This window comes from Carex rostrata, chromosome 27, assembly GCF_964058835.1.
Source record: "Carex rostrata chromosome 27, lpCarRost1.2, whole genome shotgun sequence".
NCBI lineage: Eukaryota > Viridiplantae > Streptophyta > Magnoliopsida > Poales > Cyperaceae > Carex > Carex rostrata.
In genome coordinates this window covers 1,699,446-1,771,534 of record NC_135944.1, presented here as the reverse complement: position 1 = coordinate 1,771,534, position 72,089 = coordinate 1,699,446, and the positions used below count along the sequence as shown (strand labels likewise).

Genomic DNA, 72,089 nt, shown 5'->3' with positions numbered 1-72,089 from the left:
ATATGATGGTGGTTGGCCTCTAATTAATACAAGAATAATTAAACATAGAACAATTATATTACTCCCCCCCATTCCATCCCCCCACCATCCCCCCACTCTATCTCTCTCCAAATTAGTTTGATCTCATTTCGATCTCGTTCGTATTTCTCACGATTTATGAAAAATTTTGCGAATCTAAAATCACGAACGTTTTCTACGTAATTTTCTCTTTCAAATGAGATCCATGATGACATACTTTCGGACAACTCGTTACAGAAGTATTTATCCCTCATCATGCAAGTATTTATATCTATACAAACATATGAAAATATTACTATCAATTATTATAAGTATTTATACTGACATATGAAAGTATTAATATCATGTATTATAAGTATTTATACTGACATATGAAAGTATTAATATCATGTATTATAAGTATTTATACTGACATATGAAAGTATTACTATCAATTATTATAAGTATTTATACTGACATATGAAAGTATTAATATCAATTATTATAAGTATTTATACTGACATATGAAAGTATTAATATCATGTATTATAAGTTTTTATACTGATATATGAAAGTATTAATATCATGTATTATAAGTATTATATGCAAAAAAATACTTTCAAGTATAGATATAAATACTTACACGATGAGGGATAAATACTTCTGTAACGACTTGCTCGAAAGTATGTCATCATGGATCTCATTTGAAAGAGAAAATTACGTAGAAAACGTTCGTGGTTTTAGATTCGCAAAATTTTTCATAGATTGTGAGAAATGTGGACGAGATTGAAATGAGATAAAAAAAACCCACCTCTAAAAACGTGCATGGTCCCCCCATGTGATTTGAGATTCCCCCCACCCTCCATGAAAAAAATGTGCATGGTCCCTTAAATACTTTCGTACTTAGAGATAAATACTTTCGTTCTTAGAGATAAATACTTCTGTACGTAAGTATTAATACCTTATGAAAAAAAAATGACAGCTGGAGTTTTTTGGCATTTTGTGCGGGGTTAATTGCGGGGTGGAAGGTGCGGAGTTAATTATCAGCCTCCTTAAACATAATAGACATCGGCTCAAAATTAATAATAGATGGCAAAGCTAAAATAACTAGGCCCTCACAAATGCCAACTCATGCAAACAAAACAGATAATATAAGACATTTTTGCCATTAGCTGATAAATCCAACAGCTAGACGGTATTAATAACATTTGCCCTCGGTTGCAAACACATGCAAGAGATGGCACTGCTGGTACTCAACACCATCTATTCGATCGTTCGAACCATTGGCATAAGTGATCAATGCCATCGGTTTTGAGCCTATATATGTCATATGTATATACCTTTATTATTGGGTGATAGCTATATATTGGTTCGTCAATTGATGGCGCATTGCGATTTGAACCGACAGCGAAGTGTTTGTATGTAGTATTATATTTTTTTTAAAACTTGATAGTAGCTATCAAGGTTCGTGAGGGGGAATCGAACTCTCGACCTTTGGGTATAACAACTCTAAGACATTTTCCTAGCCAATTGTGCTACCTCTCCTTTCTCAAAAAATAAATAGTAGTATTGTAAATACACCAAATACATGTAGGTTTCCGAGAAAGATCGACAAAAAAAGCCAAAGAGAACTCAATGGCCATGTTTGGTTGTGAAGTGAGAGGTGAAGTAAACCCCTTACTCCACTCTTAAGGAGCCAAACGAGGAGTAACATAGGTGGTTTAAGATGAAGTAAGATTTGAGCTAAACCGGAGTAACTTACACCACCTAGAGAGGTGGTTTAGCTTACTCCATCAAACATGATTAACTTACTCCAGTTTAGTTTGAAGTAAGAAATTTAATCCGGTTTAACTTTACTCCACAACCAAACATGACCGATATCACCAAACTAGGAGTGGAACTAAATTTTTTGAATAGGGAGTTAGACTATAAAATAATATGTGAAAAGGAGACTAACAATATTTTCGTGGATACCAAATGAGACTCTAACAACTAAGCTACATGCATATATACATCTATCATTGTGTGAGAGATATATGAGGGGGTCGACAATATAAAAACTAAAAGCAATACAAAAATTTAATTAAATTTAAAATTATAAAGGTGACTTAGCATCTCCGACATACACATAGATCTGCTCCTGTGTCAAACAATCTATGAATGGTGCTAATATGGAAATTAATCACTAGTTAGTGACTCAACAATTTTATTTATTTATTATTATTATTATTATTATTATTATTTTATTTTTTTTGCATTAACAAGCTAGACTCAAACATATTACTTGAAGGTAAATTAAGCTGTTCAATTAACACATTTGTTCGGAGTTTATGTAATTCATTAAGAATATTTGGTAGATTTCTTTTTTAGATAAGTTTATCTGAGCTCTCAAAGCCCAAAAAATTATATTAATGTTGTTGTCACAATCTGGAATCTTCATATAATAACTAGTAAGTCAATGTAAAAATTAAGGCAACGCAAGAAACGCTAGGATGATTTGGTACAATCACATATATACTCGAGAAACGCTACGACGTGTCCGGTTGTTACGCGATTTTTTTAGATCTCTATCCACTACTCTGTTTTGAGTTGTTAGAAAAAAAAAAATTTGTACTCTCATCTATATTTTGTACCTATCCTTAATTAAAATCTTGAATCCACTCATGCTCATGTGGCTGAATGCACATGCATGCTTCATATAATAATAATTTTTTTCTGAAATTTGCACTTTACAATAAATAAGGGCAATATTTTATCATCATTAATTACTGCTATGTACATGTCTCATCTGATTCAATCCTGGTTTCAAAGATTATAAATGCAAGCAAAAAAACACTTTCAACAACACAGAACTTAAAATTCTGAGGCAATTCAGAGAGAAATTGAATGATTCTGTAGGATTGAGGTGATTAAACTAAGTCATAATTAAACCTCGAATTATGTATCAAGTTCTTCAACTGGGCTAAAAAAAAAAAAAAAAAATAGATCTAGCCTTTTATGAAAAGAAGAGAACCGAATTTTTTTTATCAGCCGATCCAAAACCAAGTAAAAAGAGAAGGAAAGATTGTTGGGCCAGCTAGAATCAAGCCAAATCTCAAAACTATGAAAAATTAAATTTGCCACATCCAAAATTAATCCAACTCAAGCTCTTATGTTATGTTCAATTAAAGATTTAAATAGCGTTTATTACGTCACAGCGGAACGGTTGAAAAAAAGACGCTATTGCCATATTGCACTGTTATAGCGTGCTATATAGTGCTATATCTTTTATAGTTCAAAAGCACTATAGCTAGGGGTGCAAACGGATCGGATACGGATCGGATAGTGCTCAACCCATATCCGTATCCGTATTTTTTTTCGGATACGGATACGGATCAGATAGTAATCGGATACGGATCGGATATGAAACAGATACAGATACGGATCGGATATTTTCGGATACGAATACAGATACAGATATAATTCGGATTTCTAATTCAAAATATATATCTAATTAACTTGTTACATCATTACAAAATATATATCTAATTAACTAAAATTCATCAACATAAATATAATTTTAATTAAAAATACCAACACAAAAGATCATCTTTAAAGACATTCTAATACAAAAGATAAATAGACACAAAAAAAATTCTCTCAAGTCTTAACATATCTAGATATCCGAAAAATTAAAATATCCGGATCCGAATAATTATCCGTATCCGTATCCATATCCGATTCCGAAACTCAACCCGTATCCGTATCCGAATCCGCATAAAAAAATCTGTATCCGTATCCGAATCCGCAACTATCCATATCCGAATATCCGAATCCGCAAAAATTTGGATACGAATCCGGATTCGGACGGATAATATCCGACCCGTTTGCACCCCTAACTATAGCATACTATTTAGAACCCTAGTTTTGTTATCGATATGTCGAATGTAAATTTCTTACAAATTTATTGGAAAAATTTTGAAACTTTTTTAAATTAGATTAATTGAACGAAAAATAAATACACTAAAATTAATCTATCATAATTTGCTAGATATATTCACTTTTCGACTACTTAATTAACTATAAAATGAACTAAATAAAATTAGAGAATTTTACATGGACTTATCTTGCATGATAATATTGAAGATGATTAACAATTTGAATTTGACATTTGAAATACAAATAAATAAAGTTGTGATATTATGCATGTAGTCAAGAAAATTTCTTATGAAATATAACATATATAATAGTCGAATCAGAGATTTTACTCGAACTAATTTACGAATTTCGTATCTAAAATTCAATCTATATATACAATCAATTATATCTATTCGCTAATTTTCAAATCCAATCAGTACAATCGATCGGATTAATTTAAATAGTCAGATTTAATCTAGATTCTGAACAAAAAGAAAACTTAAATACCCCCAGTTCAAATTCAGTGAAGTAACCCCAATATTTGAGTTTTAAATCGGGATTGTCCAATTTGAATCTGTGATAATCTATCTGAAGTGGAGCACACACTTCCCGAAAGGTGAATTCGAATCGCGAAACAATCTCAAACGACGGATTCGAATTGAACAATCTCGATCCAAAACTCAAAGATTGAGTTACTTTTGGGGATCCGGACCCCCACAACCCACCTCAGGTTGGCACGTGCAGACTCGTGCTACACCGCGTTGGACTCGACACGAACATGCATTGTCGTGCAAGCGATTATTTAAATTATTAAATTAAATTATAGACGAAATATGTCATCAATCTCTACTGCATTAATTATGATTGCCGTGGTGACTTATTGCAGTTTAATAGTATCCGTACGTTGCTGATGTTACACTGACGAACCATCATATATATACATATAGAGAGACACTTGGGTGCTATAGATAGCATAAGCCTATTCCCGTGCTATGGCCTCAAAAACTCATCGTATAACTTTCAAACTTTGATTTAAATAGCTCAATAAATTAGTTATATAATAAACTTGTAGAATACTAATTTTTACTATTTTTAGAATTTTTATACTATTTATTATGATTTATGAAAGATGGCCAAAAATGAATAGGAAAATGTAGTTCATAGTGGAGGCACAAAAAATGGAGGCATTTGAACCCTAACGCACTTCCTCTAGTATATCAACAATATGCTTTCGACCTTCAAAATCTATCGAATCGACTTCAAATAATAAATCTAAACCGTTCAAACCAATGTCCTTAACAAGAGCTTTGTTTCCATATAAAAAAATTTATGTTTCAAATTTATTTATTATCAAGTCAAGCGGTCAAAATATGAAGGATTTTGTGCGCATTTTAATGCACTATTTTGCCCATTTTTGTACCACTTGACTTGATAGTAAATAAATTTGAAACTTAAATTTTTTTTAATATGGAAACGAAGCTCTCGTTAAGAAGATTGGTTTAAACGGTTCGAATTTTTCATTTGAACCCGATTTGATAGATTTTAGAGGCCGGAAGCATATTGTTGATATACTAGTGGAAGCGTGTTAGCCGTACTCTATATATATATATATATATATATATATATATATATATATATATATATATATATGGAATATGCTAGTATGTTACGCGTAGCATAGCTCCCCTCGGTGCAACGGCTTAATATTCGACTTTTCAAAATCCTAACGGTCGATCCAAACTGTTCATCTTGTTCTCCATATTAATATGTGTTTGGAAACCAAATTTTACATTTTTTGGAATTTTTTTACTATTTTTTTAGATTGATTGAAAATCGCTATTTTCAGTAAATCTGGACCATAAAAAAACACCGATTTTTTATTAAAATGGGTACAAAAATTCAATGGTCTGAATATAGCAATTTTGTTAAGTACTTAATAAATAATAAAAAAAGTTCGAAAAAATGTAAAATTTGATCTGCAAGCACATTTTAATATATCCATTATGTTGAACGGTTTAGATCAACTGTTTGAACTTTGAAAACTTTAAAAATGGAGAGTGTAATTCGGTGTCACCAAAAAAGTATGGTAGCCTTATATATATATATATATATATATATATATATATATATATATAGTGTGGCTAATTTGCTACCGGAAGCACTTCGGCCGAGGTGCTTCCGGGGTTATATTTTAGTGTGTGATGATCAAACAACAAATCCAAACCGTTAGATGTTCAATCTATTATAAAATCTGCTTAGAGACCAAATTTTACATTTTTTGGAATTTTTTTACTATTTATTAAGATGGTTTGAAAATCGCTGTTTTTATTAAAATTTTGCACCATTAAAAAACAGCAATTTCAAACCATCTTAATAAATAGTAAAAAAATTCCAAAAAATGTAAAATTTGGTCTCCAAGCAGATTTTATAATAGATTGAACATCTAACGATTTAGATTTGTTGTTTGATCATCACACACTAAAATATAACCCCGGAAGCACCTCGGTCGAAGTGCTTCCGGTAGCAAATTAGCCACACTCTATATATATAGTAAGACTACCATACATTGTAATGCATACGCATTTTTGTACATTGGACTATAAATCACCAGATTCAAAGTCCAAATAACCAATCCAAGCCGTTCATCTTGTTCTCCATATTAATATATGTTTGGAGACCAAATTTTACATTTTTTGGAAATTTTTTAATATTTTTTTAGATTGACTGAAAATCGTTGTTTTTTAAACAAATCTGGACCATAAAAAAGAGCGATTTTCAATAAATCTAAAAAAATAGTAAACAATTTCCAAAAAAATATAAAATTTGGTCACTAAACACATAGTAATATGGAGAATAAGATGAACAGTTTGGATTGGTTATTTGGACTTTGAATCTGGTGATTTATAGTCTAATGTACAAAATGCATATGCATTGCAATGTATGGTAGCCTAACTATATATATATATAGAGAGGAGGGTTCAAATGCACCCAAATTTTTGTGCACCCAAATGCACCCTATCTTTCAAATTCTTTTTCTCTGTTTTCAAAGTCTTAATAGTCAATACGAACCGTTAGATGCGATCTACATATTAAGATGTGCTTGGAGACCAAATTTTATATTTTTTGAATTTTTTTTACTATTTATTAAGCCACTTTGAAAATCGCTAATTTTACATTTTCTGGACCATTGGATCAGCGATTTTCAAAGTGGCTTAATAAATAGTAAAAAAATTCCAAAAAATATAAAATTTGGTCTCCAAGCACATCTTAATATGTATATCGCATCTAACGGTTCAGATTGACTATTCAGACTTTGAAAATGGAGAAAAATGATAGGGTGCATTTGGGCGCATACAAATTTGGGTGCATTTGAACCCTCCTGATATATATATATATGAGGAGGGATCCAATTACACCCTTTTTTGGTGACACCGAATTACACTCTATATTTTCAAAGTGCAAACAATCGGTCCAAACTGTTCAACATGATGGATATGTTAAAATGTGCTTGCAAATCAAATTTTATATTTTTTTTGAATTTTTTTACTATTTATTAAGATGGGTACAAAAATTCAATGGTCTAAATATAGCGAACTTGTTAAATACTTAATAAATAATAAAAAAATGAAAATTTTGATCTGCAAGCACATTTTAATATATCCATTATGTTGAATGATTTAGATCAACTATTTAAACTTTGAAAATCAAAAGTGTAATTCGATGTCACCAAAAAAATGTGTAATTGGATCCCTCCTCTATATATATATATATATATATAGAGAGAGAGAGAGAGAGAGATTGGCAAATATCAAATCGATTGTTCTTAAGATCCTGTGCAACCAAGTCTTTTTTCAATTTTCAAAAGACAAAAAGTCAATCCAAGCCGTTAAATCTGATCACTATATTAAAATGTACTTGAAGACCAAATTAACATCTCCTACTTTACTATTCTATTTATCTTTGATTTCCTTTAAATAAAAAGTTTGCACCTTTGATCACCAACAACTCTCAAGATCAGATTTTGTCTAGCCTTTCAAAAGGTTGAAATTTGATTGTTCAAGACCCTAAATCTTATTCCCTACGGATCGACACTCGATTATACTACTCAATAGGATTATACACTTGTAATATGATCTAGTGCAACCGAGTTTATAAAATTAAAAGCAACGTGACACGTTCGCGCTCATTACACAGTTCGAAAACCATGTCCAATATACCCACCTATTCATACATTACGCTTGTTAACATGGTTCACTATGTTGGGGTTTCGGCGGTGCTGTAACCAAAACCCGTTTAGGCTTAAGGTGCGGAATGACCGTAGAACAAAAATTTCTACAGCCAACTTAAGCTCAGGATTAAACGGGGTATGTCAGGAAACTTTCCAAGGCTGTCCACCTTCAGTATTCCTTTGGCATCAAAACCCAATTTAATCCTTTTACAGATCTACTCCATGATTGATTTCTAAAGCTTTAATCTACTTACCAATTAAATAGATTAATATAACATATTTATACCTTGTTTCCAAATCACAGTTGGAATGCAGACCGAGCGAGTAGAGCCTCACCAGGGAAGGAATCGACTCGGAACGGAGCATCAGACGTCTGATGCCTCTATCGGTTATCCACCAGGACTAACCGGAGAGCGGTTTATTTCTTCTGCCAGAAATACCGTAAACCGCGGAATTCTGCAAAAACACTATTCACGGGGAAAAAGACGAAAACCCGTAAACACGAATTTTCGGTTGCTCGGTTTCATCAATATGCAAAACTGACATACCGCTAAATTCGGTAAAACACTATTCATCGATCCCGTAAATATACTCCACAACAACCCGCAAGATTATACGTCAAGTACGTATAACTTTCTTTTCTCAACCGAAACACTATTTGGGAGAGAAACCGAGAAAGAGAGAAAATACCGATTCGATTCTGCACGAAACGATACAAGTGAATTAGTGATTTTTCTCTCTACCCCTCCACCCCTATTTATAGGGTTTAGGGTCGGTTGCCAAATGACCAAAATGCCCTCCAAGTTCGGCCTATTTACAAGATATGCCATCGAATGGATAAGGATGATGACATGTGGATAAGATCGATGACGTGTCATCTGGATAGGATCGATGACACGTCATGCGGATAAGCACGAATCTGAAAAGACCCGAATGCCCTCGGCCCGAACACAAATAATGTTTGTATAATTATTCTGAATAATTATATATATTTTTCTGCGGTTGTTTGTTTCGGTATCGATGACGTGTCATCTGGATAGGATCGATGACATGTCATGCGGATAAGACGAATCTGAAAAGACCTGAATGCCCTCGGCCCGAATACAAATAATATTCGTATAATTATTCTAAATAATTATATATATTTTTCTTGCGGTTGTTGTTTCGGTAATTTATACAACGTGTCCTGCACATTTATAAATTAACCGGTTAACTTTTATACAACGTGTCACACACGTTTATAAATTAACCAATGTTTTTGCTTGTTATTTTTACATAACATTTATAATTTAATTATAACACGTATAATTAATTATAACCATCTTACTATTGATCATAACCAATTTATAATCAATCACAATAAGATTCTCCGATTAACTCCTATATGGTGTGACCCAATAGGATCTGTGTTATGTTGGTAAATAGAGTTAAAACTGTTTTAACTTCTATAATCATTAGCGGCATCTGGCAACACATCATGACCATCCAATTACACAGATGATGCTGTACAGTACAATATCACGATCCAGTAAACAATTTACTTGTGTCAGTTCTTTTGTCACATAGCTATCAGATTAGTTTCAAGGTAGGTGTGCGTCATCCTTGTAAACTTAATATTTTCTTGATCTTGAGCAGATTATCAAATATGATTACTCTTGTAATCATACCGCGCGCTGATAATCTTACTCTATCAAGGGGCCCAGTGATGCTATAGCTCGTATAGAGATACGAGGGACAATAGTACTTTTGGTAAACCATCACTACCTCAGCTAAGCCATGTATACCGAAGAGCTACCGTTATAACTGCATTTTACCGACAGCGTTTGATAACAATCACACATATACATTTCTTAGTAGGAAAGATGAATACCTCATACTTTAGAACTTAACACTGAATGAAAGCATTAATGACACGAACACAATTCCGTATAATGTTTCATTCGGGGTCTGTCAGATATCATGTTCCTGGAACATATATCTATGTGATTAAAATGACAACTCCTTGTCTATGGTCTGTAAAACTTGACCATCATTTAATCCACATACTAACCTTACAGCGGTAATTAGTGTTCCTGCTAATTACCTTGGTCAGTGACCTTTTAAGAGTATATATCATCTATATTATGGAGTTTCACAATTTCAGTCATGAACTCGAAATGATCCATAAATGCAATAATACTCAAGGCAACAAAATGATATTAATCATCCAATTCATGAACAAAGCTTTATGATAAATTATCGTATTATTGACTTCTAGATTATTACACTAACAATCTCCCACTTAAGCTAGGAGCCAATCATCATAGGCCTTACTTATATACAAAACTCTATATTCTCTAAGATCTCGCAGATCCTGAGAAAATCACACAGCCAATCTTCTATGTGTTCCAGACTCATAGAAGCATTAAGCATCTCGTGCTTGGCTTGAGGAAGAGATTTTTGTGAGTGGATCAGCTGTGTTGCTGATTGTGTCAATTTTTGCAAACCTTTACATCACCTTTATATTAATTATATCTTTTATAATTAATTATAAACATCTTATGATGTTTACGATCTCTCGTATTAGGTGATAACGTTGTAGACGAGAAACATATCCTTAGTTCTCCTCAAGAACTTAAGGATATTCTTTGCAGCATTCCAGTGCTTTATGCCTGGATCAGCCTGATATCTACTCGTCACACTCAAAGCGTACGAGACATCAGGGCGAGTGCACAACATGGTGTTTATGATAGAGCCAATAGCCGAAGCTTATGGTACTCTACTCATAGTGCTTTGCTCATCAGTTGTCGAAAGACACTGAGTCTTGCTAAGCTGTGTACCATGATTCATTGGCAGGAATCCTCTCTTAGAATCCTGCATGCTGAACCGATTCAGCACTTTGTCAATGTATGTGCTTTGACTTAATCCTATAAGTCTCTTTGATCTACCTCGGTAGATCTTTATGCCTAGTATATAGACATCCTCGCCCAAGTCCTTCATTGAAAAGACTTTCTTCAACGAAGACTTGGCTTGTTGCAAAAGAGGAATATCATTTCCCATTAAGAGTATGTTATCTACATATAAGATTAAGAAAGACGATGGTACTCCCACTAGTTTTTCTGTACACATAAGATTCTCCTTCGCATCTGACGAAGTCAAGCTTTTGACTTCTTCGCCAAATCGAAGATTCCAACTCCGTGATGCATGCTTCAATCCATAAATGGATTCAAGAAGCTTGCATACCTTCCCAGCATTCTCTAGATCTTCAAAACCCGTAGGTTGTGTCATGTACACATCCTTTTCTTAAATTTCCATTTAAGAAGGTGGTTTTGACATCCATTTGCCATATTTCATCTTCATGAAATGCGGCAATTGCTAGGAGTATCCGAATTGACTTAAACATAGCCACGGGTGAAAAAGTTTCATCAATTCCCAGAATTTGTTTGAAACCTCTTCGCTACTAGCCGTGCTTTGTAAATAGTCATATTTTCGTCCATGTCTGTTTTCCTTTGAAAACCCACTTGTTAGCTATGGGCTTCACCCCATCAAGTGGTACAACTAGGTTCCAAACCGTGTTGTCATACATGGACTGTATTTCGGATCTCATGGCCTCCAGCCATTTATCAGAGTCAGGCCTATCAATTGCTTCCGCATAGGTCAGAGGATCTTCAGTGTCAAAAACTGAGACCTCGTGCAGTCCCAAGTACCTCTCGGGTGCATGGACTGTTCTCATTGACCTACGTAGCACTTGTTCTTCAGGCTGTCGAACTTGATCCACAACTGTCTGCGGATCCAGTTCTACTTCAACTTGCATTGAAGCACTTGAGCTCGAGACTAGAACCCCATCCACAACTACTTGTGGACTTGGTACTTCCAGATGCTCATCAGCCAAAAAATCAAGAGGTGGGTTAATCTGATCTAGTTCAGATATTGTATTGTGTGATGTATCTTGAATTTCTTCAAGTATTACATTACTCCCACTACTTCCTTTTGCAAGAAACTCGTTCTCCAAAAGTATACCATGACGAGCAACAACTAATTTGTTCTCGGACTGGTAATAGAAGTAATATCCTTTCGTTTCCTTAGGATACTCTACGAAAAAGCACTTGTCAGATTTGGGACCAAGTTTGTCAGACGTCATGCATTTGACAAATACTTCGCAACCCTATTTTTAAGATAAGACATATTTGGGATTTTCCAAACCATAACTCGTATGGAGTCTTTTCAACTGACTTGGATGGAACCATATTTATCGTTAGTGCGACAGTATCTAGTGCGTGTCCCCAAAATGATTTTGGGAAGGGTGGCGTTACTCATCATGGAACGAATCATGTCCAGCATAGTTTGTTTCATTTTCTTGGCAACACCGTAACATAGCGGTGTCCCTAGAGGTGTGAGTTGTGAGACTATCTCACATTCCTTTAAGTACGTTTTGAAAACCATAACTCAAGCATTCGCCTCCACGGTCCTACCGTAATGCCTTAATACTTTTGTTCAGTTGATTTTCTACTTTAGTCTTAAATTCCTTGAACTCGTCAAAGGATTCAGACTTATGTCTCATGTAAGTCAATACTTTCATGAAACGTTTTGAGTATTTTGTTATTGATGTTAAACACGGGATTTTTCATTTCTAGCATATAAAGACCATTTAACAAGTAAGATGATCCATAATATGTCTCATTTTTATAAATAGAACATCTATTGTCCTTTATAACAAACGAGAAACCATTCATCTCTTAACACGAGATTGATATGATATTTCTAGAAATGGCAGGAACAAAATAGACATTTTCTAGTTCCAGAATAAACCCGCTAGGCAAGTACAATTCTATCCTACCGACTGTAACGGCTGCAACATGTGCTCCGTTTCCAACTCGGAGTTGTACTTCCTTATTGCGTAACTTCCTCTTAGTGCGTGCATATTCGTGCAAATATGAGCACATGATCCGGTATCCAGTACCCAATCATTAAGAGAGGTCGCAACATTAATTTCAATAACATAAATACTTGAGTCTGAGACTTTTGAGACATTCTCAAACTTCATATCTCCAAGATACTCCGGGCAGTTTCTCTTCCAGTGACATTTGCTATTGCTAAAATAGCAGTCAGAGTTAGCAGAAACATTTATCTTGGGAGAGTTCGTTCCCGGAACCAACTTCCCTTTGCCTTTGTACTTCGGAGCCATCTTCTTTGGGGCTTTCTTTATCTTCCTCCCACCTTCTTGGATCATGAGGACATGAGAGCTATTCTCAATGTCTTTATCAGTGATCCTCAGCATTCCTTGGAGCTCCTGCAAGCTCTTATCCAACTCTTGCTTATGGGAGTTCACAATGAACTCCGAATAGCTGGGAGGAAATGAGTTCAGGATAACTTCCGTGGCCAACTCGTGGTTCCACGGACAGTTAAGCTTCTCCAGTTTCTCATCATCGCTTGTCATACGAAGCGTGTGAGTACTGACAGAGCTGCTCTCTACTATTTCAGCAGGGACCGGTGTATTTAGGATATATTCCTTTTTCTCACGTATGTCTACCTTTTCGAGTAGGGAGCGTAAAGAGAAAGACGTTTCTTTAGCCATATTTCTACAACGTTTAAAGTAAAGATTTTTAGCTTTGTTCATGTAATGTTTTATTCAATAATAAAACTCCAACTGCAAATTTGTTCTATTCCCGTTTGCAGTAGGACCAAGATCCATATTTTCACCAATAACCAAGGCAGTGTATGCATATCATGGCTATCAGTTATCTTAGGTAAGCAAACTTGCTAATCACAACTCTTTGTGATTCTTAGTTTCGTTAAAACATCACGTGTATTTAACGAAGACTTTGCCCCGAGCCTAAAACTCTTTTAGAAATCATCGGTAAGTAACCTCACTCTATTTTGTTTTGTTATGTCTCACATAACCCTCGACCACCAAAGGTAAAAGGCGATGCCTACTGAGTAGGTTTCAATCATACAACCAATGAACAATGATGTGAGGAGGATAGAGTGGGAAGGGCATACTACTTAATATTTAATGGGTTGGTGTTTATGCTTAACAGTGCCAGCAATCTTCAAAGGGGTATGTGAAAAAGAACGACTAATGTGATTCTATTCGTATCTTTATAGCGACTTCTTTCATATGCTTCATTAAGCAATTATAGAAAGGAAGTTTTGAATACGGAATGTGATCTCCATTTCTTTTCTTAGCTTATGTCAGAAAGAACGACTAATGTGATTCTATTCGTATTTTTATAGCGACCTCTTTCATATGCTTCATTAAGCAGTCGTGGAAAGGAAGTCTAAAATATTGAATGTGATCCCCATTACTTTCTTTTCTCAGCATATGTAAGAATGACTAAATGTGATTCTATTCGTATCTTTATAACGACCTCTTTCATATGCTTCATTAAGCAGTCGTGGAAAGGAAGTCTTGGATACGAAATGTGATCTCCATTAGTTTCTGTTCTTATCAGTATCTCTTTGATACGCTTAGCTTTGTTAAGCAGTCAATTCTTGTAACTAACTTTAGCTACCGTCTATCTTGTAGAGGTAGTTTATATGGTTTCTTATAAAAACGATAAATCTAATCTATACGTTTTTATATGATAGCAGTAAATCTGATTTACCTATATATGTGACCGAGTCACGTATATTTCTTTCAGTTCGTAATGTTGACCTTGGTCAGCGTTACAGACACGTGAAAGTTGCTTGTCAGAGAAATACCGATTGTGATCCAATTCCTATCTTCCTCAAAGACCTCTTTCATATGCTTCAGTAAGCAGTCGTGGAAAGGAAGTCAGACAGAAAGAATAGTGAATATGATCCATTTTCATTTTCCTAAAAGACCTCTTTCATATGCTTCAGTAAGCAGTCGTGGAAAGGAAGTCAGAAAGAAAACAATGCCAAATGTGATCCCACATTCGTATTTTTCTTCAAAGAAAATTTTCTTTCACGGTTCCTTGGAAAGATGGTAAATCTAGTTTTACCCATTTTCATTTTAAAGCAGTAAATCTAATTTACTCTAAGCTATAAATCTAATTTACTTATATACAGGACCAAGTCGGGTATATAATCTATCAGTTACCAATTCTTTATTTTGCAGCTATGCTCAGTTCTTATTTATACCATTTAAAGCACATAAACAATTTATATGTTTTAAAATCAGATATTCTTTTCGGTCCATAAAGCAATTTGGTAACGTGACAAAGTTCCTTTTGGGCCAGCCATTAGGACACGTGAAAGGGGCTCCCAAGAAAGATCGGGGTCACGAGGACCGCTTAGACTCAATCTTTCCTAGACAGAACCATCTCTTTCTTGTGTGGAAAGGACAGCTCTTACTCAGGTACTTTATTGCTTCATCACATTCTTCGATGAACTTTACTTATCCGAAGGTTTTAGAAAAGGTGAAAAACTTACACTAAATTTTGTCATTTCAAAAGCATAGAGTAATTTGGTAACGTGACAAAGTCCCCTTTGGGCCAGCTATCAGGACGCGTAAACGAGGGTTAGACGAAAAGTCGAGACTTTTCTTGTCATTAACCTTGTCGTTTACGGGTGGAGATTAGCAGTTCTTACTTGGGTACTTTATTGCTTCATCACATTCTTAGATATACTCAAACGCAGTTGAAAGTTTTGCAAACGAAAACATAAAGAAAACATAAAATCCTATTTTATCTTTCTCGGTCGGAAAACCGATCCAAGAAATGTAAAAGTTTACATTTCATAAGAAAGCATAAAGAAAGCTTAAATCTAATTTAACTTTCTTAGTCGGTAGAACCGATCCAAGAAAATCTCATTTCTAATCGGTTTTGGACTTAAGCTGCAAATGTAAGAATTAAACTGATATGCGGTATATGCACCTAATTTGCATAAGTTATAACTTTTAGAAAATCAATCAGCGGGAGAGCCTTGTGCTCTGATACCACTGTTGGGGTTTCGGCGGTGCTAACCAGAAACCGTTTAGGCTTCAGGTGCGGAATGACCGTAGAACAAAAATTTCTACAGCCAACTTAAGCTCAGGATTAAACGGGGTATGTCAGGAAACTTTCCAAGGCTGTCCACCTTCAGTATTCCTTTGGCATCAAAACCCAATTTAATCCTTTTACAGATCTACTCCATGATTGATTTCTAAAGCTTTAATCTACTTACCAATTAAATAGATTAATATAACATATTTATACCTTGTTTCCAAATCACAGTTGGAATGCAGACCGAGCGAGTAGAGCCTCACCAGGGAAGGAATCGACTCGGAACGGAGCATCAGACGTCTGATGCCTCTATCGGTTATCCACCAGGACTAACCGGAGAGCGGTTTATTTCTTCTGCCAGAAATACCGTAAACCGCGGAATTCTGCAAAAACACTATTCACGGGGAAAAAGACGAAAACCCGTAAACACGAATTTTCGGTTGCTCGGTTTCATCAATATGCAAAACTGACATACCGCTAAATTCGGTAAAACACTATTCATCGATCCCGTAAATATTCTCCACAACAACCCGCAAGATTATACGTCAAGTACGTATAACTTTCTTTTCTCAACCGAAACACTATTTGGGAGAGAAACCGAGAAAGAGAGAAAATACCGATTCGATTCTGCACGAAACGATACAAGTGAATTAGTGATTTTTCTCTCTACCCCTCCACCCCTATTTATAGGGTTTAGGGTCGGTTGCCAAATGACCAAAATGCCCTCCAAGTTCGGCCTATTTACAAGATATGCCATCGAATGGATAAGGATGATGACATGTGGATAAGATCGATGACGTGTCATCTGGATAGGATCGATGACACGTCATGCGGATAAGCACGAATCTGAAAAGACCCGAATGCCCTCGGCCCGAACACAAATAATGTTTGTATAATTATTCTGAACAATTATATATATTTTTCTGCGGTTGTTTGTTTCGGTATCGATGACGTGTCATCTGGATAGGATCGATGACATGTCATGCGGATAAGACGAATCTGAAAAGACCTGAATGCCCTCGGCCCGAATACAAATAATATTCGTATAATTATTCTAAATAATTATATATATTTTTCTTGCGGTTGTTGTTTCGGTAATTTATACAACGTGTCCTGCACATTTATAAATTAACCGGTTAACTTTTATACAACGTGTCACACACGTTTATAAATTAACCAATGTTTTTGCTTGTTATTTTTACATAACATTTATAATTTAATTATGACACGTATAATTAATTATAACCATCTTACTATTGATCATAACCAATTTATAATCAATCACAATAAGATTCTCCGATTAACTCCTATATGGTGTGACCCAATAGGATCTGTGTTATGTTGGTAAATAGAGTTAAAATTGTTTTAACTTCTATAATCATGAGCGGGATCTGGCAACACATCATGACCATCCAATTACACAGATGATGCTGTACAGTACAATATCAAGATCCAGTAAACAATTTACTTGTGTCAGTTCTTTTGTCACATAGCTATCAGATTAGTTTCAAGGTAGGTGTGTGTCATCCTTGTAAACTTAATATTTTCTTGATCTTGAGCAGATTATCAAATATGATTACTCTTGTAATCATACCGCGCGATGATAATCTTACTCTATCAAGGGGCCCAGTGATGTTATAGCTCGTATAGAGATACGAGGGACAATAGTACTTTTGGTAAACCATCACTACCTCAGCTAAGCCATGTATACCGAAGAGCTACCGTTATAACTGCATTTTACCGACAGCGTTTGATAACAATCACACATATACATTTCTTAGTAGGAAAGATGAATACCTCATACTTTAGAACTTAACACTGAATGAAAGCATTAATGACACGAACACAATTCCGTATAATGTTTCATTCGGGGTCTGTCAGATATCATGTTCCTGGAACATATATCTATGTGATTAAAATGACAACTCCTTGTTTATGGTCTGTAAAACTTGACCATCATTTAATCCACATACTAACCTTACAGCGGTAATTAGTGTTCCTGCTAATTACCTTGGTCAGTGACCTTTTAAGAGTATATATCATCTATATTATGGAGTTTCACAATTTCAGTCATGAACTCGAAATGATCCATAAATGCAATAATACTCAAGGCAACAAAATGATATTAATCATCCAATTCATGAACAAAGCTTTATGATAAATTATCGTATTATTGACTTCTAGATTATTACACTAACACACTACAAGAATGAGACATCTTTCTGTTAGTGTAATAATCTAGAAGTCAATAAGACGATAATTTATCATAAAGCTTTGTTCATGAATTGGATGATTAATATCATTTTGTTGCCTTGAGTATTATTGCATTTATGGATCATTTCGAGTTCATGACTGAAATTGTGAAACTCCATAATATAGATGATATATACTCTTAAAAGGTCACTGACCAAGGTAATTAGCAGGAACACTAATTACCGCTGTAAGGTTAGTATGTGGATTAAATGATGGTCAAGTTTTACAGACCATAGACAAGGAGTTGTCATTTTAATCACATAGATATATGTTCCAGGAACATGATATCTGACAGACCCCGAATGAAACATTATACGGAATTGTGTTCGTGTCATTGATGCTTTCATTCAGTGTTAAGTTCTAAAGTATGAGGTATTCATCTTTCCTACTAAGAAATGTATATGTGTGATTGTTATCAAACGCTGTCGGTAAAATGCAGTTATAACGGTAGCTCTTCGGTATACATGGCTTAGCTGAGGTAGTGATGGTTTACCAAAAGTACTATTGTCCCTCGTATCTCTATACGAGCTATAGCATCACTGGGCCCCTTGATAGAGTAAGATTATCAGCGCGCGGTATGATTACAAGAGTAATCATATTTGATAATCTGCTCAAGATCAAGAAAAATATTAAGTTTACAAGGATGACACACACCTACCTTGAAACTAATCTGATAGCTATGTGACAAAAGAACTGACACAAGTAAATTGTTTACTGGATCGTGATATTGTACTGTACAGCATCATCTGTGTAATTGGATGGTCATGATGTGTTGCCAGATGCCGCTCATGATTATAGAAGTTAAAACAGTTTTAACTCTATTTACCAACATAACACAGATCCTATTGGGTCACACCATATAGGAGTTAATCGGAGAATCTTATTGTGATTGATTATAAATTGGTTATGATCAATAGTAAGATGGTTATAATTAATTATACGTGTTATAATTAAATTATAAATGTTATGTAAAAATAACAAGCAAAAACATTGGTTAATTTATAAACGTGTGTGACACGTTGTATAAAAGTTAACCGGTTAATTTATAAATGTGCATGACACGTTGTATAAATTACCGAAACAACAACCGCAAGAAAAATATATATAATTATTTAGAATAATTATACGAATATTATTTGTATTCGGGCCGAGGGCATTCGGGTCTTTTCAGATTCGTCTTATCCGCATGACATGTCATCGATCCTATCCAGATGACACGTCATCGATACCGAAACAAACAACCGCAGAAAAATATATATAATTGTTCAGAATAATTATACAAACATTATTTGTGTTCGGGCCGAGGGCATTCGGGTCTTTTCAGATTCGTGCTTATCCGCATGACGTGTCATCGATCCTATCCAGATGACACGTCATCGATCTTATCCACATGTCATCATCCTTATCCATTCGATGGCATATCTTGTAAATAGGCCGAACTTGGAGGGCATTTTGGTCATTTGGCAACCGACCCTAAACCCTATAAATAGGGGTGGAGGGGTAGAGAGAAAAATCACTAATTCACTTGTATCGTTTCGTGCAGAATCGAATCGGTATTTTCTCTCTTTCTCGGTTTCTCTCCCAAATAGTGTTTCGGTTGAGAAAAGAAAGTTATACGTAGTTGACGTATAATCTTGCGGGTTGTTGTGGAGAATATTTACGGGATCGATGAATAGTGTTTTATCGAATTTCGCGGTATGTCAGTTTTGCTCATTTGATGAAACTGAGTAACCGAAAATTCGTGTTTACGGGTTTTTGTCTTTTTCCCCGTGAATAGTGTTTTTGCAGAATTCCGCGGTTTATAGTATTTCTGGCAAAAGAAATAAACCGCTCTCTGGTTAGTCCTGGTGGATAACCGATAGAGGTATCACACGTGTGATACTCCGAGTCGATTCCTTCCCTGGTGTGGCTCTACTCGCTCGGTCTGCATTCCAACTGTGATTTGGAAACAAGGTATAAATATGTTATATTAATCTATTTAATTGGTAAGTAGATTAAAGTTTTAGAAATCAATCATGGAGTAGATCTGTAAAAGGATTAAATTGGGTTTTGATGCCAAAGGAATACTGAAGGTGGACCGCCTTGGAAAGTTTCCTGACATACCCCGTTTAATCCTGAGCTTAAGTTGGCTGTAGAAATTTTTGTTCTACGGTCATTCCGCACCTTAAGCCTAAACGGGTTTTGGTTACAGCACCGCCGAAACCCCAACACTTTCGCGAGGATAAAAATGTGACTTTTTGCAACGGACTACTCTCATTGTTCAGCTTTTTCTTTTTGCGACGGACGACCATCATAAATGCATTTTTTCCCTCGCAAGAAGTGTCTACTTTGTTGTAGTGGTTGTTGAACCGTGTATGATTAGCTTTTCGAACCATACGTATATAGTTGCGTTTTCTGGTTATTTAATTATGTAACCAACAAGTTCCTGTTGTAGAGACTTTTGGGACAATTTTTTATACAAACTGTTGGTGAGGCTTTCTCTAACTAACCTCCAAATAAAAAATAAATACAAGTTCATGATTTTTACAACCAATTATGGTAGCGGGTCAACATACCAAGCTCGATCCCTAAATAATTGCATAATAGTCAGGCATTGTAATTCAATCGAATAGTTATTTTGTTGTTCTCAAATAATTGAAACAATTAACCAATTAATATATGTACGTACCAGACACCTTAACTGTCTTCAATATATAACAGATATATGAATATGCGTTCATCGCATTTTTTTTTATTAATCTGCTCAAAATATTAATTATATATATCAATCAGTTGTCAACATTGGGTTATACATGCATGTAATCAACACATTGATGATTTTTACATCCAATTAAATGTTGAGTTAGGCTGGGGTGCTATGGATAGCATAGTGGCCTCTATGCTACGGCTCAATATTCGAGTTTTCAAAATTCAAACGGTCGATCCGAACCGTTCATCTTATTCTCCATATTAATATCTGCTTGGAGACCAAATTTTATAATTTTCTGAATTTTTTTACTATTTATTAAGCCACTTTGAAAATCGCTAATCCAACGGTTTTACTGTTTTGTGCAGCCACCGTTGGATCAACAATTTTGTAAAATACTTAATAAATAGTAAAAAAATTCATAAAAATGTAAAATTTGGTCTCCAAGCAGATATTAATATGGAGAATAAGATGAACGGTTCGGATCGACCGTTTGGATTTTGAAAACTCAAATATTGAGCCGTAGCATAGAAGTCAGTATGCTATCCATAGCACCCCAGCCTAACTCTTAAATGTTCACCACTCTAAATATTTGCAGATCAGCATGCCAATCTATCTAACTAGCTACTTGCATAATTATGCAATATAAATCAGTTGAAACTAATTGTTTTTTTTCCCAAATTAAACAACTAACTAAACTAATTGTCTTTTCAAATATGTAATATCTTTAACACATAAAAATTTACTTGGGCACCAACAACTAATAATTAATTAAGTTAGATATTGATTTATCGTACATAGATGTACTTAGGGGTGTTTATCGGTTCAGTTCGGTAGAAATTAAACACCAGACAAATCAAAGTTATAATTTGGTTTCAAATATAGAATCATACCGAACCAATTTAGCATTGTAACCGAGCCGAACCGAACAAGAGTTTTATTTTGGTTTGTTCGGTTTGTTCGGTTCAAACTGAAATATATTATTTTTTATTTAAAGCAATTGATTTATAATAAACTGAAGTATATTAAGAATTAAATTGATGTATTAAGAAATAAACCGGAACAATCTAGATCAAATTCATAATATATAAAAGTTTGGTCTATTCAGTTATTTCTGTTTTGAAAATTTTCAAACTGAATTGAACCGAAATTTTAATTTGATTTTAAAAAGCAAATCCAACCAAACCGTTAAACCGAAAAATAGAACTATTTGCTCAAAACTAATTCGATTTGGTTCAAAAATTAACAACTAAACCGGACCTAGGGGTACTTGTTGCTTGATTGTGGTGCTCAACTCGGACTGAATTATATATGCATCCTAATCTTAATTAATACAAATGGCGAACTAACAATTCTTTCATAAGAAAATATTAGTTATATAAAACCAAATGAACCGAACAAATAAAAATTAACAAAGTAGACCGTTGACTATACACTTTAGACTTTATGAGCACATGATACCGACATGTGGAAGGCCGTACCGCCGTACCTTCTGGAACTCATGAGTCATGATAACAACTTTGTTGACATTTTAATATAAAAAGGAATTAATAAATAAAACAAACAAGCCACCAAACACTCAGAATTAATTAACCCACAAAATTTCAAAGGACATATATATATAAAGAAAATCAAACCATGCACCTAACAGAAATAATTATTTTTCATAACTCTATTCAAAGATCCCTAGATTATTCCTTCACGGACCACTAAATTCCAAATGCTTTTTCCTAAAAAATGGGAACTCAAACAAAGATTGAAGAGAATTTTTTTTATAAAAAAATATGATAAAGTAATTCAAAGAAAAAAAAAATGAGTACCTTCAAATTTAGATGTATAGATGGACCTGAAAAATATCTACCACTTCCAAAAAAAAAAAAAAGTTGCTTTTTAATTGTCTTAGATTTTCCGTGATCTTGAACTATTGTAACAACAAGCTGTATAGTGATATCACATAAAGAATGTGAATGATCCACTTAATTACTAGTGTTGAACAATATCTACCACTTCCAAAAAAAAAGTTGCTTTTTCATTGTCTTAGATTCTCCGTGATCTTGAACAATTGTACATCATGCATATGTTGTACAGTGATATCACATAAAGAATGTGAATGATCAACTTACTAGTGTGTGGAGTTCACAAAAGATCCAAAAATTTAGATTCTAAATAACGATTATAACAGTATAGCGGACAGAAAAAAAAAATGCTATTGCACAAGTTATCATACATAACATTTTTTTTTTCTTTCAAAAATTTATATTCTATATTTCTACTAATTATCAACATGATCAATATTGAAGAATTGAGATAACAATTAAATGACAACTAATAGTGGTCTTCTATTACAGCTATTACAATCGTAACCGAATTACCACACTTTTATCTCATAACTTAGCTTTTATATGGACTGAAAAATACTATAGCAGATCTATAGCTATAGTTATTTTGAACACTTAAAAACTGAAAAAAATAATAATAATAACACTTTGATTTGAGATAAATTTTTCTGGTACAAAATTCAAAGCGGGAATAATTCTTTTGGTCCACCTACCGATCTAAATTCTAAAATACTCTTTTTTTTCTCTATAATTTTATTGAGGAGGGTTCAAATGCAATTAAATTTTTGTGCACCCAAATACACCCTATCTTTCAAATCTTTTTTCTCCGTTTTCAAAGTCCAAATAGTCAATCTGAACCGTTAGATGCGATCTATATATTAAGATGTGCTTGGAGACCAAATTTTATATTTTTTAGAATTTTTTTACTATTTATTAAACCACTTTGAAAATCGCTGATCCAATGGTTCAGAAAATGTAAAATCAGCGATTTCCAAAGTGCCTTAATAAATAGTAAAAAAATTTGAAAAAATGTAAAATTTGGTCTCCAAGCACATCTTAATATATAGATCACATCTAACGGTTCGGATTGACTATTCGGACTTTGAAAACAGAGAAAAAGGATTTGAAAGATAGAATACATTTGGGTGCACAAAAATTTGAGTGCATTTGAACCCTCCTCAATTTTATTATAATATTTATAAATACAAAAATATCAAGATCGATGGTTCGTGCAAGCAAGTACTGCGGAATCTGCGGATGGCTTCCACCGCTTCGGCGCTTGCTAATTTTTCTTTTCATCAGCATCATTAAAAAAAAAATCCATGAAATTAAATTCCAATTTTTTATCAAACTAGTACAGGTGTTGTGTACTACCTTGTCTCAGGATTTATTTTCCCCCCATGCAATTCTAAACTTAACTACATAAGCATTTAAAATACAATTACGTTTGGACAGTCTAGTAGCTAGTGTGACCTAATATTAAATTTTCCTAATTTTATAACAGTACATCTTGTTTTGTTAGCATCTTTAATTATGTAGATATTAGTATATTGCCCATATTTTGTTACGAGTTCAAAATTCAAATATAAAATACGAAAAATAGAAGCCAATAAGACTAAATATTTTCATCTTTAACATATTTTTTTTATATAATTTATCTTTATTTAACAATAGAATGAACTATTTTGTCTTTACAGCTTCATTAAATAGAAAGGTAATCTTAGTAAGCAAACATATTAATTACTTTCTAATTATTTTGTTGTAATCAGTAACATAGAAAGAAGGAAATAAATGTTGTCAATTAAATGGTTTTATGACAACATTCATGATATGAAGAAACTATAGATTTCAATACAATAAATGACGATACATTACCACATAAAATTATAATTGTTGATTTTTTTTATCTTACGCTTAACCATTTAAGACTTAGCAAATTAATTAAATCACTGCTATAAACGGATTAGAAAAACAAAATGGTATAAGTTGTGATGTGATCAGGTACGTACGTACGTCTAACAATAGAGTTCAACTTGGGTCCGATGCCCATTGGATCCAAAGTGGTTCCAATGGGTTCGCTCACCATCGGATCTGCTTTAAGATTCGCGCTCGAACTTTTACATATGCTTTAAAATTCGTGCGCATGAATCTTTAAACAGATCTAATGGTGAGCGAACCCATTGAAACCACTTTGAATCCAATGAGCATCGAACCCAAACAGAAGTCCTAACAATATATTTAATTACTTGACTAATTCCAATTTGTGCGCGGTCTTTTTAAATCGTTTATAGTGAAAATAAGTACACGAACAGTAATATTCTTAATTAACGCATGGCATGAATATAGTTGTCTATCTTGACAAAGTAAATGAGAGCCTTTTCTTTGATTTTAAAATACGTACATGTAAGTTTCTCTTTGACATACATAGCTGCTTATCAGCTAGCCTATCATGGCGCTCGTGCGTAATATATATATGAGGAAGGATCAAGTTACAACAAGTTGCCACAATTATTTTTTACATTTTTAAAGTTCAAATCGCCGATCCAAACCGTTCAACATGATCTCCACAATAAAATGTGCTTCCAGATCAAATTTTACATTTTTTGGATTTTTTTTACTATTTATTAAGATGGGTACAAAATTCAATAGTCTAAATTTGACTAGATTTTGTACCCATCTTAATAAATAGTAAAAAATTTCAAAAAATGTAAAATTTGGTTTCCAGACTCCAAGCACATTTTATTGTAGAGATCACATCTAACTCAAAAATTTGGTCTCCAAACACATATTAATATGGACAACAAGATGAACAGTTTGGATCGGTTATTTGGACTTTGAATCACGTGATTTATAGTCCAATGTACAAAAATGACTATACATTGTAATGTACCGTATAGCCCATCTCTCTCTCTATATATATATATATATAGAGAAAGAGAGAGAATGTGTGTTGGGCTATGATGCAATATTGCAATGTATAGTCCCTCTTGTACATTGGACTATAAACTGTTAGATTCGAAGTTCAAACAGTCGATCTAAAAGGCTCAACATGTTCTCCATATTAAAATGTGCATGGAGACCAAATTTTATATAATTTTTGAAAATTTGTTATTATTTCTTTAGTATTTTTTAAAATCGTTGTTTTTTACAAATTTATGGACCATAGAAAAATTGTGATTTTCAAAAATTCTAAAAAAATAGAAAACAATTTCAAAAAATTGTAAAATTTGGTCTCCAAGCACATTTTAATATGGATATTAAATTGTACGGTTTGGATCGGTTGTTTGAAAATCAAAACCAACAATTTATAGTCCAATGTACAATAGGGTCTATACATTGTAATGCACCATAGCCCAACTCTCTCTCTCAGGAAATTTCACAAAGTGCCCTTCTTTTTCAAAAATACAACAAAATACTCTGCTTCCAAAATTCTTAACAAAATGTCCTTGTGGACCCTACTTGTTCCCTCTCTTTCTCTCCCTCTTTTTTTCTTCCTATTTACTCTCATCTATTATTTGCTTATGTAAAATATACAATTGTGATTTTATTTAAGTTTTGAATAACTTTTATTTTTATTTTTTTATGTGTATAAATGATTTAGAATAAAAAAATTAGTGTATATGTAGAATGTTTTCAATATATGGGTCTTTTAAAAAAATATTATAATACATGGTATTAACTTATTTTATAAAAAAAAAGTATCTAACATATAAATGTTTTTAACATACACATTTTATCTAATTTATTCGGTTTACAATTAATTTCATATTCTTAGTTTTCACAATATTTTTTTAAAAGACCCATATGTTGTACATATACACTTTCTAATTTTAGCAAATAAAATTTCGGACTTAATTTTTTTTTATTATAAATCATTTATACACATAAAAAATAAAAGTTATTCAAAACTTAAATAAAATCACAATTGTATATTTTACATAAACAAAAAATAGATGAGAGAAAATAGGGAGAAGAAAGAGGGAAAGAGAGGGAAAAGTGGTCCAAAGAGCATTTTCTTAAGAATTTAAAAAAAATATATATTTTGTTTTATGTTTTTAAAAAAAAAGAAACTTTGTGAAATTTTCCAGATCTCTCTCTGTATATATATATTACTTCGCCAGTCGCCAATAAGAAAAGCAATGATATTTAACAAATCATGAATGAGTTCAGATGAAGTTCCAGATATTTCTAAGTGGGATAAGTCATCCTTTTTATTCAAATACAACCCGCATAGTAATAATATAATTTCACTTCTAATCTATTATATTTTTATTTGTTTATTTCCTTACTAAGGAAAGGGCCAACCTATATACAATAAACATTTTGGATGGACAATTCGTAGTTTTCTTATTTTTAATAATCTGAAAATTAATTTATAAATAAAAAGTTTACGGTAATAAAAAATTATATACTAGAAGCATATATATTATTGCTACTGTTCCTTTACAAATGTATTAATTAAGTGTGACAATGTTATGATGTTTTAATTTTCATCCATTTTTATAATCATCATTCCACAGAAAATTATAAATTAAAATAAACTTAGCATCGGTACGATTTTTTTAAGGAACAATGACAAAAATATTTTTCTTGTAAAAAAAATGGCTAGTTTCTTGTAACAATATATATACAGTTTATTTGACACATATAATTACAATTCTCAAGACACATATATCAAAATTTAAATATATTAGTATTAAACGAAATAATGAGATGTTAAATGAAAAAAAAAATTATTAATTTAATGCTATAATTACATAGTCATTCTATCATATTTTTCATTTTTCATTTTGAAAGACAAATTAATTAAGACATATATATAATATCTTTTAAGAGCAGATTTTTTGGAACTAGGTACATGCATGTACAGAAGAAAGCTTGACTTTAATACTGTTCCATCTATAAATACCCGCTTTGCACGCATCTATATGTTGCATTAACACACAAACACACCTACACAGAGAGAAAGAGAGAGAGAGAGATAGAGAGAGAGAGAGAGAGAGAGAGAGAGATGGAGGGTATAGTAAACTGGAGAGGTAACCCAGTGGACCCAAGAAAGCATGGAGGGGTTAGAGCTACTTTGTTTCTCTACAGTAAGCGTGCATTTTTATTATCTGATATATGTTCATCACTTTCTTTGCTCTCACAATTTTTACAAGTGACCCGGAAAGGAAAAATGGTTAAAAGAAAGAACAAAAAGTTCATACAAATTAATAAGCTCTCATGGCTTATTTAGGGGCATTAAAAATTTCCTTCTACCAATCAAAGTGAACAAAAAATGAATGAAAGGAAATAATATATTTAGTAGAAGCTGTTCATGGCTGTGATACTGAGCACTTCATGAATTAATAAGCTGTATGTTTTTCCTCTTATGTTGTCTAAAATTTTGTTTTAACTGAGAGATTTGGGTGTATATATGCAGCTTTGGTGATGGTGAGAAGCAGTATCAATGCTGCAAATACAAATCTTGTCGGGTTTTTTCGTTCGACTCACAACATGACCATTGATCGTAGTGTTATCCTCAGCACAAATTTTGGTGGTGCTACATGGATGCTATCCATATTAGGTGCTTTCGTTACTGATTCATATATCAAGCGCTTCAACGCCATCCTCTTATTCGGCCCTTTTGAGATATTGGTAACATCCTTTCTTTGATTAAGTATTAATTAGTTTGCTCTCACTCTTAAATATAAAATAATTTTAATGTTTAGTACAGAACTAGCTAGTTTGAGATGAATTCTCACAGTAACATGCTATAAGTAATGTTTTGAATTTTGAAGGGATTTGGTTTGCTTGCGCTACAAGTGCACATCCCCTCACTCCACCTCCCTCCATGTAACTTAAATCAAAACCTACATGCGGACTGTGAATCTTTGCAGGGATGGCGAACTTCACTTCTTTACCTTGGCCTCTTCATGGTTGCGATAGGAGAGGGCTTCATGCGCGCCGCTACGCCGGGATTTGGTGGTGAACAATTCGATACTGACGACCCATCCGAGTCGAAGCTAAAAATAAGGTTCTTTGACTTTGCAGCCATGGCAACTTGCTTTGGAGCATTTCTTGGTTTAGTGCTTGTGGTGTGGATCCAGAATTTCAAGGGCTGGGATCTGGGACTAGGCGTGTGCGCGCTGTTTATTCTGTCCGGGCTGCTACTAGCAGCCGTCGGATTTCCGGTCTACCGCAACAAAAAACCTTCTGGCAGTCCATTGACAAGTATTATGCAGGTACCATATATGGCATCAACTAGATAACTACCATGATTTCATTTTTTTTTCTCCGTTGAAATATTGGGAGTTGATGATATGGTTAAAGATTAATTAATTTTAGTTATATATATAGATATATATTAAAGGTACATGTAATATTCTTGTGCAAATGCCATCAATTGATGACTTAGAAATTAAAAAAAATTGTGTTATTAAGATCTTATAGCTCCGTAGCAACTACCAAAGGAAAATCAGTAATGCACAAAATTAAGTGGTATAATTAATAATATTTATATTATATATATATACCCCATTATAAATTAGTTAAGCATGCTAGCATATTAAATGACATATCAAATAGACAAGTGGTGTTTTGTATGCATGACAATCTCTTTAATGAACTCAATATATAATAGAGTAAGGCTATCATGCTTTGCAAATTAAAGTTGGTGTTTTAATTTGCGCTAATATCTCTAGTTTCAAAGTTCAAATAGTCAATTCGAACTTCTCAACATGTTCTTCATATTGAAATGTGCTTGGAGACCAAATTTTACATTTTTTGAAAAAAATTTACTATTTTTTAGAATTTTTTAAAATAAGTATTTTTCATTAAATAAAAATTCAGAAAAACACTGATATTGAAAAATTCTAAAAAAAATAGAAAAAAATTCAAAAAAAATATAAAATTTGGTCTCTAAGCACATTTCAATATGAAAAACATTTTGAGAAGTTTAGATTAACCGTTTGAACTTTGAAACTAGAGATATGAATGCAAATTAAAACAGCCACTTACTCTATAAAACTAGTAAACTACTATGTACATAAAAGATATAGTACCATGTGCATAACGCGTTCTCTATTGTGTATTCATTTTGCAAAACGAAAATGAAATATACATCCAATTAGCAATATATGTAAACCTGACAGAAAGATGTATTTATTCTGAATTTCAGGTCTTTGTCGTAGCAGTGAAAAAAAGAAAAATTTATGTGTCCCCTGAGAATTTAGAAGATCCTCAAATTATTACGGAAACCACAGATGATATAACCAGTTTAGAAGTACTTCCTCGCACAAAAGATCTCAGGTTATTTTTATTTTTTATTTTTTTTGAAAAAGCACCTCAAATCTTTATTTTCCTGATATTCATAAATCCTGAAATTTAAATTTCTTTTGCTGCAGGTTCCTCGACAAGGCATCGATATACACAGGAAACACAGATGCTTGGTCATATTGCAGCATTTCTCAAATTGAGGAGGCAAAAATCTTCGTAAAGATGTTACCAATACTCATCAGCTCCATTTTCTGTTACTTACCTTTTTCTTTCTTTTTCACACTAACAGCGCCAGCAGCCTCCACTATGAACACAAAACTAATGGGTGTCAAAATTGCACCTGCATCACTCTATGCAGTCGCAGTAGTTCTTCAATTTTTTGTACTTGTAACGAACAACCGAATAATTATACCGGCTATGCAAAAGTATACGAGCAGCAGATACTACTATACCACTTCACATTTGGTACGTGCTGGCATAGGTTTTGTATTTGAAATGCTTGGTACTGGTATGGCAGCATTGGTTGAGAGGAAAAGGAGGACGGTAGTAAACCCGAAGGATTTATCTTTTCTTTGGTCATTACCACAATTTATTTGCGTTGGTCTCATGGAAGTACTTTCGTTTGTCGGGCTAATGGAATTCTTCAGCAATCAGTTACCAGTACAGCTGAAATCTCTAAGCTCATCTATGGTGTTTTTTATTGTTGGTATGTCTATCTGGCTTGACGGTGTACTCGTCGCCATTGTAGGTAGAGTTACAAGACTTGGAGATAAGGAAAGTGGGTGGTTGGATGGCATGGATTTCGATTCAACTAGGCTTGATCTCTTCTATGCATTGTTAACTGCGCTTCAATTACTCTCATTTTTTATTTTTGTATTTTGTGCAAGAAGATACTTGTTAAGGCAAAGCTCTCAGTAAAGATTTGATACCACTGGTTTATATTTGTAGATGTATATTATTTACTATATGTTGGATTTATTAATTGGTACGTCCGTTATGGGAAACCCGAATTCAAAACCTGACCTGTTATGAAGAGATGCCGACCCATTATGAAAAGGTGCAGATCTTTTCTAAGAGGTGCATATCCTTTATGAATAGGTGCATTGGTTTTCTATAAATCATCCATGTATCTCTCTCTATCCATCAGAAGAAAAATGTATGAATAGTAACAGCCAAAAATAGAGAGAAAAGATAGAGAGCACTAAGAAGCACTCTGTTAAGGCTTGAAGGTTTTAGGTCGTGAAAAACGCAGGGCTTCCGGTTTCGGTTTGTGATTCCTTGTAAAACCAGTGATATTGCTCCGATCACAAAATCCGCTTCCGCACGAAGATTAACGGAGTAATATGTAAGTTCTATCCGTTAATTAACACTATATTACATATATTATATAGTTGTATAATTATTAAATTCAGAGTATCGGAACACCATATATATGATGCTCTCTCTCTCTCTCTCTCTTTCTCTCTCTCTCTCTCTCTCTCTCTCTCTCTCTCTCTCAGGTTATATAAGTTTGATTGCTACTTAAATTTGAAGTAAATTAAGTTATAATCCATCTTAATTTTCACCTGGTTTATATCTAGTTTGATAGTTTAAGTTATAATCCATCTTTCTTCCATTTTCTTAATTTTCTTTTTTCTCAAGCACCATATATAATTGTCGCAATGTGGGTTTTGAAGCTTCTTTGGAGTCAAATTGAATGCAAAACGTGACCTTTTTCTAATCGATATATATAAGCAGCTCTGTCTCATATCACTAATATTGAACTCAAATAAAATAACAATTTTAAATTAATTAAGGAATTGCAGTGATCTGTGCAGGGTTTGGGTAAGTAATGGCATAATAGAAAATTATTTGGTCAAAGCTGTTCATGATCAGAATAAGATTCTCTTATATGGATTAATTAGATTTACACTTATATACTTCTATTTAATATCTATACAAATATTATTCAAAAAAATACAAAGCTAACTGTGATGATGTATCCTTTTCTTATATTGTACATGTAATAAATTTAAATCAATTTTGATAGTAATTTAGTATTTCATCGAATAATTTAAAAAATGTAACAATACAATTTAATGAATTATGATAGATGGATGGTTAACTAAATTTTATAGAGACTCAAATATATTACATGTCCTGTTTAAATAACAAATAACACATCTACTAATTTACTTTTTAATTTAACGGTCATAAAATATCAGATAAGTACTGAAGTTTTACAATAATGCTTCCTCAATTATTATAAATTCGAAGCATGCATAGTGCTAATATGGTGCTAACTGGACTTTTATTTATTGCAAAAGATTATTGAATAACTAATTAATTTAAAGTAAATTAATTTTTTAAAGAAAATAAGAATACATACATAAAATCTAGGACCAAAAGCATATCATTATTTAAAAATGCTGCACGAGAAATAGAGAATCTTCTGCAAAAAAAAATAATAATAATAAAGAAACTTCAAGATATTAGAGCAAGTCAAACATTTGCTTAAGTTGTCTTTATATATATACCAGTACTATATATGTACGGTCTTGGATCTATTAGTCAATCGATGTTATCGTCATTTAGAAAGTATATAAAATAATATTCAAATATATACTTCAACCAAATACATGTGAGCTTCCTGGAAAGAGAACCTGATCATATGAAAAAGTCAAAAGTTACTTTGTACAAAATGGGCAGAATTAATTCTAAGCTTTTCTTACCAACCAATCCCAAGTTATGATATATTTGTCACATTAAGAGTTAAAAAAATTTAGTATAAACATATAATATTAATTTGCATTAACTACACTTAAACATATAATATTAATTTGAATGTAATAAGTTGTTCAGTTAACATATATCATTTTTTTTTTGAAAGAAACACAGAGGTGGAGCCTTTAAATTTCTTTAATTGGAACACCAGTGGACAGTGGTGTTAAGTTTTACATTAAATAAATAACAGAAAAGTAAAAAAAAAATGTAAGAAAGAAATCGAAAAAACTGAAAACAATAAAACATAAGCTATAAAGATTGGGGAACAACCTTATTCCTTATTAATTCCTGCATTTATTCTATTGCACTTGGAACCAGCTGATGCACTCCATTAATTCTTATTTCTTCAACCAAGGTGCAAGGTGTCCTGTGTTGCTCTGTGAATGTTCGAAGATATATACCTCTCTCTCCAAGTTACAAACAGCAGCACTAGTTGTAGCCTACTCAGTGTCATGGTTTTTTGGCTTAGTATTTTCCCCTGGTGAACTGATCATGATCCGAGTAATTAAGTTATGTGTGGCATACATCTTTGGACCTGTCTTCTAACCTTGACCGTCTAATGGCATTCTTCAAATAGATGTCTGACTTATTCTATTGCTTAGCCATTATCCATTAAGCATTAGGTTGTCTACTGTCAGGATTCTATTTTCTAGCATTAGCCACAGAAAGATCATGACTCTGAGCGGTTGATCCTTTGATTTTCCATATCTGGTTTAGTGTAGATCCAATATGTAGGGTCCTTCTTCCAATGCTCTCTAGCTAACATGTTTTAACTGAGAATTTTCCCTCCTTGCTCCATTTTAATAAAAAACAACGATTTTAATATAGATTGAACATCTAACGGTTTATAAATCATCTTAATAAATATTAAAAAAAAATCCAAAAATGTAAAATTTGGTCTCCAAGCACATTTAATATAGATTGAATATCTAACGATTTGGATTGACTGTTTGAACTTTAAAAATTGAAAAACCGAATCGTTTTTTTCGGAGCTAGGACAAAACGTTTTGAGCTTAGACATTCTCTCTCTCTCTATACACACACACATATCCAATGGCTCAAAATTAATAATAGATGGCAAAGCTAAAGTAACTAGGGTCGGCCAAACGCTATCGCAAACAAAACAGATGGTGTATGTGACTTTTGCCATCAACAAACAGATCCAATAACAGTCAGTGTTAAGCACCTTTGCCATTGGTTAAAAAATGCAAGAGATGTCATTGAGTGCGCAGCGATGTCAAATTGTTACACCGTTTGGAAGAAACGACATCGATTTGTTACCTCGACCCGATGGCATAGGAGCATGCACAATGTCGTCGGGTTCAAGCCAATGGCATAGGTGTATACTTTCGCTATCGGGTGATAGTCATCAGTTTGGAAACATATGGCGAATTTAGATTTGAATTGATGGCAAAGTGTTTTTCTATAGTAGTGAATGAATTATGATTGTGGATTAGCTTCCATACTTTAATTATAATTGAACATATGTATTTAATTGTGAATTTATGATTGAAATGTTGTTGAGGTCCACTAAATTAAATCTCTAAACAAGATTATTTTTACCATGAGACGGCCTTATAAATGATACAATATATTTAATTGCCGTATCGAAGATTCAATATAAATAATTCAGTTTCATATCCGTTTAATGAGAAGTAATGCATATGGCATGAATCATATATACATCCTGATATTTTCTTTTTCACAGAATATAACGGAAGTTCATGACTCAAGAAAAAACAAATACATTATATATATCTAATGAAAATAATGATAACTATATATATAAGCTTGGTGATGTACCAAAAGTTTTACATACAAGCTACTAGAGTGGAAAAAACATGCCGTGCCGTGCCGTACCGTGATCAAGTGAACAGTGACCCGTGCCGTGCCGTGCCATGATCAAAATGTCAAGGAGTGGTCAAGACACGCGAGTCACGGCGTGACTCGCGTGCCGTGTCAAAACATAACGAGTCACGTTTCTCACGTTTAATTATTTTTTCATAATTTAAGTTAGTTTATTCAAGATTCATCATCTGATTAAGATTTAACGGTCCTAATTACACGTGACTCGCGTGTCGCGCTATGCCGTGACCGGATCTTTTGCGTGCCGTGCCATGCCATGATCAAAATGTCAAGGGATGGACACGGCACGCGACATGCGAGTCACGACACAGAACAGTAACCCGTGCCGTGCCGTGCCGTTCCGTAACAGAGCCGGCTCCGCCGTGCCATTTTTTCCACAGTACAAGCTACCATGCAAATATACGACGGTTGGTCAATGGGCAACATCAGCTACAGTCGCTTATTAAGTTATACATCAAACTGCAACAAGTCAACACGGAGATCGTAATTAATGCATTAGAGATTGATGACATGTTTTCGCCTATAATTTAATAGTTTCTTTCTTCCATGACCATGCATGTACAAATAGCCTTCAAATTTTTTTTTTGAGGCATTGTGGATAGATCGATGCACAAATAATTGACAAATAACCATATAACAAAGTTTCAAAATTTCACATGACCAAAGCAAATTTGTAGGAAATTTAATTACATTCGACATATCAGTAACAGAACATAAGAGCTTGAATTAATTGGACTAAATTTGGGTATGCGCGCGGCAAATTTAATTTTCCAGTTTTTGGGATTAGGCTTGATTCTTGCTGGCCCAATTTTGGGTCGTCTGATAAAAAAAAATTAATTAGGATCCCTTCTTCTCCCTTTCTCAAAAATGGCTAGGTCTAATTTTTCTTAGCCCAGGTGAACAACTTGATACATATAATTCGGGCTCAGAATTTTCAGGGTTTGTATTGAAACCAGGATTGAATCTGATGAGAAAATTAAGGAAGCCGATTCAAGTGACAACTGTTAATAGTAATGGTAATTGGAAATGTTTTCTATTTAAAATAGCTGTTGTAAATGTACATATTTATAGATACATGAAAGAGGAGAATAGAAAAAGTACTAAAAGAGGAATAATATATAGATAATAGATAATATAGCTAGACAGCACAACGAAGAAAAATAATAATAGCTGGTTCAAATTTATATAATTATTATATATCCTAGCTGGTATCAGGGCAGAATTAAAAGATCTTGATAGAGATGGCTAACTTAAAATACACAATATGTGGTATATATGTAAGTGAGAATTGAATTCAAGTTTTTTACAATCACAAAATATACTTTGACTACTAGATTACAAGTATACATGTAATACTTTATGAGAGGACTGAAATATAAAAAAGTTCTAAAAAAAATAAAATTTAATTAAATTTCAAAATACATAACTAAATTTTAAAATCATAAAAGTATTTTAACACATTTAAGATTGAATGTATATATGTAAAATTTGTAATGAGTAGGTTAAAATGCTGCATTGGTTTTATGCCCCATCATGCCCTAATATAATGTTGTTATCTGTATTTTCAAAGTTTAAACAGTCAATCTGGATCGCTCAATGTGATTTTCATATTGAAATGTGCTTTGATGCAAAATTTTATATTTTTTAAATTATTTTTGTTATTTTTTAAGGTAAGTACAAAATCATTGTTTTTAGAAGATTCTGGATAGGGGTGTAAACGGTCGGATACGGATCAGATAGTGATCAAACCGTATCCTTATCCGTTATAATTTTTCGGATACAGATACGGATACGAATCGGATATCGGACGGATACGAATACAGATATGAATATAGTTCGGATAATTAAAAGTAAATTACTTGATTGTGGAATCAAAATCGGTCGTGAAATCAAAATCAAATAAGTCGGTCAACGTTGACCAAATCCAATTGGAAACTCGAATTTTCATTAGCTTTTTTGTACGAAAATATAGGGATAAGTTGATTGAAAAATAATTTGTCAAAATATTATGCTTAGATAATTTTAACTTAATATATTATAATTATTAAAAAAAAATAAAACAAAATATCGTTAGTCCGAGAGAGTGAGCAGGAGAGTTTAAACAAATTGTAATAAGTAGCTATTTCATTGAATTGGGGGAACCCACATATATTATAGAAGGTGGGTCCGTGGCTCAGAAAATGAATTAAAATAGTTTGAAGATCGAATATATATGGTTCATACAGTTGTTAATATGTGGTTAATTAATATACACTACAACAAATAGATATTTTTTGCGAGGGAAAAAGTGCATTTATGACGGTCGTCCGTCGCAAAAAAAAATAAAATAAAATAAAAGTAGTCCGTCGTAAAATATCATTTTTTTATCCTCGCAAAAAGTGTCTCATTCTTGTTGATAGCTCAATCTAGAGCAGTCCGAGCTACAACTGTTGGTAACGCCAAAAAAAGAAATGAATGGGAAACCGAAGCATAGGTCAAAGAATTAGTCCCACAGGTCCCGTTCGGCAACACATGGTGGATTAAATAATAATCCGTGCTAAGGAGGGGTTGTTCGGTAAGCTAAAGGAAGGGGCAAAGGATTAAGATGGCTAAAGGAAGCTAAAGGAAGGGGGGGAGGTGCCTTAAGGAACGGGCAGGGGATTAAGATCCGGGCAAAAGGAGGCTAAAGGAGGTTGTCTTAATCCGCGCTAAGGAACCGGTGTTCGGCAAGATTAAGTGGCTAAGGAAGCTAAAGGAGGCTCCTTTAGCCTTAAGGAGGCTTAAGGAGGCCCTAGTGTTAGTTTGTAATAATCTAGAAGTCAATAATACGATAATTTATCATAAAGCTTTGTTCATGAATTGGATGATTAATATCATTTTGTTGCCTTGAGTATTATTGAATTTATGGATCATTTCGAGTTCATGACTGAAATTGTGAAACTCCATAATATAGATAATATATACTCTTAAAAGGTCACTGACCAAGGTAATTAGCAGGAACACTAATTACCGCGATAAGGTTAGTATGTGGATTAAAAGATGGTTAAGTTTTACAAACCACCTGACACGAGATGTCATTTTAATCACATAGATACATGTTCTAGAAACATGGTATTTGACAAACCCCGAATGAAACATTAAATAGAATTGTGTTCGTGTCATTTATGTTTTCATTCAGTGTCACGTTCTACAGTATGAGGTATTTATCGTTCCCACTGAGAAATATGTATGTGTGATTGTTATCCACCGCTGTCCGTAAAAAGCAGTCATAACGGTAGCTTTTCCATATGTATAGCTTAGCTGAGGAAGTGATAGTTTACCAAGAATACTATTTGTCCCTCGTATCTCTATACGAGCTATAGCATCACTGGGCCCCTTGGTAGAGTTAGATTATCTGCTAGCGGTATAATTACAAGAGTAATTATATTTGATAATTTGCTCAAGATCAAGAAAAGATTCAGTTAGCAAGGATGACACACATCTACCTTGAAACTGATCTGATAGCTATGAGACAGAAGAACAGACACAAGTAAATTGTTTACTGGATCGTGATATTGTACAGTACAGCATCATCTGTGTAATTGGATGGTCATGATGTGTTGCCAGATGCCACCCATGATTATAGAAGTTAAAACAGTTTTAACTCTATTTACCAACATAACACAGATCCTATTGGGTCACACCATATAGGAGTTAATCGGAGAATCTTATTGTGATTGATTATAAATTGGTTATGATCAATAGTAAGATGGTTATAATTAATTATACGTGTTATAATTAAATTATAAATGTTATGTAAAAAATAACAAGCAAAAACATTGGTTAATTTATAAACGTGTGTGACACGTTGTATAAAAGTTAACCGGTTAATTTATAAATGTGCAGGACACGTTGTATAAATTACCGAAACAACAAACCGCAAGAAAAATATATATATAATTGTTCAGAATAATTATACGAATATTATTTGTGTTCGGGCCGAGGGCATTCGGGTCTTTTCAGATTCGTCCTTATCCGCATGACATGTCATCGATCCTATCCAGATGACACGTCATCGATACCGAAACAAACAACCGAAGAAAAATATATATAATTATTCAGAATAATTATACGAATATTATTTGTATTCGGGCCGAGGGCATTCGGGTCTTTTCAGATTCGTGCTTATCCGCATGACATGTCATCGATCCTATCCAGATGACACGTCATCGATCTTATCCACATAACACCTCACCCCCTAGGTGGCATGCCTTGTCATAGGGGTATTTTGGTCTTTTCACACCATTTTAGAGGCTATAAATAGAGGGGTGCATGAAAGGATTAAATAACTAATTCATTCGTACCGGTTTCGTGTCAAAACGGATCGGTATTTTCTCTCTTTCTCGGTTTCTCTCCCAAATAGTGTTTCGGTTGAGAAAAAGAAAGTTATACGTACTTGACGTATAATCTTGCGGGTTGTTGTGGAGTATATTTACGGGATTGATGAATAGTGTTTTACCGAATTTAGCGGTATGTCGGTTTTGCATATTGATGAAACTGAGCAACCGAAAATTCGTGTTTACGGGTTTTCGTCTTTTTCCCGTGAATAGTGTTTTTGCAGAATTCCGCGGTTTACGGTATTTCTGGCAGAAGAAATAAACCGCTCTCCGGTTAGTCCTGGTGGATAACCAATAGAGGTATCACACGTGTGATACTCCGAGTCGATTCCTTCCCTGGTGAGGCTCTACTCGCTCGGTCTGCATTCCAACTATGATTTGGAAACAAGGTATAAATATGTTATATTAATCTATTTAATTGGTAAGTAGATTAAAGTTTTAGAAATCAATCATGGAGTAGATCTGTAAAAAGGATTAAATTGGGTTTTGATGCCAAAGGAATACTGAAGGTGGACCGCCTTGGAAAGTTTCCTGACATACCCCGTTTAATCCTGAGCTTAAGTTGGCCGTAGAAATTTTTGTTCTACGGTCATTCCGCAACTTAAGCCTAAACGGGTTTTGGTTAGCACCCTAAAACCCCAACACCTAGCCGAACGGGGCCACAAAGATAATACAACTAAGACACGTGTATTGATATACTAGCTGAGAGTTCCGTACTGATTGGGCCCATATAGGCTGGCCCATTTGGATAGGAGATAGAAAAGAAACTCGAATATCCGATTGGGAAAGAAGGGGCTGTCCGATGGCCATCGGACCACTTTTGTGTTCGATGGGTTCTCTCGCTGTCAGATCTGCTTTAGGATTCGTGTGTACGGATTTTAAAGCAAACACGAAATTGTGGGCACGAATTCTAAAGCAGATCCGACGGTGAAGAGAACCCATCGAACACAAAAGTGGTCCGATGGGTGTCGGACGCCCCCCTCTCCCTCCGATTGGAGTCAGATATCGGATGCGGATAATTATCTGAATCTGGATCTGTATCTGGTTCTAGATCAGAAGCCGTATTCGTTCAAAAACTATCTAGATCTGTATCCGGCAATATCCGAAAGCATCATTTTCTGAATCCGGATAAAACCGGATATTATCTGATCCGTTTACACCCCTAATATTTCTGGACCATTTAAAAATAGTGATTTATACTTGTCCAGATAATTCGTAAAAAAATATAAAAATTATAAAATTTGTTATATCCAACCACATTTTAGTATGAAGTTCACGTTGAATAGTTTGGATCGATTATTTAGACTTTAAAAATAAAGATAATGACATTGTAGTATTTTAAAAGTTTTTACTATTTTTCAGAATTTAAATTTTTTTTACTATTTTTTTAAAATTTTTGATGATTTTCAAAAAAATTCAAAAAATGTAAAATTTAGTCTCCAAACACATTTTAATATAAAGAACACAGAGATTTGAATCGACTATTTAAACTTTGAAAATAAAAATACGACAAAATAGTGTACGTAAGAACACAAAAAATGATACATTTTAACCCTCCTCTTACAAGAAATGGCGTGGCACAGTGGGATTGGTAAATTTTGCACTGTGACTCTGTGACTGCTGTCTAGCCTCTAGTGTAGCAATGTCAGTATTTGTAAAAAAACGTGAACTTTTGTTGTAATTGAGACAGATTATGTTCCCGCCACAATTTAGCAGGTTTTGGTCGGAGTTTGGATTCTTCTGTGGCCACGCTGTGAAATGTGCATGTAACAGACTAATAAAATAATAATTATCATCGTTTAAGAAGTATACACATTATTATTATTATATTCATATAAATAATTATCCGAAATTTTTATAAATGCCCAAAAAATATATTAAATTATCAAATCTGCCCACATTTTGAATGGATTTCGATTTGTACCCCTTCCGGTTACTGGGTAACCGGATTTAAATCAATTTTTCGGTTACTGGGTACCCGGATATATAGAATTTGTTGGGTTACTGGGTAAGCGGAAAGAGACCAAATATTGGGTTACTGGGTAAGCAGAAAGAAAGTTGGGTTACTGGGTAAGCGGAAAGAGTGTTTTTTTGTTTGGTCCGTGATTTCACCACTGTTGGTTCGTGAGAGACAGAGGTGCCGAATAACTTCATTCACTGTTGCCGTAGTTTTTTTTCAGAATTTACCAACGGAGGTAGGGTAGGAAAAAGAGGGGCGAAAGCAGGGTGTGTGGTTCGCGCAGAGAAGAGAAGAGGAAGAGAAACCGGCATCAGGTTTTTTTTTTTTGTTAATCTTTATTTTTTATTTATAGAATATTAGAATTGTTTAGAATATTGATTAGAATTGTTTGGAATATTGTTTAGATTGTTTAGATTATTAGTTCAAAGTAGAAACAAATTAGAAGATAGTTCAATAACCAGAAAGCTTGATTTAGAATATTAATTTGTTTTCAACTTTTTCAAAAATAAAACATTTTTCAACTTCTATTTCGGTAGAATTTTAATTAGAAGTAGAAACAAATTATTTTAATTAAAAATGTTTTGTATAAGTTGAAAAATTTTGTTGTAACCGGAAAGCTTGTTTTTTTATATGTTGGGAAATTTTGTTATTATTATGATTTTGATTTATTTTATATTTATATTAAAATTATTTTTTAAATATTTTACATAGTTTATTATTAATAATATATGATAATATTGATCTATACAATATTTTATGTACATATTTATGTTTTGAAAATAATGGGTATATTTTATGTATATATTTTACATAGTTTTAAATAAAATATAAAATATTATATAAATCAATAATAAACTATGTAAAATATTAAAAAAAACTATCTTATCATAAAAATATAAAAAATAAAATAATAATAATAAAATAATAATAATAAAATTACCTTTTCTTTTTCCTCTTTCTTTCTCTCTGTCTGAGTGTCTTCCTCTAACTGTCTGATTGTGATATACGAGATGTGAATATATAGATAAACTGGGTAGTGTCTTCCTCTCTTTTTCTGCCTCACCGACAAAATAGTGACAAAAGAGTGAGAATTTCACAAAAAAAAAAAAAAAAAAACTCTTTCCGGTTACCCAGTAACCCAACCTTCTTTCTGCTTACCCAGTAACCCAACAAATTCTATATATCTGGGTACCCAGTAACCGGAAAATTGATTCAAATCCGGTTACCCAGTAATCGGAAGGGGTACAAATCGAAATTCATTCAAAATGTGGGCAGATTTGATAATTTAATATATTTTTTGGGCATTTATAAAAATTTCGGAATAATTATGGTATACTATATTTGATTGAGTCTTATGTAATATCTAAAATATTAGGGTCATTTGTAAAAATTACATGAGATAAATAAAAACATGATGATGTTAATATTTGATTGGGTCTCATGTGACTTAGAGACTGTTACTCTCTCTCTCTCTATTTTTCTCATTGGATATGCATGAGCAAAAAAAAAGTAGACCATGCTTAGATCATGTCTTTTTTTCAATATTGGTTTACGGTTTCTCAGTAAAAACCGGTTAATTAATTTGAGTTTTCAATAAATAATTCAACTTCGGTACATAAAAATTGTAAATATTTCTAAAGTTGTTGTAGAATTTGATTTAAGGAAATCTTTTATAATTACTAAATCTAGATCGTTCTTTTTAACTTGGCACGAATCTCAAAATCCAAAAATACTACACCTATGGTGATTGGTGACCCGAATCCCAAAGAGATTTAATCTCAAACCGTAAAGTGAGAGTGATCCTCTGCAATACCTGAGAGCATATAGTCTTACTTTTCTACTCAAAAGTCATTTAAACAATAATATTACTTTAATCATTATAATATTCTCAAAAGACTTCCTAGAAATTTAAAAAAAAAATACAAACAATAATTTTTTTTTTAACTCTATTAATGACACACATAAAGAGTAGAACTAGAGTGGTGTTCACCAAGTTCTTTTGTGAATTCAATTTTAAACCTATCGGATTAGTTTCAAATAACCAATCTGAACTGTTGAAATCATTCTACTTTATGAGTGATGTGTTTATATGTAAAAAAAATTTAATTTTAAAATTAATTTTGTATATAGTCAAGTAGTCAAAAACCTTCAAAAAATAAATGTATTAAAATTAATTTATAATTTTTTTTTAATTTTGACTGCTTGACTTTATACTAAATTAATTCGAAAATTAAAAACTTTCACATCTAGATGTATCACTCGTAAGATAAATGAGTTTCAACGGTTCGGACTCATCATTTAAAGTCAATTTGATAGATTTTAAAATTGAGTTCACAAAGAAATTTAATGCACTTAAGAACACCCTAGTTCTACTCCACATATAAATACATACCTAACTAATTAATAATTAAAATCTTCAAACATATAATACTGTGAATTAATTGAGACATTATGTTCCCGCCTCAATTGAGCAGGTTTTGGTAACAGTACTGTGAAATGTGCAACAGAGTAATTAATGTACTAATTTCTGCATAAATATATGGATTAACATTTTATTTCTACCACACTTTCCATTTCTTTAAAATAATTAAAAGTATAAAACAGTACATTTGATCGCATCTGACCTTTTTTTTCTCCCCATGAGCTTAGATATTTCATCAATTCACCACAAGCTGAATCCAATCCTCGGATCAGTGTTGTAAATATCAGTATGCACTAATCGGATATATAATGTACTATCAAATAATTAATCGAAAATAATTAAAAATAATCGATCATAATCGTTCATATAATTGGCCAATTAGTCAGAAAAATCCATGGCGATTTAGTCACCGCCAACAACTAATCGGCCGATTAATCGGTCTATACGGACGTTTTTTTACAACACTGCCTCAGATTACTACACATGATCTGAAATTATAAAACAATAATTAATTGACAGGTAAACTGAGGAATATAAATAGTTAATGTTCTTGAAATATTATAATTTTGTTAAGCTCTCATCCAATTATCATATTATCAATATCATACATTTTAAAAGATCAATCAACAATTTCAACAATTTTATTCACATTACACTTGTAATTAGTAAAACAATTTATCGATGATTCCTGCATATATTTCCTACAACTATTTTTGTGTATTCTCGTGTATGTAAACACCTAATCTCTTATGGCACCGTTCGATCAAGAAGATGTAAAAAACACTAACAAGTTTAATTTACAAACACGATGAATTTAAGACTTAGTTAAAGATGACTAAGTCACTCTTATAATTTTAAAATTTTAATTATGTATATCGAAATTGAATAGAGTTTTCATTTTTTTTTAAAGTTTGTATATAATTTAGTCTTCTTCATGAAATGACAAATTTGTACTCGTAGTCTAGTGTTTAAAGTTTCATTTGGCATTTGAAAAGTCTTGTGTTCAATTTTTAGTGACCAAATTATTTTTTACTTTTCACATATTATGCATGTTATAGTTTACCCCCCTTTATTCAAAATTTTTAGTTCCATCCCTGCTCATAGAAGCAATGTTATCAGAACTGAATCAGGCGTCAACTCAGTAAACCTTCAAGTTAACGCTTGACTGGTCAGATCGATAGATTGATCAGTCGGACCATTTATTTTTTCAATACTTATATATTTATGTGATATATGTATTATATATTATAAAAATAATAATGTTTTTATATAGTGAAAATTCACACATATATTAACTAATGTACTATAAAAATAAATCTATAGATCAACAAATGACAAAACATTATTTAAATTTTAAAAAGAGAAAAATATAGCAATCCATTCTTTCTTTCTTTATAATAAGTTTACTGAAACTATCATGATATATAATTCAGTGTTTAAAAAAAGACCGATTAGACTAATTAATCCGCCAATTAGTCGTTGACTACGACAAAGTTATCACGTATTTTTCCAACTAATTAATCAATTATTTTTAATTATAGTTAATCATCTCTATTATTTTCTATTAATCGCTTAACAGTAGTTTCTTCATCCAACAAATGCATACTATTTACAACACTGATATAAACATAGAGTTTCTATTAACATATTATATAAAAAAAGTATGTATAGATAAGTTGTAGTTCATATAGATCCCAAATAAGTTCAAGGTTTACAATAGAAAAATTAGAACTTTCAGTAACAAATTTCATAAAAAGATTAATAATAAAATAATAATTATAATTATTATTATTATAATTATTATTGTTTAAGGTGTATAGACATTATTATTATATGTATATCAATAATTACGGTGTATAATATACTTTATTGAGTTTTTTATAAGATTAAGGCTTAGATGTTATGGATAGCATAAGGTCTTCTGTGCTATGGTTTCAAAAACCTATCATATAAACTTCAAATTTCGATCTAAATAGTTCAGTAAATTGGTTATACAATGAACTTGTAGAATACCATTTTTACTATTTTTGAAAAAAAAATCTATTTTTTATGATTTATGAAAAATGGTAAAAAAAAAAATGGCTTAACAATAAAAGAAAATTGCTAATATTTTAGGTTATTTTTTGCTATTTTTCATAAATCATAAAATATAGTTTAAAAGTTTCTAATAATAGTTAAAATTGATATTATCTAAGTTCATTATATAATCAATTTATAAAACTACTTAAATTGAAATTTGAAATTCATATAATAGATTTTTAAATCTATAGTATAGAAAATCTTATGTTATCCATAACACTTAAATCTTACTCTTATCTGAATACTTTATATTATTTAAAGTACCAAAGTCTTTTACAAAGAAAATAGAGTAAAACTAGGGTGTTCTTAAGTTCACAAAGCCTCGTGGTGAACTCAAGTCTAAAACCCATCGAATCAACTTCAAACGATAAATTTGAACTGTTGAAACCCGTCTACGTTATGAGTAATATGTCTGCATGTAAAAAATAATAATTTTGCATATTGTCAAGTGGTCAAAAAATGTTCAAAAAATGAATGCATTAAAATTAATTTATTAACCTTCTAATTTTAATCGCTTGACTTTATACTAAATTAATTCGAACGTTTAAAATTTTCGCATCCAGACACATCACTCATAAGGTATGTGGATTTCAAAATTCAGATTCTTAATTTGAAGCCAATTCGATAAATTTTAGACTTGAGTTCACCAAAAAACTTGATGAACTTAAGAACATCCTAGTTCTACTAAAAAAAAAAATGGAATAAAAAGAAGCATGCAGTTAACATGTGACCAAAAAGTCACACTATAGACTATTATTTTCTCTATCACACAAACATCAGATATGCCCAGTGAAAAAAAAGTAGAACATGCTTAATTTTTTTTTTTTTTTTGTAAATATTGGTTCGCGGTTTTTTTTAGTAAAAATCAGTTAATTAAATTGATTTTTTCGATTCAATTACAAAACTTTTTTTCATGGAACCAAATTGAACAGGTGATTCCAATCTAACCAACCAGTCTAATTTAATTCTACATAGAAAAAGTAAACTCAACTCACAGAATACAAAGAGGAAATAAACTCAACTTAATACATAAAATTTGTAATATTTTAAAAGATGTCATACAATATGATTTTGGTTGTTCGTAAAGCCTTATTTTTCAATCAAAAGTCATTTAAATATTAATACTACTTTAAATAATTTACTATTCCCAAAAAAATCTTAATAACTTTTCTTAGCCTCTCAAAAAACCTTAGAGACTCACAAACAAAATAATACTTTCTTAGCACGTCAAAATGTTTTAAATGATTTTTCTAAAAACTCATAAAAAAAATACTACTACCTCTCTTTTAATTCTATTAATGACATACATATTCACACCTAAATAAATAATTAGTAATTAAAATCTTCAAACAAATAACACTTTCTTAGCACGTAATTTTAATCATAACTACTCCTGATTTTGGACAAAACTCCAAGATATAAAAGTTGTAAAACATGTTTGAGTATAACATAGGTGTTATGGATAGTATTAGATTTTCTGTGCTATGATTTCAAAAATCTATCATATAAACTTCAAATTTCGATATACATAGATAAATTAGTTATATAATGAACTTATAGAATATTAATTTTTACTATTTTTTATAATTTATGAAAAAATAACAAAAAATGATCTAAAATATTGATAATTTTTTTTTATTTTTAAGCTATTTTTTACCATATTTCATAAATTATAAAAAATAGTAAAAGAATTTCAAAAATAATAAAAATTATTATTCTACAAGTTCATTATATAATTAATTTACTTAATTAATTTACTGAACTATTTAGATCAAAATTTAAAATTTATACAATAAAATTTTAAAATAACAGTGCGAAAAACCTTATACTATCTATAGCACCTAAGTCTTATTCAAATTTGTTTTGTCTAATTAGAATTGATCAATTCAAAACGGGCCGTTAAGGCCTCAAATCTAACGGCCCGTTATTTCTTCTTCCTCTCTCTCTCTCTCTACTGCGCTGTCGCCAGTCGATGAGCGCAAAACAAAACCTCGTGTCGCTTCCTCTCCCCCTCTCTCTCCCTCTCCCTCGCTCTCTTTCCCGTTACAACCATTGCCTGAGGGAGGGAAAGCAAAGGGGGCTGGTTGGAGAAGAGAGCTAGAGCACGCCGCCCCACGCCACGCCACGCCACTGCTTTGTTGTTTCCGATATGGTATCTGTTTCATCTCTCTCTCTCTGTTTCCTGTTTTCGGTGGAATCAAGTGCTATTTCACTGAATTGAATAAGAAGAAATCTTGATAACGATTATCTGATCGCTATTTTTGTATACTTTTGTGCTGCGATGTAGAATTGGGTAAGTGACAGCGATGGTTCCGATGATCTGTCATGGGTAAGCGATGATGTAGAAGAAAAGCCTACTGTGCTTCGGATCGAAGGGCCTTCAAATGGGGTATTTATTAGCTCAATTAATGCTGCTCTTACTAGGGTTCATATGCCTCATGTCTTTCATGCCTCAATAGTGCCTCATATCTTTATCTTCGTTTTTAAAGTTCAAACCGTTGATCCGAACCAATCAAGTTAATCTCAACATTTAAATGTGTTTGGAGATCAAATTTTATAATTTTTTTGAAAGTTTTTTCTCATTTTTTAGATAGGTACAAAATCACTGTTTATGGATGGTCCAGAATCTTCTGGAAAAACAGTGATTTTGTACCCATGTAAGAAAATAGTAAAAAATTTTCAAAAAATATAAAATTTGATATGGAAGCACATTTTAATATGGAGATGATGTTGAACAGTTTGGATCGATTGTTTGGGATTTTAAAATGAAGATAAGGATGTGAGGCATGATTGTGGCACTTTAACCCTACCATCCAAAAATAGTGATTTTGTACCTACGTAAAAAAATAGTAAATCCAAAAAATATAGAATTTTATCTCCAAGCACATTGTAATATGAATATCATGTTGAACGGTTCAAATCTGCTGTTTCGACTTTTAAAATGGAGATAAGAATGCGAGGCACAATTGAGTCATGAAAGAGGCATTTAAACCCTACTCTTTATTGTTTTGAGTTAATTGAGTAAGTAACTTGTGTCATTTCAATTTCTAATTCAGTCTGTTCAAGATGGCGCCTCAAGTTCTAACCTAATGACTCAGTTTCTGGCCATGGGTTTTCCAGAGAAGATGATTACCAAAGCATTAAAAGAAAACGGTGAGCTAGTACATAATTCATCTTCTTTTTATTTGAAGGGCTTAGGTGAATTAATATTCAATTAAAATTAGAATATTAATTCATCTAAGGTTTGTCTGACATGTCCTAGTCTCTCTTTTTAGTTGCATTGCTGTTCATTTATTCTGTCACACTGCTTTTATTTCTTTGTGGCTGTCAGTACTGATAAGTAAAACACAATCACGCTCAGTTACTAATACCTGTACTATAGTAATGTAAGTAGCACAATACAAATTATGTATCCTATGAAATTTTTTTTTTCTTTTATTGTTTTATTTTTATGATTTTTTTTAAAATGATAATATAATCGGCTTTCTTAATTGTAGGTGATGGGAACTCAGATTCCCTTTTAAACCTCCTGCTCACTTACAAAGTATGTATCAGCTTTCTGACTCTCATCTTTTAGTAAAATCTCAGTAAGATTAACCCATTCATCTTCTTCACACTATTTGTTTTTAAAAGGAGTTCCTAAACTGGTACAAGGTCCTTATCTTTCCAGTTCAGTGAAGAGTCAGAAAAGAATGTAATTTCATAGTATGGCATGTTATATGATGAACATGCAGCACCTTTCCCATTTATTTTTGGATTTTCATGGCATCTTTGAAGTTTTGTATAGGGATATCTGTAAACTGTGCAATTTAAATTAATAGTTTTTTTTTTCTTTCCCTGGAACAAAGTAGGCACTTAATTTTTTAACTATCTTACATATTTTAGAAAATCCAGTGCACAGTTTGCAGAATTTTCAAATCAAGTGATTTTCCCTGAAACTGTGCACTGCTTTGGAATGGTCCAGAAATTTCAAATTGAGTGTTTTTTTTAACTATAAAAAATAGTAAAAAAAAATTGTACAAAATTATAATTTGGTCTACAAGTACATTTACATATGAAGATCATGTGAAATAATTCAGATCGACGGTTTTGAACTTTAAAAGATGGAGATATGAGTCCATAGCGCAGGCCACTATGTAATATGCATATTACCATAGCCTTACTCAATTAAAATTATTTCCTTATTTCTTTCCCTGAAACAATGTAGGCACTTGATGAAACTCGAGAAGCAAATGAGACAAATGGTGTAAACTCACCAAGTGATGAAAATGACTGGGCAGATGACGACTGCTCTGATTTGGATGATTTTGATGACATGGTATGACAGTTGAAACTTTATTTTTGTACTTTATAGTACGGGGGAATTTCATGTATACCCCTCAAAAAGCTCGAAATTACGTATTTTTTCCTCTAAAATTCATAATATCATAGTTACCCTTCTAAATTTCAAAAACTCAGAAAATTTACCCAATTTATTGATTTTCTAATAAAACTCATTTCAAATTTATATAGTACCCATTTTATCCTTTATTAAGAAATAAAAAATGTGTAACATGTTTAAGAGAAATATTTAGTCTTCTAATTGGTCGGTTTTTGAAATTTAGAAGGGTAAATATGATATTATGAATTTTAGAGGGGGGAATACGTAATTTCGAGGTTTTTGAGGGGTATACATGAAACTTCCCCTTATGGTATAGTGACTGCACATCACAGTTAGGAATTACGAGGGTCTGTACTACCCAGTACTATGGTAATCACTGGTAGGTACCAGTATAGTCTATACTGGAAAATACTGATACATTAAATAACATTTTGCTCAATTCTAATTTGGTGTGCTCTTTCAGTATTTGATGCAATATTATGATGTAACCATATATCAACATGCATGTACTAGCACCTCAAGCATCTGATATGAAGTCATCGCTTGTGCGCTATGTTTTTTTATTATAGGATTTTGAATTGGAGATGTCTGGTCAGACTAGTTTTAGTAAGAAACTCCGGACCCTACTAGAGATGGGTTATCGTAAGGAAGCGGCCACTTCAGCAATTGAGAGATGCGGTACACTTCTAATAAAAAAAATATCTATTTTGCTTGTCAGAATGAGGCCACTTTATTGATTGATTTTTTTTTTTTTTTAATTTGTAATGACAGGGGAAGATGTGCCCATTAGTGAGCTGGCCGATTCGATCTGCGCTGCAGAAACAGTAGAGGAAGAAGGCGGGTTTGGGGAATATGATGCACCCAACTCAGAAAAGGTAATTGTTCACACTTTATGTATCATTTGTGTGATGCTTCTTTCTTATTGTTTACTTGGTTTTATTTTATTTGGAAATAAAATATTATTTTCTGCTGGAAAGTGGAGGAAACAAGTTGATTTTTGAAAAATAGGTACCACCAGAACAATGCCGCGGTGCAAGCATTTTATATTTAGAAATAAAATTAACTCGATTCCTTCCTTTTCCAGCCGAATATAATATTTTATTTAAAAAAAACATCTCCACGGGATAAGGGGCCTGATTGTAACTTGTACAATCTTTCAAGCTTCAACTACCCTTGAAAAAATGTCTATTTCATATGGCATTCTCTTGAAATTCATTTGATGAACTTTAGGGGTATATTTACTGACAGGATACTGCTTTTATTCTTGTGTTTTAACTTCTAACCTTGACCTTTTTGCTGCTAGCACTACCTTTTGGTTGTTTGAAATTCACCATAACTTGACCTGGAGACCAGTAGAGACTCAAAGAAAGGGACCTGATTGTAACTTGTACAGTCTTTCAGTTACCTTTGAAAAATATTTCTTTTTCTTATGGCATTACGAAAAGTAAAATCCACTTGATTTGTGGTTATATTTACTGACAAGATTCTGCTTTTATTTTTTGTGTTTCAACTCATAACCTTAGACCTTGCTGCTGCTAGATACTACCTTTTGGTTGTTTGAAATTCACCATAAATTGACTTGGATACCAGTAAAGACTCACAGTAAGGGGTCTGATTGTAACTTGTAAAAAAAATTATTTTTCTCATGGCATTCTGTTAAAACTCATTCAATGAACTTTACAGAAGAAAGATGGTGACAAATACGACCCGTTTGTGCATAGCAACAAAAAACAAAGATGTGATGGCGCAAGCAGTAGTCGAAGAAGCACTCACATGCGTGAGCGCCTCAAGCGGGCCTACCGCCGGCCCACTGCCACCAGTAGGCCCCGCAGCAGCAGAGAAGAGGACGATGAAACAGATCGAAATAACCTCCCAAGCCCGATGGTCGGGTTCGGTCTTCCCATGGACCCGATGCGCCAGCTGTACCGGGATATCCCTAAAGAAGCACAGGGCCCGCCTTACTTCTTCTATGAAAATGTTGCACTTACTCCGAAGGGCGTGTGGCAAACCATTTCTCGATTCCTTTATGGCATTACACCTGAGTACATAGACTCCAGGTACTTCTCGGCTTGTTATAGAAAGAGGGGATATATCCATAACATGCCGATTGCAAATCGGTTTCCTTTGGAACCGACACCACCGATGACGATTTTGGAGGCATTCCCTTCAGCATGTACACACTGGCCCCTATGGGACACTCGCACCCAGTTCAACTGCCTTCAGACATGCATTGGCAGTGCACAATTGACTGAGAGGATTCGATCGAGGCTGGGTTCATCGCCGGACCCGCCACCACCAGAAGTTATAAGGTGGGTCCTGTATGAGTGCAAGAAATGGAACTTGATATGGGTTGGTCATAACCGAGTTGCTCCGCTCGAGCCTGATGAGGTGGAGTTCTTGTTAGGGTTTCCACGGGACCATACCCGTGGTGTCAGCCGTACCGAACGGTACAGGTCTTTGGGGAACTCTTTTCAGGTTGATACGGTTGCGTACCAGTTGTCAGTACTAAAAGAACTGTACCCAAAAGGCATCAGAGTGTTGTCCCTTTTCACCGGGATTGGCGGTGCTGAGGTGGCGCTTCATCGACTCGGGATAAAGATGACAGCGGTCCTCTCAGTTGAGATATCGGCCATCAACCGCAACATTCTGAGGGGTTGGTGGGACCAGACGGGACAAGAGGGAGAGCTCGAAGAAATTGATGATGTGACACGTGTAACTGATGCAATTCTGACTAGGTTTATTGCACGGTACGGAGGTATCGACTTAGTAATCGGAGGGAGTCCGTGTAATAATTTGGCAGGGAGTAACCGACATCACCGGGATGGACTCTCGGGAGAGCACTCAAGTTTGTTTTTTCATTATCACCGCATTTTAGATAGAGTCAGGTCTCTTATGGGTAGAGACTGATTCTAGGGTTTGGTAATGAAGGGGTGCATTTTCATGGATGAATGATCATTCTATTTTTTTTTTTTTTCTTAGGTTTGTGGTGGTAGTAGGTACTGGTTAGAATAACTAGTTTTACTGATGGGTGTAACTCTCTGTCAAGGATCTGGTGAAGTTTTTAGATTTCTAACAATAAATAGTTTGAAAGACAAATCATAAAAGATCACTGAAATTTTTTACTTTGTTAGGGTTTAAGGATATATCAGATTGAAAAATTAACTTTGCTAAAAGTAAAATGATTGCTTTCAGATTCAATAGCTTCTGTTTTTTAGGTTGTAAGGTTGATACAGTTTCTATAACTTATTTTAAATTAATATTTCAATTGTTCAGCTAATGAGTGTTACTAAAGAGAGACACTAAGTATGAGTATAAATTCTTAATTAGTGGGAAAAGAAGTTCCTTAGCATCTATGGTACTTTGACCTCATGCGTTGATGAGTGATACAATATGGCAGTAATGTAAATTTTGATACAAAATTACCTGACCTGGAGATTCAGACTATCCCAAAACATGATTTTATGTCTATTTTAGGAAGTTGTTAAAAACATTTTTATGTAGAGATCAGGTTGAGACTTTGAACATTAAAAACAAAAAAAAAATTGGATCCATAGCGCTCTCATAATGAATATATATCTGGATCAATCCGGTCCAAGCATGTATTGCATAGGGTTCCTTTAAGATTTGTGTCAATACATAATGAACAGATCAGATTCAAACTCACCGTTTGAAGTACCTTAGGTGATATGAATTCCCTGTAAGCTCAACTAATAACACTCCCCCAACATACAAAGCAAATACTGATACTGTGATGGTGAGTCAAAAGGGTAGAGAGATGATGAATGAAGTAAAAAGGTTTTCTAGGTGAACATAGTAGATTCGATGGACATCAGATTTACTTTTGAGTTCAATGAGCTTTAACACTGTTCAAACCGTATCAAGATTAGTGTGCGCAGAATTTGAAGTAGATGTGCATGGATTTTAAAACGGAATGCCTGCGTTAAGATGCAGATTGGACAATGATTGAATCCATCGAACCAAAGTATCCGAATTATTTATCTAGAGCCTCCACAATCTCACAAAAAAAAAAAAAAAATCATGCATTCAACTTAACGAAGATATACATTAATATAGTATAAACTCATGGATAATATATAATTAATCACTAACATTGTAGCAAGGAACAAACAAAATTGAATAAATTTAGAATAAATAACACAAACATAAGAGAAGCATATATTAGAGCAGTTCATTGGGTCATTATCTCCACCAATTTACAACCTTCCTTGTAATAAAAAAAGAAAAGAAAAAGCTAAGCACAAACCATTTATCTCCAAATTATTATTATTCAAGAGATATCTATCCCTTAGTAATCTAGTCAATAACTAGCATATAAGATTATTACATCTTCACCACTATATTAATCATACAATAAGCACAATCAAAAGAACATGCATGCAACTAATCTTCCTGCGTTTTAGTTCGCATGCAACCGCACCGAGGCGTCTTTTTCTGCTTCCTGCTATCCTTTTTCCTTCCATAGAGATATTCTATTAAAAGAACCTTTGATCTCTTTGGCAATGGCACCACACTTCCTGTAATTTCACTTACACTTTCTGCTTCGAGTTTCAAGAGCATTTTCTGCACTTTTTGTAACTCCAGTTCCAATCGCCCAATTTTCTCTGATGCATTTCTTGCACGATCCGAAATCTTTCTCTGGTTCTTACATAAAGTATCAGTATTACTCTCAACTTCCAAATTAGCATCAATTTCCTCAACCTTTTTCGACAATTTGTTGTTGGTTTCGATTAATTGCAAAATGGTTTCCTCAGCTTCTCTCAATTGTACTGTCATGCCTTCCGTTTGTTGACTGGTAAATTTTCCATTTTGCCCCTCTGATAATCCAATATTGGATTTCAGTTCGTTTAATCCTGATTGGAGTTCGATAAGCCTTTTTGAATCAGAGGTGAGTCTCTCTATGATATTTGTTTTCCACTCTTGATGCGACTCAACCGTACCGACATTTGCTTTTCTTGGGACCATTTGTTTATCAATGCCCAACTCCTTTTCTGACATTTGATCAGTTGATAACCTCTTTCCCCTCATATCTCTTTCTCTATCTAGAACCAGGTCAATTTCGGGATACTCCAACTCTATATCTCTTTGCATCAAAGAGCGCACATTTAGCCTCTTTCTCTCACTACTCTCTCTCTCTCCTCCTGCAAGCCCCCACGACTCAGCATTAAAGCTCCCTGAATTCCCACTTACGGTACTTCCACTTGTAATCGCACGCGTGTTTTTTTTCCGGGAAGAGTGCACTCTCACTCTCTCTCTATCTCTCTCTCCTCTTGAGTTTAATGAGGATGAAGAGTTTGAACTCTGCACAAGGTCAAGTTGTATATCTTTCAACATTTGCTCATAATTAACTCGAGAAAAATCGTCATCTGAGATCTCCTTCATTTTTAGTAACTCAACTTGCTTCTTCGCATCTGCCAGGCTGGCAGCAAAGTCAACCCGCTCTTGCTCCAACACTAGTGCTGTACTGGTAACCATCTTCTGGAGGGATTTGATTGTTGTGTACAGTTGCTGCAACTCAGGGTTGCGTGTAACTGAAGTTGCAGTGTCGCCTTGATCTCCTTTGGTTGGTTTGAGGGGGCTTTTGACACGCTTTGATGGAGACAGTTTCTTCTCCTGATAGAAAATAAATAATTAGTTGATGCATTGTACTTGTCAGATATGTATAGTTATTAATTGGTGCTGGTTAAAAGATAGAGTGAGGCTATGGTACTATGCATAGCGCGATTGGTCCGTACTATGGATCAATATCTCCGTTTTCAAACTCCAAACAGTTGATCTAAACTGTTCAATATGATCTCCATATGAAAATGTACTTTGAGATCAAATTATACATTTTTAAGAATGTTTTTACCATTCTGCGCTGTTCAAAAGTAGTGATTTTCTACCTAACTAAAAAAATAGTAAAAAAATTCAAAAAAATGTAAAATTTAGTCTGCTAGTACATTTTCATATGGAGATTACATTGAATGGTTAAGATCGATAATTTGAATTTTGAAAACATACATTTTGATTTATAGTACGGACCAATCCGTGCATAGTACCATAGCCTCACTCAATAAGGTTACTATTACTAGCGATATTATACCAGTGCATATGTGACCAGGGAAACCATTACTAGGGCTCAATTTTCTTATATTTCACCATTTCAGGCCCGGTAGTAGTATGAATTGATGGTAACTCACAATTCCTAATAGAACATATAAATGCTAAAATAGCATATTAATTAAACAAAAAAATGAACAGAAGGTATACCTCCTTTTTATTCTTACTAGCCCTCAACCGACCCTTCGTCAGAGAAAGTGTCTGCTGCTCAAGCGCTTCCACCTCATCTCTTAGTGAACCCAAAATCATCATTTCACCTTTATCCAAATCCACCTTCAGCCTCCGATTCTCAATCTCAATCTCATTCAATCTCTCTTTCAACTCATGCATACACAAATTCCTTCTAGAAATTTCCTCCTTCAACACCTCTTTCTGAACCATTGCACTAATCTCAAAGCTCTCGCAAGCCAGTGTCAACTCTAGAACCTTCTCCTTGAACAGAGACGCATCAAAAATTGCACTCTTGGTTTTCCCCATTAAACTCTCAATTTCAAAACCACAATTTTTAAGTGAAATGTTCTCTTCACACATCTCTTCACAAATGGACTTCAAAACCACCCCAAAGATATCTTGTGAGATTGACTCAGTTAGAATTGCATTTAAGTCGACTCGCGATGCATTCTGCTTCTGGGAGAGGTAAGAATTTTCTTCAAACAGAGTAGCAATCTCTTTCTGAAGAGACCGGCGTGAGTCCTGCAAGTCTGTAAGTTGACTTACCAGGAACTCCACTTCCCCCCTCAGCTCATGTAACTCCTTGGATTTGGTTACATTCTCTCCCTTCAGATTCTCTCTCTCTACCCTCAGCTCGTGAACTTCTTTACCAAAGTGTTCGAGAAGTGTTACAACGAGAGATTTCTCAACAAGCCGGCTTTGTCTTGCATCTTGTGCCTCAGAAACAGTGCTGACCAGCATCCCAACTTCATGCAGTATGAGTTGCATGATTATCTCCTCCTGCAACTCACCAAGAGACTTGTACTTCTTATCCAGCTTGAGCGCATCTTGTAACGACCTTACGCCTTGTACCAACTTCTCCTTCTCCTTTCTAACCCAATTCAGTTTCGAAATCATTTCATTTGCCTCATTTAGGGCTCTCTGAAATTTGAAAATTTCATTCTGGGCTTTTACGATTCTCTGTTGCTCAGCTTCTAAAAGGTTTTTGGCACTTTGAGTTTCCATTTTTTCTTGATTTAGCGTGTTTTGCAGATACCTGACTTGATCAAGAATGAGGGTTTTGTCCTGGTGTAGATTTCTGTTGTTGATCTCAAGTTCTTGGTACCGCTTCTCCAAGTCTCTGAGCATTACTTTGGTGCTTTGTACCTGAAAAAAAAGAAGTAATTTCTTATGGTACATCTTATTACCAATTAGTACAGAATGTAGTATAAAATTAACCTTATTGGTACGGATCCATACTAACAAAGTAGGTGCTGGTACTGCACTGAAACCATAAATTATAACAAACAAAGGAAAATATATATAAACACATTTACCTCAGAGACAAGAGATCCCTTCTCGGCCGCAAGATTTTCATTTTCAACCATCAAAAATTGGTATGATGCATTCAGTTCCTTCAACTTTCTTCTAAGCCCCTCAATCTCAGCATTTGCATCGCACAAAGAGTTCTCTAACAAATTCTTTCTCGTAACAAGTTTCTCTATGTTCGAATGGAGGTTCTCACTGGACATCTCCAGTTCCTCTTTCTCTCTCCTCAACCCCTCCAGTTCAGCATTCGCAATGGATAGAGACTTCTCCAGAAGGTAGTTCTTTTCAGACACCCTCTCCAGTTGTCTCAGATTCTCAGACTGTAGAGTCCTCACATCCTCATGATTTTTAATTATCTCTTTTAATTCAAAATTGCCGTCCTTCAGTTCTTCGACCAGCCCATGGAGAGATTCGACATTTGAACTTACTATTTGAATTTGATCAGTAAGAGAGATGTGCCTCGAGTCTTGCTCACTTTTGTCATGTTTGATTCTAGAAAGTTCTTCTTGTGCACGCCTCTTCTCTTCCAAATGGAGAGAGATTTCACCTTCAAGTCTCCTTTTAAATTCATTCAAGGAAATTATCTCATCTTGTAATCGAATAATTCTTGAGTTGGCCAGGTGGTTTTGTTCATCTAGGGATTTGTTTTCTTCTCTTATCCTCTCCATTTCCGTCTCTAATTTCTCTTTTTGAAGATACAAACGATTCAGCCTTTCGTGGGCTTCTGCAAGTGCAGTCTCTGCGAGTGCATTTTCCTGTAACTGCACTTGCAGCCTTTCCAGTTCACCCATCTTTTCTGCTAGTTGTTTCTCAATTGATAAATGGATTGTTTGTTCTTGCAATTTCTGCGAGTGCATTTCCTGTAACTGCACTTGCAATCTTCCCAATTCTCCTATCTTCTCATTCAACTCTTTCTCCTTTGTCTCTACGTTTAAACTGACTGTTGTGTACTCTTCTTTTGTCCTCTCCATTTCTCTCTCCAATTCAATCTTCTCCATTTCAACTTGCACCTTTTGTAACTTCACTTCTTGCAAATGCACACGCATCCTCTCTACCTCCGACTTCCTCTTCTTCATCTCCTCCAACTCCAAGGATAAAGATCGGTTTCTCCCCTCCAGTGAATTGTACCTCTCCTCTCCAGTTTTGAGGCTAAAACTGAGAGCTGTCTGCTCTTCTTTCATCCTCTCAATTTCTCCCAACAACCTCTCATTCTCCTCAGATAAAGCTTTTATTCTTTCATTGGACTCCTCTAGTGCCTTTCCGAGAGACATATTTGCCATTTCGGATTTCATTTTATGTAACTGGGTTTCCTGTAAAGAGTAATTTAGTTTCTCCATTTCCATCTTCACCTCGTCTTCACACTCTCTTTGTCTCTGTTTCACCTTCTCCAGTTCTGTATTCAGAGAAAGGTTTACTCTTTCTAGTGCAGAGTACTTCTCGTCTCCAGCTTTCAAGCTCATAGAGAGACTTCGGTTTTCCTCTTTTACCCCCTCGATTTCTTCTTCCAATGTCATCACCTTTTCTTCAGATTCCCGATGCCTCTGTTTCATACTCTCCAGTTCAAAACTCAATGATTCGTTACTCTTCTCCAGTTCATCCCATCTCTCACCTCCGCTCTTGATTTCATTCTGGAGACAACTAACAATTGAATTAGCAAGCCGATTTTGGTCCTCAAGTTTCCTCCTCCCCTCCTTGATCCTCTCCATTTCCTTCTCCATTTTAGTTAGACCCTTCATCCTTTCATAAGCTTCTTTCAGTTTCTTCTCCAGAGCTAAACGCGCCATTTCAGATTGCATCTTTTGAATCTGCTCAGACTGGAGAGATATATTAAGCTTCTCCACCTCTTCTTCCTTCTCTCTGGCTCTCAGCTTCAACCTCTCCATCTCAGACTGGAGAGTCTGGTTGGTCCTCTCCAGTATGTCACACCTCTCTTGAGTACTGGAGAGGCCCTGTAGCTTCAACTGCATCTCTTCCTTCAATTTGTTGAATTCTTCTTGAGTGCGAGATATCTGTGATTTCAGACTGTTTAATCTATCACTCGACTCTTTGCTCTGTAACAAAGCAGCCTCCTTTTCAACTTCCAGCTTTGAGAGGGTTTCTATGAAGTTCCTCTCTTCCGGGTGGCCTTTTTCAATTTGGTACCTGAGATTTTCGTTTTCTTGTGACAACCTCAATATTTCCTTCTGAAGAATCTCAAAATCTGAGAAAAAGAAAGGAAAAACATCACAACTATTGATTTCATTAATATCAACAAAACAAAACTACTTAGGCTGACAAGTAGGGCCCAGAAGAAACTTGTTTGTACAGTTCCATCCAATCTTGAATGTACTAGTCCATGCTGGTATAGAAATTGAGGGCACACTATTTTTAACTGTTATTACCATTGCCAGTACAGCACATCACTGTACCAGTTCTGTTTGGTCAGATCCCTTGAAAGAAAGCAAGCAATTTGATTATTTGAAACATCCCCATATGGCATCAACAGGTACACACCTTTAACCTGCTTCTGTAAATCAGCCGGGTTAAAAAAATACGGCACATCATCACCATCATCAACATCACCGCCACCAAAATCATCGACATCATCATCATCATCATTGAAATCGAGCGGGACCTGATCAGGGAAGGCCTCGGCCATGGTGCGGTGGGCCTGACGGAGGGCCCCAGTGGCATGGTCGTACCGCTCCGCCAAGGCCCGGTAGGCCCGGTAAGTCTCTTCAACAAGACTCATCAGCTCAGGCCGGGCCCGGTAATACATCTCAGCACGCTTCGCGAAGGAGTCGGCATCTTCCTCTATTATCTTTATCATTGACTTTATCTTTGAATCCATATCTAGTAGTGTAGTTGTTTCTTAGAACAAGTGACCAATGAAAATAAAAGACTGAGACTACGGTAATATGCATATTAAGGATCTACCCGTGCTGCAGATTCATGTCTCTATTTTCAAAGTTCAAATAGTCGATCTGAACCGTTCAACATAATTTTCATATAAAAATGTACTCGCTGACTAAAATTATACATTTTTTATATTTGTTTTTACTATTTTCTAGATAGGTAGAAAATCACTACTTTTGAATGGTCTAGAATTTTTACATCAAGTGATTTTCTATCTATATAAAAAAATAGTAAAATAATTCTAAAAAATGTAAAATTTGGTTACCAAGTAAATTTTCATATGGAGATCATATTTAACAGTTCAGATCGATTGTTTGAACTTTAATATGCGTATTACCATAGGCTCAAGAATACTAATAACACGGCAACACAAATGAACAGAAATAAGTACCGGTAAGGTTTTCCTTGAGCCATTTGGAATTTTTAGGGCTGATGTGGCTGTCCCACCACCATGAATATTTTCGCCTCGACCCGCTCGGTGTTAAAGTCGCCATTTCTCGGTGAAGCAACAAAAAAAAAAACTGTCCTAGACAATCTGTGCAATTTACAAATTAGAAAAGGTTAATTCTGAAATAGACTACTTATTTTCACCAATTTACAGTATGATTAGTGATCAAAATTAAGTGAAAGGGAGAAGTTACAATTTACAAACAAACCCAATCACTTTCAGAAATTTCTTAGGAATGAAGTTACCATTAGATAAGTTTTTGCTAGCAAGAAAAACCAACCACAAGTCACCAAATGATTGAAACAGCAAAGCAATTAAAAACAGCAAAGCTAACCTAACAAAAAGCATTTTTTAAGTCAAAGAAACACATATCCTACCAAACAAATGGAGAAATTGTGAAAGAGAAACAAGTCACCAATTCTACAAACTAAACTTTTGGATCAGACATTAAGAAACAAAATCAAATCTTATTAATTTTGTGTCTAACTAAGAAAACTACCCTTCGTACCAAGAAGTGGGCTTTGATCAAAGTATGATAACATCATTTAATATACCCACAACCCAGTCAAATTTCCAAATTCACAAATTGAGGAAAAGAACAAAAGTGTTGCCTTCACTAAGAAAAGACACAAAAAATAGTAACAAAAATTGGGTATATTCATTAATTAAAAATTATTATCTCTCTGAAATAGAAAGACAAATTCAATCAATATCTCTCCACCTACCAACACAAATAAGAGCAAAAAAAAAATCCAATACCTATCAAATCATCACATCAAGTTTTTTCAAAATTAAGAAAAAAATTATCATACCGATGAAATATCAGGCAATTTTATCAATATCTAGCTCGTTCACACGACGCAGCTGTACCAATTGATGCAGCCGCATTTCATCAAACACCTAATGCGCCATCACAGGGGGGGGAGAAACGATTTATTTCTCTTTTATCGCTTGATCCTTGTATGCTATTACAGTAGAAAAGTTACTTCCTTCTTTGATTGATCGCTCCTTTTCGCTGGTTGATTGCTGACAGATAGGAGAGAGAAAGGAAAGATGGGGGGAAGGTTAGACAGAGAGAGAGAGTAGAAGTGTAGACAGTGGCAGAGAGAGAGAGAAACAAAAGAGTAGGCGTTAATTTTGTCTCTGAAATATTTCGACTGCTTAATTTACGACGGGGTATATCCAAAGGGTATCAGACCAAATTAAAACCAACGCATCCTTGTCCATTAAATTACATCAAAATTCGTGTTTAAATTGAAAATATACAAGTCATCTAATTGAACGCGAATCTTTAACAAATCGAACGCCAAAAAAAGGGTTAGGACTGAATCTGGTTCTACGGTAGATAGTAGCAGATAGTGGCAGACAGAGAAAGAAAAGGAGTTGGCGTTAATTTTGTCTCTCAATATTTTATACTATTATATTATGGACCGGGGTGTTTCCAGTTTCCATCGCATCAAATTTGGTCCTCTACCCAATAAAACTGTCCGATGTACGTCAATATTCGTGTTTCACAATCTAGATGCAAATCTAACGGTACAAATTGTTCACTGGAGCGAATTTGATGCAACTTTGCTGGTGTTTAATTTAGGTAGTACAATGGTGGGGACTGGGGATTGGATAGTGATTGATTTGTTCGCTACTTTGCTAATACCTACAGGAAACGATCTCCGTCTCCGAGTTTGTGTCTCCTCTTGGGTATTAGATGACTTGGCAACGCGTCTTCTACTAATATTCATTCATTACTGTATTTACATGGAATAAAATTTCTATTGACAAAGCCGCCCAATATTAGAAATGTTATATAACTTTGTTTGGGTATGATCATTTGAAAGTAAATTTAATTTATTATTTTAGAAATTTTGGTACTTTATGATGATATGATGACAATATATTGTTGTGCATAATTCTAGAAAATTAAATAAATAAATAACAATGTACAAATTTTCTATAGCTCAAATCGGGTGTTGAAAACTGTTTAAATATGGTTGAATAAAAGTTGATTATTATTCTGGAAGTGCAAGTAATTTTAGAAGTTTGTTCATTGAATTTATAATTTTTGTATGCATTAATATTTTGTAGCCCCTTTTGTAAAAAAGAAATTACACTACACTAATTTATTCATCCTTCCAAATATTAAATTTCTAATTTAGTCCATGGTGTTAGGGGTGGCAAAAAAAGCTTGTAGCTCATGGCTCGATAATGACTCATATCTGACTCACTCGCGAACAGTAACGAGCCAATTCGTTAGTGGTTCGGTCTTAGATTAAACGAGTTCGATTTGGGCTAGCTCGGTTCAAAAAATTTATAGAATTTATTTTTGTCTTAAAACAAGGTCCAACAATACCCTATGAGCCAGCTCAATCCAAATCACAATCTGACTCATGACAAGGGCATTATAGTTATTATTGATTAATATGTAATTAAATTATTAATATGTTATATTGTTAATATATTTAATAATTCTTATAATAATATTATAATATATTATAGTTATTATTGATATATTAATATTATATAATTTATATCTTATTATTAATGTATAATTATATAATTAATATCTTATATTGTTAATATATTAAATAATTATTATTATTAATATTATATAATTAGTATCTTTTATTAATAATTATTAATTACATTATTAGTATCTTATTATTATATATAATTATTATAATAATATTATAGTTATTATTAATATATTAATATTATATAATTAGTATCTTATTATAAATAATTAACCAACTTAGGCGTCCAAAATTTTAGTCCTCTACCAACTCTAATCAAACAAAGAATACCTTAAGTCATACTCTAACTTTAGATCGACTTAAATTGGAATAATCAATTTAGACCTCCTTAACTTTTAATCCACAATCAAACACCACCCTAATTCTTACTCGCTCGATTGCTAAACGAGCTGGACCCAACTCATTGGCACCTTTACTGGTGCATCCTGAGTTGGGAGCATCATAGAGCCCCAAATGATTTGTATTATTTTGTTATATAGTTGAAAATTACAACCTGGAATAATGGAGGGAACAAAGGAACGGCTAGCCACCTGTCCCAATAATGCTACTCAATGGATACACTTTTAAGTTTTAACTATTGTATCAAGGAAAATTAAAAAAAAAAAAAATTATAAACAGAAAACAGGAACTTTGAATTTTAATTAACTAAATTGCTACATGTACCCCCACTTGTCCATGTTGATGTTTCTTTTATGAGGTAAGATTTCATACTTAACTATTCAATTATTTCTTCAATATAAAAATAAGTGGCAAGCTAGATTTTCACTTTCAAATAATTACAAAGGATTTTTTATCTGAATTTTGAACATGTGACGTATAGACCAATGACGGTTTCTCATCTTCATTTTTATTAATAAAACATTTGCACCAAATTCTCATTTATTTAGTTATTTAACTAGAATCTTTCACAAGATCTATAATTATTGTCTTTTAAAAATCAATAATTATTTAGTGCATATTTTCGTATGAGAATATTAACAACTCATGCCGATTATTACGTATAGAAATTAAAAGAATTTAGAATGCACCTTATTTTGATGAATTTAATGAAAGGTAACGGAAATATAAATTATTACTTTATTATGATTAATTTCTCCTAACTCCTCTCCCTGTTTTTTAGTTATAACGACAAAAAAAAATAATAATACGCACTTTGTTACAATTTATAATAATTTTTAATGTGCAATAAATTACTCATTTAATAGAATCTTTGAGCATTTATTTCTGCATCAATTGTGGCATAAATTTGACTTCTATGAAAATTGCTCATTAATTATTTCATAATTTTAAATTTGTTATGCTAGAATGTAATTTCATTGGAATGTTGTTGTATATGTGTATTAACTAGGGCCGTAGGGGTGTAAACGGATCGGATAATATCCGAATTCGTTCGAATTCGAATCCGAAAAAGTACTTAAATTATTTGATCTGTATTCGTATCCGAAAAATTATAACGGATATGGTAAGACTTTTAACTATCCGTATCCGACCGTTTACACTTTTAAACCACAACAAATGTGATATATGTTCTTAAATTGATTTATTCAATTGCATATTGTACGAATAATTTATTAAATTATATATAGATATATATTTTGATGAAAAATATAACACTATGACATAATTAGTGACTAATATTTTAATAATATTATAGATGTTTTGTAACTGACAAGCTAATTATGAAAAATATTTGTATCTGTCCAATATCTGATCCGTATACGTAACATTTAATATCCGATCCATATTCGTATCCGAGACTATCCGTATCCGAAAAATTATATTTAATATTAGTCACTAATTATGTCATAGTGTTATATTGTTCATCAATATATATATATATATATATATATATAGAGAGAGAGAGAGAGAGAGAGAGAGAGAGAGAGAGGAGGGTTCAAATGCACCCAAATGCACCCTATCTTTCAAATTCTTTTTCTCCGTTTTCAAAGTCCGAAGAGTTAATCCGAACCGTTATATGCAATCTACATATTAAGATGTGCTTGGAGACCAAATTTTACATTTTTTGGGATTTTTTTACTATTTATTAAGCCACTTTGAAAATCGCTGATTTTACATTTTCTGGACCATTGGATCAGCGATTTTCAAAGTGGCTTAATAAATAGTAAATAAATTCCAAAAAATGTAAAATTTGGTCTCCAAGCACATCTTAATATGTATATCGCATCTAACGGTTCGGATTGACTATTCGGACTTTGAAAACAGAGAAAAAGGATAGGATGCATTTGAACCCTCCTCATATATATATATATATAGAGTACGGCTAACGCGCTTCCTCTAGCATATGGGCCGAAATGCTTCTGGTGAAAAGTTGAAATTTCAAAATCCAAAAAGTCGATCTGAACCGTTCATCTTGTTCTCCATATTAATATCTGCTTGGAGACCAATTTTTACATTTTTCTGAAATTTTTTACTATTTATTAAGCCATTTTGAAAATCACTGATCCAACGGTGGCTTACCAAACAGTAAAAATCAGAAGCTACCGTTGGATCAGCGATTTTCAAAATGGCTTAATAAATAGTAAAAAATTTCAGAAAAATGTAAAATTTGGTCTCCAAGCAGATATTAATATGGAGAAGAAGATGAACGGTTCAGATCGACTTTTTGGATTTTGAAATTTCAACTTTTCACCAGAAGCATTTCGGCCCATATGCTAGAGGAAGCGCGTTAGCCGTACTCTATATATATATATATATATATGAGGAGGGATCAAGTTACAACATTTTTTGAGTTACAACAAGTTACAACAAGCATTTTCTACATTTTGAAAGTCCAAATCGTCGATCCAAACCGTTAGATGTGATATCTACAATAAAATGTGCTTGGAGACCAAATTTTACATTTTTTGGAATTTTTTTACTATTTATTAAGATGGGTACAAAATTCAATGGTTTGAATTTGACTAGTTTTTGTATCCATCTTAATAAATAGTAAAAAAATTCCAAAAAATATAAAATTTGGTCTCCAAGCACATTTTATTATAGAGATCACATCTAACGGTTTGGATCGACGATTTGGACTTTCAAAATGTAGAAAATGCTTGTTGTAACTTGTTGTAACTCAAAAATTGTTGTAACTTGATCCCTCCTCTATATATATATATATATATATATATATATATAGAGTACGGCTAACGCGCTTCCTCTAGCATATGGGCCGAAATGCTTCCGGTGGAAATTTGAAATTTCAAAATCCAAAAAGTCGATCTGAACCGTTCATCTTCTTCTCCATATTAATATCTGCTTGGAGACCAAATTTTACATTTTTCTGAAATTTTTTACTATTTATTAAGCCATTTTGAAAATCACTGATCCAACGGTAGCTTCTGATTTTTACTGTTTGGTAAGCCACCGTTGGATCAGTGATTTTCAAAATGGCTTAATAAATAGTAAAAAATTTCAGAAAAATGTAAAATTTGGTCTCCAAGCAGATATTAATATGGAGAAGAAGATGAACGGTTCAGATCGACTTTTTGGATTTTGAAATTTTAACTTTTCACCAGAAGCATTTCGGCCCATATGCTAGAGGAAGCGCGTTAGCCGTACTCTATATATATATATATATATATTGGGTTATGGTGCATTGCAATGCATGAAGGGGTTTGTGCATTGGACCATAAATATAAAATTCAAATGACCGATCCAAACCGTTCATCTTGTTCTCCATATTAATATGTGCTTGGAGACCAAATTTTACATTTTTCTGAATTGTTTTACTATTTATTAAGTATTTTACAAAATTGTTGATCCAACGGTGGCTGCTGATTTTACTGTTTTGTTAAGCCACTGTTGGATCAACAATTTTGTAAAATACTTAATAAATAGTAAAAAAATTCAGAAAAATGTAAAATTTGGTCTCCAAGCACATATTAATATGGAGAACAAGATGAACAGTTTGGATCAGTCATTTGGATTTTGAATTTTAGATTTATAGTCCAATGCACAAACCCCTCCATGCATTGTAATGCACCATAGCCCATCTCTCTCTCTCTCTCTATACATATATATATATATATATGCAATTTTATAAATTCTTGGTACAATATGCAATATAATAAATCAATTTAAGAACATATAACACATTTGTTGTGGTTTAAAAGTGTAAACGGCCGGATACGGATAGTTAAATGTCTTACCGTATCCTTATCTGTTTTAATTTTTCGAATACGGATACGGATCGAATAATTTAGATAATTATCCGGATTCGGATTCGGATCCGGACGAAATCAGATAATATCTGATCCGTTTACACCCCTAGTATTAACATTTATATCTGCATCAATAACCTCTTTTAAATTACATAAGAATAAAAATTAAGAAAGTAAAATTGTAGTTTTTTTTATAAGGTTTAAATATATAGAAATTTATGTTCTATAATCATTTTATATAGAAATTTATGTTCTTAACTTCTATGATCATTTTATCAGTTACTTATCAACTAATTTCTCATGTTATCAATATATACTATATCCTTTGTTTGATCTAAGTATATACTTTTGTAAAATTTTATTTATTACATTTTGTAACTTTTGTAAGTATAGTATTCTTTGGTCTCTCTTGTTAAATAAAATTTCATTAGATTAGATTTCTGAACTCATTAATCTCAATTTTCTGGTTTTGTTCCTGATCATAATCAAATTACATACAGAGGGTTCAAATGCACCGTGATTTTGTGCACCAATTATGCTCCACATCTATTTTCTGTTTACAAAGTCCAAACAATCGATCCAAACTGCTCAACATAATCGTCATAATAAAAATATACTTGCAGAACAAATTTTATATTTTTTTTAAATTTGTTTACTATATTTTAAATACGTACAATATCACTTTTTTTAAATGGTTCATAATCTCCTGAAAACAGCTTTTTTGGATAGGCCTATAAGTAATAGTGACCCTAATACAAACAATAGCATTCTCTTTCTTTATTTAATAATATTATAAAAGGGGTATTCTGAAAAAAAAAAAAAAAACTCACATTATCTTCATTTCTAAAATTAATTAGAAATTGACACGTTGAATTAGATATTAGAATTGAAATTCAATATAGAATTAGCAATTAACAAAAAAAAAAATCAGAATTTTGCCAATTTATGAAATAGAAAGTGATTTCATTAAAAAGAAAAACTTGCTGATTATGAGATTCTCATACATCTCAATAATTGAAAAAGAAAAAAAAGTAGAATATAAATTCTCTTTGTTTATTCAATAATTTTATCAAAAGGGGTATTCTGAATTTTTATTTACCAAAAAGGGTATAAAAGGCTGGTTCTTTATAACTAGCCCTCTAATGCTTTTTATTTTTCTAAATTTATAATTGGGATGGGCTCATGAATCATGATAGTTGCCTAATCTTTTCTAAAAGAGCAAAAGAAATAATAATTAATAAAAAGAACAAGTGCTTGGGATGCTAAGTATCCACCGACCAGCGACCTATGTCGGTCAGATTGCTTTTTATTTTTTGCTTTAGACCCAGTCTGGATCCTCTGTGGCGAATACGGATCGAAACATGGTGTTGTGGCCAACTGACAATCATACTGACAACTTAATGATTTGAAAAAAGGTTTGGCGGGATCAAAAATTGGGAAATAATTTGGATGTAATTCAGAATTATACATTGAGTCTTGAGTCCGGAACAAGAGATCTTAGTTCCACAAGAGCTACAAAAAAAAGTTGTGAGTAATTAGAAAAAAGTTAAGGAAGCTGAATAATACATGGATTGTTTCGGCGACAGTTTAAATTCAAATTATTCGTGAATAACTCGTGAATTTTGTCACTATGCTAACAATCTCGCATAGTTCCATGTAATGCATAGTGGCAGGTTTGAAAATTGAAAATAATTCAGTAAGGTTTAAAATTTGTGATTTGAATATATTTTGAGAATAATTCATTTTTTAAAATTTTCAAGCACTTGATTAAGACCCAAAAAAAATGAAATGAGAATGGCAAGTGTAATTTACAGGTGATTTGAAATTCTTAATTTATTGTATTCAGAAGAGTTTGAGATGAAGAGATCTAGAATTGGGTTAATTAAATAATTATATTCCATTTTTCAACAAAAGAATTATCATATTCCCTTTCAAATATTTTTCGTGCTATAGATTTTAAAAATGATTCATTTTTTAAAAACGAAATACACATTCACTAAATAGCAAATAATTTTGTGATAATTCTTAAAAAAAAAAAAAAAAAAATTAAAAAATATTTTTTTATGTGTGGCAAAAAAAAAACCCATGAAACTAATGATGTTTTGAACATTGAAGCATGTTTGTGATTTGCAATTGATATTAGTGCATTGAGCCTTGTGCTAAATTGGTGACTAGTGTACAATGTACTATTACAACAAAATTGATCTAATCAAATTAATATCAATTATTGCTACCTAGATTTCAAACATATAGTTAGGTATATGTCAAAGATATATTTGTGAACATACATTTAATGTTATTCCAATTATTTTATTTGTAGTATTTAAAACAAAATTACAACATGAAATTAGCAAAATCTTGAAACATAACACAAACACTGTTTTATTTCGAACATGCAATCTCTCATACAGAGAATGTTGTTTTAATCACTAAATCACAAGACTTGTATTAATAAATACAGTTTAATTATTTTTATTTCGAACATGCAATCTCTCATACAGAGAATATTGTTTTAATCACTAAATCACAAGACTTGTATTAATAAATACAGTTTAATTATTTTTTTAAAACAATTTAGTGTAATTTGAATTAACTAAAGTTAGGAATATTTTGATTAGAAAAGAAAATCGGATATCCGATTGGAGTCAGATATCGAATGCGGATAATTATCCGAATCTAGTTCTAGATCAGAAACCGTATCCGTATCCGTTCAAAAACTATCCGGATCCGAATCCATATCCAGTAATATCCGAATCTGAATGTCCGAAATCATCAATTCCCGGATTTGGATCCGGATAAAACCGGATAATATCCGATCCGTTTACACCCCTAATTTTGATGCAACTATTTATATTCAAGCAATGAATGTATTTTTTAACTGATGTAAATATTTAGTAAAATTTGGAAGACAAGTTACTTAACTGTTTAATGTTTATAAGAAATTTTTATCCGAATTACATACTCTTCTTTAAAAAAAGCAGTTGATTTGAATCTCTTTTCACACCACCATATCCTGTTATTTAATGAAATTTATCTAAATCTGAAATAAATCATTCCATGAACTAACTTAGAGCATCTACATCTCAACAACTCAAATAAATTTTAAATAATTATTAACTACTTTTTAGAAATTAAGATCTCTAAATTTTTTAACTCTCATATCTCCGAAATTAGTTTAGAGTTTCTATTAAGCCACATCAGCAACATATTAAAAAGAATTAATAATTTGATCCAATCATTTGGCCAGTATGAAGTTAATAAACAGTTTCTTAATAAAAAAAATTTACTGCATAATTTCTAAATAATAAACTCTCTTACATCTCTGAAACTATATTATAAACTACCACATAATATTAGAAAATTTAATAATACCAAAAATGTAGATGCTCTTATATTCGATGTGAATTTGGTTCAAACCGTATCCAAATTGAACAAATTAGAGAGAAAACTAAAGACATGTTTGGTAGTTAAGAAAGGATATGGAAAGAATTGTTTAATTAATTTACGTAAATTAATTTTGTAAAGTGCACATGATCATGTTTTTGTTAGTGTTATGTGTCACAAAGAGATAGTATAAAATTCAAGGTTCTAAATAGCGCGCTATAGCGCTTTCGGACTATAAAAGCTATGGCGCTATTAGCACTATAGCGCGCTATTCCGCGCAATAGCGCCGCTATTTGAGTACAGCACTGTTTTTTTAGCCAGTCTGCTATGACGCGATAAACGCTATTTAAACTTTTGATAAAATTAGAAAAATCTCCCATCAAATGGGGTCAATTTTTTATTTTTATTTTCTGTAACACCGGCCAAAGGTCAATATCTAAAATGCTTACAATACTCCAAAATTAAATGCGTTGCTTCAACGGTACCTGCTATTATTTATGTATACTGTATACACATCAAAATCTTGTTAGGCAGTTGTAATGAATTGACAACCAGTTCATTAATTTCATAATATTTCCATCCATATTAATTAAAGCTATACTACAAGTCTACAACAAATTTCATTTACTTTTTTTTTTTTATATTGTTATTTTCTTTTGAGGGGGGTCCGGGACGTCCTAAAGTAACCCAAATTTTGAGGTTAGATTTAGACCGTCAAATTAGAATTCAAACTAATTCAAATCAAAATAGAATGCACAGAGCTCCTTTAATATCCGTGTCAGAGCAAACCGAACGATTAGGGGTCAGTGAGGATAATTTTAGATTCTTTCGTGTACGGTCTACCTGACTTGTCAAGTTAGTCTGAACCGTTTATTATGTCTTAACACAAATCTCAAAGCAGGGGCGGAACCAAGGCCTAGGCCAGCCTGGGCCTTGGCCCAGAAATTTTACAGAGGATTCATTAATTTTCTTGTTAATTCTTCCTTGGCCCATTAATTTTACACCAAGGCCTGACCCTCCCTTGACCCAAAAGTTTTACAGAGATCTCTTAATAAATAAATAAAAAAAAAAACGCTGGCCTGACACCCTTCTCTTCACGCGAAAGGCGAACTGGCGAAACCTTGGTTCCGCGACTTCTGCCCCTGGTCCTTGCTGTTCTTGG

At 33.1% G+C, this 72,089-nt stretch overlaps 3 protein-coding genes across 3 annotated transcripts; 2 read left to right on the top strand and 1 right to left on the bottom strand.

Annotated features, from left to right (window-relative positions):
- The first annotated feature begins 27,808 nt into the window (after positions 1-27,808).
- LOC144545279 (protein NRT1/ PTR FAMILY 4.3-like) lies at positions 27,809-31,003 on the top strand. Its single transcript, XM_078293871.1, has 5 exons — positions 27,809-27,917; positions 28,247-28,461; positions 28,605-29,048; positions 29,984-30,114; positions 30,210-31,003. The coding sequence occupies exons 1-5, from the start codon at positions 27,836-27,838 to the stop codon at positions 30,997-30,999; spliced, it is 1,662 nt and encodes a 553-aa protein (XP_078149997.1). The 5' UTR covers positions 27,809-27,835; the 3' UTR covers positions 31,000-31,003.
- Positions 31,004-47,529: 16,526 nt separating this feature from the next.
- LOC144545152 (DNA (cytosine-5)-methyltransferase DRM2-like) lies at positions 47,530-53,031 on the top strand. Its single transcript, XM_078293737.1, has 8 exons — positions 47,530-47,678; positions 47,814-47,915; positions 48,583-48,679; positions 49,024-49,070; positions 49,734-49,844; positions 50,477-50,585; positions 50,679-50,782; positions 51,591-53,031. Exons 1-8 carry the CDS (start codon positions 47,676-47,678, stop codon positions 52,812-52,814), a joined length of 1,797 nt encoding a protein of 598 aa, XP_078149863.1. The 5' UTR covers positions 47,530-47,675; the 3' UTR covers positions 52,815-53,031.
- Positions 53,032-54,060: 1,029 nt separating this feature from the next.
- LOC144544879 (uncharacterized) lies at positions 54,061-61,988 on the bottom strand. Its single transcript, XM_078293416.1, has 6 exons — positions 61,662-61,988; positions 60,793-60,936; positions 60,000-60,338; positions 57,515-59,706; positions 56,178-57,344; positions 54,061-55,538 (listed from the first exon to the last, which is right to left on the bottom strand). The coding sequence occupies exons 2-6, from the start codon at positions 60,893-60,895 to the stop codon at positions 54,309-54,311; spliced, it is 5,031 nt and encodes a 1,676-aa protein (XP_078149542.1). The 5' UTR covers positions 60,896-60,936; positions 61,662-61,988; the 3' UTR covers positions 54,061-54,308.
- Between the last annotated feature and the right edge of the window lie 10,101 nt (positions 61,989-72,089).

What these genes read in the sequence shown, in the direction of transcription:
- LOC144544879 (XM_078293416.1), bottom strand. Translation starts at nt 60,895, where the DNA reads ATGGCGACTTTAACACCGAGCGGGTCGAGGCGAAAATATTCATGGTGG. An exon ending in TTTACAGAAGCAGGTTAAAG is followed by an intron (nt 59,707 to 59,999) that starts GTGTGTACCTGT and finishes TCTTTTTCTCAG; the next exon opens with ATTTTGAGATTCTTCAGAAG. An exon ending in CTAGTAAGAATAAAAAGGAG is followed by an intron (nt 55,539 to 56,177) that starts GTATACCTTCTG and finishes ATTTTCTATCAG; the next exon opens with GAGAAGAAACTGTCTCCATC.
- LOC144545279 (XM_078293871.1), top strand. Translation starts at nt 27,836, where the DNA reads ATGGAGGGTATAGTAAACTGGAGAGGTAACCCAGTGGACCCAAGAAAG. An exon ending in AGCTACTTTGTTTCTCTACA is followed by an intron (nt 27,918 to 28,246) that starts GTAAGCGTGCAT and finishes GTATATATGCAG; the next exon opens with CTTTGGTGATGGTGAGAAGC. An exon ending in TCGGCCCTTTTGAGATATTG is followed by an intron (nt 28,462 to 28,604) that starts GTAACATCCTTT and finishes TGAATTTTGAAG; the next exon opens with GGATTTGGTTTGCTTGCGCT.
- LOC144545152 (XM_078293737.1), top strand. An exon ending in ACCTCCTGCTCACTTACAAA is followed by an intron (nt 49,071 to 49,733) that starts GTATGTATCAGC and finishes GAAACAATGTAG; the next exon opens with GCACTTGATGAAACTCGAGA. An exon ending in ATGCACCCAACTCAGAAAAG is followed by an intron (nt 50,783 to 51,590) that starts GTAATTGTTCAC and finishes TGAACTTTACAG; the next exon opens with AAGAAAGATGGTGACAAATA.